Source organism: Dendropsophus ebraccatus, chromosome 9, assembly GCF_027789765.1.
Source record: "Dendropsophus ebraccatus isolate aDenEbr1 chromosome 9, aDenEbr1.pat, whole genome shotgun sequence".
NCBI classification, from domain to species: Eukaryota; Metazoa; Chordata; class Amphibia; order Anura; family Hylidae; genus Dendropsophus; species Dendropsophus ebraccatus.
In genome coordinates this window covers 111,703,279-111,775,097 of record NC_091462.1, presented here as the reverse complement: position 1 = coordinate 111,775,097, position 71,819 = coordinate 111,703,279, and the positions used below count along the sequence as shown (strand labels likewise).

Here is a 71,819-nt window from a genome sequence, read left to right as displayed (position 1 = left end):
TGTAGGCATGCCAAAAAATTGCCATTTAGACATGCCAACTGAACACAAGCATTATTTTTAGATTTATTTTTATAGTTCAATTGTTAATTTGCCCTCATGATATTCATCTTTAGAGCGTAGTTCAGACCGTGCGGCTCGGTCGTTTCATAGGCGATAGAGTTACACACTTTTGTATTAGTTTTATTTTTTAAAATACACGACCTGGTCGCCAAGCACGCTCCGATGTGGACAGTGTGTCACCACACTCCACCTTTTTATGTTTGCATCACATGGTCGCAGCTTACCTATAAATTACAGCATCATGTCTAGTAAATTCACACACTCATTATACTTTGTAATACTAACTGACCACTGAACTAACTTAACAGTGTCCAAGCGAGTACACCACTGATTGCACCTATTCACCCCATCTGCACACATGTGCATGGGGAAACATCCCATTGGCCATTACTTGTTTTTAAATCTCTAGTCACACACTGACCATTAGACTATGACTAAGCGCGCATGCGCGAAACGCGTCAGTCTTTCAGGCCACACAGCATGAGCTGCTCAGCTGTTTTTTAGATATGTTCTAATAAAAGTTTTTGAATTTTAAACCTCTTGGAGTGCCGGATCCTTATCACCTTCTTGCAACTATTGGCTAGCAAGGGAGGTCAAGGAATAAGGCAAAAATCAGGGATAGCAAATACACAGAAGATACAAGCAGGCAGAGACTAAGTCAATAACCAGCAATGATATCCCAGCCTGAGGTTTGTTATATAGGAGGTCAGGGTTCTGATCCAGAACATCATTGGACCATCCCCCTGATCTCCAAGCACAGACAGCTGAGAACAAAACAGATCCACAGGCAGGAAGACCTGTCAGTCACAGCAGAACCAGAACACAGATTAACCCTGACATGGCCAGACAGAACTCAGCAGGTGAAGTCGGGCGTGTCTCCCAAAGAGAGCAAATAAACCAGTGTTCAGACACAGCAAAACAAAACACAGAACAGAATAAGAGAATATCAGCGCCTTCTCGGCCGCACAGCACGAGCAGAGGGACGCATAACGCTCCGCAAAGATACCATCCTGACAGTACCCCCCCTTTTATGAGGGGCCTCAGGACCCTCACAGGACTCAACCTCACTTAGAAGATTGCCATCTGACTCCCATTCATCAGAAGAAGAGTCCATGGCATGGAGAACAGGCTTACTGACAGGACGAGCAGAAGAACATGTTAAATTCGCATCAGATACAGGTAAATCAGGTACAACAGAACTCGAAATATTAATTTCGCCGGAGGGTACCTGTGCGCCCAAGTGACCTTCCTGGGAGTCACCTGGACGCCGATGATCTGGGTGCAGGTTTTCTTGCCGCTTGGGACGCATGTGGCAGAAACTGATGTAATGGCCGCTGTCACCACAGTAGTAACATAGACCATTGTGTCTCCGGTATTCTCGCCTGGTCCTGGCGTCCAATAGTCCCAGCTGCATGGGCTCGTCCTCAGGAATAGTAGGGGTAACAAGAGGGGTTTTGACAGAATAGGAGACAGATTGTTTAGAAGAGTCAGAGTCTACTCTCTCCCTATGTCTGTCACGGAGCCTACGGTCTATGCGAATAGCCAAATTCATGGCCTGCTTTAGGGTGGAAGGATCTAGGTGTCCTGTCCAGGCATCTTTAATGTCATCAGACAATCCCTGCTTAAACTTGCATCTAAGTGCAGGATCATTCCATCCGGATGGAACGCACCACTGGCGGAACTCAGCACAATACTCCTCCACCGGTCGCTTGCCCTGTCTCAAAGTAGTCAACTGCCTCTCAGCTGCTGCTGCCCTGTCAGGGTCATCATACAGTAATTCCAATGCAGAGAAAAACTGATCCACAGAAGACAATTCAGTGGCATCTGGAGGCAAAGAAAAGGCCCACTCCTGCGGAGGTCCTTGTAAGAGTGACATAATAATGCCCACTCCTGCGGAGGTCCTTGTAAGAGTGACATAATGATGCCCACTCCTGCGGAGGTCCTTGTAAGAGTGACATAATAATGCCCACTCTCTGGCTCTCATCCCCAGAGGACCGGGGACAAAGTCTGAAAAACAACTTACATCCCTCTCTGAAGATTCGAAAGGCCCTTCTCTCACCTTTGAACCTATCAGGAAGCTGCACTGGAGGTTCTGGGGGAACAGCAGCAGATAGCATGGCATTTTGGCCCAGGAAAGACTCTACCTGCTGCACCCGTTGCGTAAGGTCCAGAACAAGCTGGTTGAGACTTTGCATTTGCTCAACCAGAGCTTTCATGGGGTCCATAGCAAGGTGGAGAGAGAAAAAAAAAAAAAAAAAAGTATGGCTGGTTATTCTGTTAGGATCCGGACAGCAGGACAAGACAAGACAGTGAGCCCTAAGCTCAGCCCCGCCCACTGTCCTCTACCTACTTGCCACAATCCGCCCTAAGATGGCGGCGAGCAACTTGGCGGCGGTCCCTGCACTGGCTAGGTGGGACACAAAGACAAGACAAACAGACAGACAGACAAACACAATGAAGAATAGTCAACAGTCCGGGTCACAACAATCGGGCAGCAAAAGTACAAAATCAATATCCAATAAACGTAGTCAAAGTCCAGGCAATATGGTCAAGGGCAGGCGGCAAGCAAGGGAAGTCAAGGAATAAGGCAAAGATCAGGGATAGCAAATACACAGACGATACAAGCAGGCAGAGACTAAGTCAATAACCAGCAATGATATCCCAGACTGAGGAGGTTATATAGGAGGTCAGGGTTCTGATCCAGAACATCATTGGACCATCCCCCTGATCTCCAAGCACAGACACCTGAGAACAAAACAGATCCGCTGGCAGGAAGACCTTTCAGTCACAGCAGAACCAGAACACAGATTAACCCTGACATGGCCAGACAGAACTCAGCAGGTGAAGTTGGGTGTGTCTCCCAAAGAGAGCAAATAAACCAGTGTTCAGACACAGCAAAACAAAACACAGAACAGAATAAGAGAATATCAGCGCCTTCTCGGCCGCACAGCACGAGCAGAGGGACGCATAACGCTCCGCAAAGATACCATCCTGACAGCAACATTATAGCTTCTTTGTAATGCTGGGAGGAGTAATCATAGTGAGTCCATTAGCAACTTGACCTCAGAATAACCCTCCCAGCATTACTAAGAAGCTACAATGTTTTTGTGTCTTCAGCAGAAAGCAGCAGCTGAAAACTTGGGGAAGGAGACTGAATAGATAATAAGTATGGAAGGAATTGTTAGTCTCCCCATGGGCAGCAACATATCACAAGTTATGTTCAAGTGAAATACCCCTTTAAGAGTAAATTGAGCACTGTCTTATGGTGCGTTTACACAGGAAGATTTATCTGACAGATTTTGGAAGCCAAAACCAGGAATGGATTAGAAAAGAAGAAATCTCAGTTTTTCCTTTATGACCCGTTCCCTATTTATAGTCTGCCTGGCTTTGGCTTCAAAACTCTAGTCAAATAAATCTGCCTGTGTAAATGCACCATTAGGCTATGTTCACACTACGTATATTTCAGTCAGTATTGCAACCAAAACCAGGAGTGGATTAAAAACACAGAAAGGATCTGTTCACACAATGTTGAAATTGAGTGGATGGCCGCTATATAATGGCAAATATTTGCTGTTATTTTAGAACAACGGCTGTTATATTGAAATAATGGAAGTTATTTACCGTTATATGGCGGCCATCCACTCAATTTCACCATTGTGTGAACAGAGCCTTTCTGTGTTTTTAATCCACTCCTATTTTTGGTTGCAATACTGACAAAAATATACGTAGTGTGAACGCAGCCTAAGAATGTGTGCTGCAACTCCATTCCATTCATTTTGATACTGGTCATAACTTCCCCTCGCCCCAATATCCTCGTGTGACAGGACACGGAGAGATGAGGCGCCGCCTGGTATGGAATCAAGAATCATTTATACCTACAGAAGGACCCGTATAACATTTAGAGATATAATCAATCTAAACCATACATCATCTATAAAAGAAACCCATCCTAAATAAATATATATTACATTCTATCATACACATAAATAGGGAACAGCACACAGGGGCAATAACAGGCAGGCAGTGAGATATTAGAATGAAAACCTTCATAGGACAGTGTGATTTGGGGTATACATGGTATCACACATGGGGTTATAGCGGCAATAATACAGCTGTCATATACTCTGAATAATATATGGGGGGGGGGGGCTGATATTTCGCTCCAATGTCCACAAATAAAGAAGAGGGAATGTACAGTAAAAAGTAAGCAAAGCCCTCCGTTAGCTCAGTAACTGCTTATACACAGACTGCCAGGAAGTCTGTGCCGCTCCACCCCGGGTGCCTGGAAAAGCTGGATCCACTCCTGGGAAACTTCTCCTAGGATCCAGCTTTTCCAGCACCCGGGGTGGAGCAGCACGGACTTCCTGGCAGTCGGCGTATAGGCAGTTACTGAGCTAACGGAGGGCTTTGCTTTGTCTTTACTGTACATTCACTCTTCTCTATTAACAAGTCTAATGTATTTCTAATAAAATCCCAGATATTTAGCAGTAAGAGCAGCGTATAAAGATATACAGTCTGTACACAGAGCCCAATAACTCAGGTCTGTATGGGCTCTATGTACTACCGTTACATCCTGGGCTATGTACTATTGTTACATCTTACCTTATATATACAGTATGTATAGTGACTATGTATACGGTAAGATACAGGATGTAACAGTAGTACATAGAGCCCATACAGACCTGTGCTATAGGGCTCTGTGTACAGGCTATATATCTTTATACTCTATTACTGATAGATATCTAGGATTTATTAGACACTTTAGGCCCTGTGGACAGAAGAGGAAATATCAGCGCCCCCCCCCCCCCATATATTATCTAGAGCACTGTATATGACAGCTGTATTATTGCTGCTATAACCCCACGTGGGATACCATGTATACCCCAAATCATACTGTCCTATGAAGGTTTTCATTAGATTATTATCTCACTGACCGCCTGTTATTGCCTCTGTGTGATATCTATTACCTAGTTTAAGGTGTTTGATCATACTGGATTATAAATACATTTTATGATGAATTTTATGTTTCTGTGATAGATGATCCATAGGTGATGATGTCACAAATCAGTAGAACACAAGCACAGGAAAGCCGATAGAGAGGAAGGGTCACCGCACTAGAAGGACCCGTACACCCCAAATAACCGCCAGCTAAACCATCATTCAGCAGACAGTCATCTCTCCGTACATGTGAGCACTCAGCGCCGCTGAATGTTCAAGTGTCTTCTATGGGGAGCGGAGGGGAAAGCCACAGCCAGACTGCTCTAGTGGGGACTTGCCTCTCTGAGAACAAAGGGGTCGAATAGTGAAATTCTCTCTTATCCAACACCTAACTTCACTATAATTGATCGGGAGCCCCCATAACCTTCATACTGATGGCCGAACCCACTACTAGTCGCAGGTTTTGGCAACATAAAGTTAAAAGTGCTACTGCTGACAATCAGTAGGGGAGGGGAGTCTCAACATCCAGACATCTGACCTGTCAGTGATGTCACATGATCACTACCCTCTATCTATAACAGCTATTTTGTAACCATTCCAGTGAGCTACAGGGTTAATAATGCTGAAAATCTGCATACTAAGAGGGAGCATCTAAGTTTTAGGTGGCTAAATTAAGTGCATGTCATATAGGGCTCAGTCTGACCTCACACATACCTTGCTTTTAACAGATTGAGTCCTCCAATGCAGAGATAGCTCTATCATTATGAAAATGAGCTCCAAAAGCCCAGGCATGTTTCCTCTGAATGCAAAAGCCCTTCAGCTATATACATCCCACAGCTTGCAGCAACACCTCTGTGCTCACTTTTATTCACCTCCAGCTGCTTGGCTGACAAACACTAGGCTTTGCCTTTATATTCACCTACAGAGAGCTGAGATTCTCCCTGCAAACTCAAAGACTGGTCTCTTCTTCTGCTTTTGACATCTTAGATCAGTCCTAGAGGCAACTGGGAGAAGCTCAGATCTGTGCATGTTGAAAGTAAGGCCTAGTAGATTGCAATCAGGCAGCCAAAGGCAGAAAGAAGTGAGCAAAGATGCTGCAGGCAAGCAAAGGGATGTACATACTTTGTCTTTTGCATCCAGCGAGACCACCTCCTGGGCTTTTGGAGCTTTAACCATTATTTTAAAACCGCTCTCAGCACTGGAAAGATAAATCTGTAAAAGTGAGACAAAGCATGAAATAAGACAACTGAGAAGCCCTGTACAACCATGCACTTAGTTTAACCCCCTTAAATCCCATGACAGGTCTGCTTTAAAGTGGTTTCCTGGGACATTATCCTTAGGATAGTCCATCAACATCAGGTCAGTGAGGGACTGAAATTAAACAAACTTACTGATCAGCCATTTGTTACAGCCATCTAGCCGGCCTATATTATAAAGAGATGGAAGCAGATGGCGCCGTACATTGTGTAGTGGCCGTGTTGAGCTATTGCAGCTCAGCTTTAACTAAAGTGAATGGATTCAAGCATAGTCTCAATGTACAGAGCCATCTGCCAGCCGCAGTGCCTGCATATACAGAGAGCGATAACCACACTGCTGACGGCTAGGAGTACTGTTTTGCATTCAACAGCAGGTGGATAAGAGGAGGACACTCACAGCCCCGCACCAACATTGACCAGCTCCAGACCTGGCTCTTTATTACTTACAAAACAATTTACATATATTAGGAAGAACTTTAAATGGCTGCTATCACTTAGCAAAAATAGTTGAGGTCTCCGCGTGTGACTGAACCCCCCATGGGCAGCATGAACCCCAAAACCTCTATAGAGCCGAGGAAGGTTCTAAAAACAAAGTAAAAAATTGCAGCTGAGAATCCAGGGCGGGGGAGGGGCAGGGTCACAAATTCATCCATATTACCAGAAGAATTGATATAAAAGAGGTCCGTTGGTAAGACGCTGCTGGCTGGCCTCCAGTGCAGCCATCTTGGATCTGGCGTTCCTACGTCACCACAACTCCAATATACAGTCTTTTGTTCTAGTCTCATTAGTATTGCCGCTCTCCCCTGGTGTTATCACGCCCAGGCTTCTATGATGTCATCGCTTTCCAGGCCAAGGTCCTCCGGGGTATTCCTGCCCTTCAGCTTCTGCCCTTCAAACATGAAGCAGACGTTACGGGAGAGGCCCATGGCGGCTTTATACTGATCCATCAGAGACTGGAGCGGCTCGTTCTGTCAGAAAGGTGGAAGAGACCAACAATTATTACAGGTCAGACAACTAATATAACGCTCCAGCACTGATAACCTCCTATTACATCATATGTGACTGATATCAGCCGCTCCTCTTATAACGCTCCAGTACTGACATAACCAGAGACATTACATCATATGTGACTGATATCAGCCGCTCCTCTTATAATGCTCCAGTACTGATATAACCTCCTATTACATCACGTGACTGATATCAGCCCCTCCTCTTATAACGCTCTAGTACTGATATAACCTCCTATTACATCACGTGACTGATATCAGCCCCTCCTCTTATAACGCTCTAGTACTGATATAACCTCCTATTACATCACGTGACTGATATCAGCCCCTCCTCTTATAACGCTCTAGTACTGATATAACCTCCTATTACATCACGTGACTGATATCAGCCCCTCCTCTTATAACGCTCTAGTACTGATATAACCTCCTATTACATCACGTGACTGATATCAGCAGCTCCTCTTATAACGCTCTAGTACTGATATAACCTACTATTACATCACGTGACTGATATCAGCCGCTCCTCATTACGCTCCAGCACAGGTTCTCACCATCCCAATAGTGACGCTGAGGTGCGACTCCTTGTCCTTCCCCTGGACCTTCAGGCAGATCTTCCTCTCGGACTGATCATCAGATCCTGACTCCCTGGAGGCAGAATGAACCACACAATCTGGAAGGGAACATCAGAAAGTGAGACCATGTGGGAGGTACCATGTACCATAGCCATCTCTCCATGTAGATGGATCTTCTCACCTACGATGTCGGCCACAGTCAGGTTCAGGGACTGGGCGGTCTCCTTAGTGTCCAGTTCCTCGTCCCCGCGGAGCAGTAAGATGTGTGAGGAGGCGACCTCCAGCCGCGAGGCCACAGACTCCACCAGTCTCTGCAGCGTGTCTGTCTGAAACCAAATAATGTGTTAAAGAGGACCTCCCCTATCCAATGTCCTGGCGTAGACCATCACCGCCCCCCCATGCTGTAACATGTGCAGCAGGGAGCATGCTCACACACCACCGTATACCCCCCTGTACCCTACAATGGTAGCGGTATACCCCTCCCAGCATAGACCGTACTGAACACTAAGAGGGTGGTCACTCACAGGACGGATGTTTATCTTGAAGATCCTCCCCCTCCGCCGCACTTTGATGGTGATTTCTGGCGGTGGACTGCTCCCCAGCAGGATCACATCGTTGTCCTCACCGGCGGCGTTACGTACCGGAGACAGGAAGGAGCCCAGATCCTGGATGTGCGCCTCCATCTCCCTGGTCAGAGAAGCCCAATACGTTACCATAGAGTCCTGCAGACAGTCCACTGGCCCCCGCCATCCCTCGGAGGACTACCTTATTTTCCGGTTCACTCCCATTCTCCTTGTCTTCCTCACTGGAGTGTGGGGGTCCGGGGGTGGAGACGGAGAGGAGTCTCGTACTCTGTAAGAATAGTCAGGGTCAGGACTGGAGGGAGGTTCGGAGTCCGGTCTAGAGGGAGGTTCGGGGTCAGGTCTGGAGGGAGGTTCGGTGTCAGGGAGGGCGGGGGGCTAGGCTTTACCTTTCACACAGGACCATCTCCTCGTTCTCTACGTCTTCATAGTCAGACAGGTTGTAGATGGGGGTCTCCTTCTGTACAGGCGGTTGTGGGGGCGGCTCTATGGGAGCTTCACTCTCCAGGTCTGAGGAGACAGACATTATGTGAGATATACAAAGGACTGCACGAGGAACGTAACAGGACTAGAGACCGCCGAGGGCAAATAACAGGACGGAAGAGAAGACGCCCGAGGGCAAATAACAGGACGGAAGAGACTAAACCTCGGCTTTCCTATTAGTGGTGGATAGCTAAGAGGGAAAAAGATGCATCTAGAGAAGAGACCAGACCCTCAAAGTGCCCACCCCTCTAATCTATAGACTGAGCTCCTCCATAGACCATCGAGCCTTCTTGCCCCATCCACTCTATAGTGTATTCCTTATTGGCCTTATTGGCCTTATTGGCCCCCCCCCCCCCCCCCCCCCCGGTGGTCACTTATTACCCCCGCTCTGTAGTAGATTCCCTATTACCCTTCCAGTTTGGGAGCAATAAGGAATCTACTATAAGGGTATAAACCCACACACCGTATATGCAGCAGATATGCAACAAATACGCAGCAGATTTGTTGGTACAGATTTGATGCTGTGTTCAGTTATTTAGATCTAATCTGCTGCGATTTTGCTGCGAGTTTGCTGCGTATCGCAGCAGTAAATACGCTGCATATACGGTGTGTGTGTTTATACCCTAAAGGGGAGAGGGAAAGAGGCAGTTATTATAGAGGAACAGGGCAATAATGAATGTATTGTAGAACACAGTGGGGCAATAAGCTCAGTAGACTAGTAGATCCAGCACCCATTGTATAGTAAGTTCCATATTACCCCAGCTGTATAGATTTTTTTGCCCCTCTGATCTGTCCAGGTTGGTTATTGCCCTGCAGACACTTCCCCTCAGCTGGGGGGGGGGTTGGCTGTTTCCACTCAGACCCTGTGGCACTGACCCAGGTGGGGTCTTGTTATCAGCCCCCCAGCTCTGACAGTAACCAGTCACTGTTGCCCCCCACACCCACTACAGGGGGTCCTCTCACCTCCACAGCCCTGCTTCTTCTGCAGCTCCTTCTCCATCTCAGCCAGAGAGCTGAGGTTATCCGGGATCAGCTTCAAGGAACTGTTCACCTGAGGAAACAAAGTGACATCCATCACATCTCACCTGGACAGAACAATGGCCGACAAAACTGCAGCTTTGTGGGCGGAGCAAAAGTTGACTACAGATAACTCCTCCCCTCTATTTTAAGCAAAAAAAATTTAGTCTCCCCCCCCCCCCCCTCCCCACACACACACACATGCAGTTAGTAGGCGGTAGTGCCCCCTCCCATGTAGTTCGTAATCAGGTCTGCCCCCCCCCACTTGCAGGTGGTTAGCAGCTAGAAGCCCTTCCTGTATGGTCTGTGATTCCCTGGGGGAGGGGGGATGGGGGGACTGGGCCTCCTCCATGGTCGGTGATTCCCGGGGGGCCTCCTCCATGGTCGGTGATTCCCGGGGGGCCTCCTCCATGGTCGGTGATTCCCGGGGGGCCTCCTCCATGGTCGGTGATTCCCGGGGGGCCTCCTCCATGGTCGGTGATTCCCGGGGGGCCTCCTCCATGGTCGGTGATTCCCGGGGGGCCTCCTCCATGGTCTGCGATTCCCGGGGGGCCTCCTCCATGGTCGGTGATTCCCGGGGGGCCTCCTCCATGGTCGGTGATTCCCGGGGGGCCTCCTCCATGGTCGGTGATTCCCGGGGGGAGGAGGGATGGGGGGACTGGGCCTCCTCCATGGTCTGTGATTCCCGGGGGGCCTCCTCCATGGTCGGTGATTCCCGGGGGGCCTCCTCCATGGTCTGTGATTCCCTGGGGGAGGAGGGATGGGGGGACTGGGCCTCCTCCATGGTCGGTGATTCCCGGGGGGCCTCCTCCATGGTCTGCGTCAGAGGCTGGGCAGTGGTCCTCTTTCTCAGAGGGGAAGTCAAGTGGGGAAGGCAGAGGAGCCGCACACGTTCTACTCGCTTCCCTGTTCACGGTAACAGGACATTTCCTCACAACTTTCTCAGGGTGACATGCTCCACTATTGGGGCTCCCTCCATGTTTTTCTTACCTTGTTGGAGTAGACTGAAGCGGTGATTGGGACCGTCCCCTGCAGGAGCCGCCGGCGTTTCGCCCTTTGCGGCATCACCACGGCTACGTCACTGTCGCTGCTGTCATCGCTCTGCTGAATAAAGTGAGGCCGGTTACTCCGCAGCATCCGCCATAGAAACTTCAGCACTGCACCATGAAGGGGAGCGTCATAATAAAAAATAAATACAAAACCCCCCAAAAGGACTACAGTGCAATGAAGCAGAAACCTCCTGTGTTCCGCTGCTTAACCCTTTCTGTGCTGCAGCATGTAAGTGAACTTCGTGCCTCCCCTAGACCCCTAGGTAATCACTTGTCTCCTAATAAGATATACAGTGCACACTGGCAGAGTGAGGAGCCATTGCCCCCCGCCCTGACAGTCACTCTTGTGGCCGCTGTCTCCTCCAGCTCCCTGGTAGAGAAGGAGTGTGGTGTAAATGTGTGTTATTTTTTTACAGCAGCGACGCCTACATGGGGGTAGGATGGTCTAGAGGTGGGAGTTGCCGACAAAGCATTACTTACAGATGAGGAGGATTACCAGGGTGTGGGGTTTGTGGGGGGTTCTTACCCTCCTCCTATACTATACGGGGGTCACAGAGGAGACCTCCTATACTATACGGGGGTCACAAAGGAGACCTCCTATACCAAAGGGGGGGCACAGAGGAGACCTCCTATACTATACGGGGGGGACACAAAGGAGACCTCCTATACCATACGGGGGGGGGGGGGGACACAGGAGACCTCCTATACCATACGGGGGGACACAGAGGAGACCTATACCATACGGAGGGCACAGAGGAGACCTCCTATACCATACGGGGGGCACAGGGGAAACCTATACTATACGGAGGGCACAGAGGAGACCTCCTATACCATATGGGGGGCACAGTGGAAATCTCTACTATACGGGGGGCACAGAGGAGACCTCCTATACCATACAGGGTGCACAGAGGAGACCTCCTATACCATACGGGGGGACACAGAGGAGACCTCCTATACCATACGGGGGGACACAGAGGAGACCTCCTATACCATACGGGGGGCACAGGGGAAACCTATACTATACGGGGGGCACAGAGGAGACCTCCTATACCATACGGGGGGCACAGAGGAGACCTCCTATACCATACGGGGGGGGGGGGGCACAGAGGAGACCTCCTATACCATACAGGGGGCACAGAGGAGACCTCCTATACTATACAGGGGGGACACAAAGGAGACCTCCTATACTATACAGGGGGGACACAGAGGAGACCTCCTATACCATACGGGGGGACACAGAGGAGACCTCCTATACCAAACGGGGGGACACAGAGGAGACCTCCTATACCATACGGGGGGACACAGAGGAGACCTCTTATACCATACGGGGGGACACAGGGGAGACCTCCTATACTATATGGGGGGACACAGAGGAGACCTCCTATACTATATGGGGGGACACAGAGGAGACCTCCTATACTATATGGGGGGACACAGAGGAGACCTCCTATACTATATGGGGGGACACAGAGGAGACCTCCTATACCATACGGGGAGACACAGAGGAGACCTCCTATACCATACGGGGGGCACAGGGGAAACCTATACTATACGGAGGGCACAGAGGAGACCTCCTATACCATATGGGGGGCACAGTGGAAACCTATACTATACGGGGGGCACAGAGGAGACCTCCTATATCATACAGGGGGCACAGAGGAGACCTCCTATACCATACAGGGGGCACAGAGGAGACCTCCTATACCATACAGGGGGCACAGAGGAGACCTCCTATACCATACGGGGGGCACAGGGGAAACCTATACTATACGGGGGGCACAGAGGAGACCTCCTATACTATATGGGGGGACACAGAGGAGACCTCCTATACCATACGGGGGGGGGGGGCACAGAGGAGACCTCCTATACCATACAGGGGGCACAGAGGAGACCTCCTATACTATACAGGGGGGACACAAAGGAGACCTCCTATACTATACAGGGGGGACACAAAGGAGACCTCCTATACTATACAGGGGGGACACAAAGGAGACCTCCTATACTATACGGGGGGACACAGAGGAGACCTATACTATACGGGGGGCACAGAGGAGACCTCCTATAACATACGGGGGGCACAGAGGAGACCTCCTATACTATATGGGGGGCACAGAGGAGACCTCCTATACTATACGGGGGGCACAGAGGAGACCTCCTATACTATACGGGGGGCACAGAGGAGACCTCCTATACTATATGGGGCACGTCTATACTAATCACATATTCCTGCACTAAGGGCCGGCGTCTGCACAGGGCTTACCCAGGCAAGTACCAGGGCCCACAGCGCCTCTAGCGGTCCAAAGAGGGAGGGGGGCCCGGTGTTGTGAGGTTTATCCCGCTCACTATAGTGCAGGGTGAGGGGCTGAACAATACACAGGAGATGGAGCAGGACCTGCACAGAGAGAGAAGGGTGAAGCACCTGGTCACATGACCTGCAGGTCCTCAACCTCAGTGTGGAGAGCCGCCTGACAGAGAAAGAGGGAGAAGACCGAGCTGTAAGTAGTGTGTGTCAGTCAGTCAGAGTCAGTCAGTCGTGTGTCAAAAACCTGGAGCCGGCGCTGCCTGCACTGACCCACTGTAACAGATCTGCAGCTGTGTAACACAATCCCATTATTCGTTGTATGGGTTAAAGAACTATAAGTCCCAGCATGCCTGTCCTGCAGAGCAGAAAGTTCCCCAGAGTCTCCGCAGTGTCCCCTGAAGCTTAGGGCCCCATAGTGGTCCCCAGTACAGAGCACAGCCGGGGCCCCGCTCAGGGTCAGGGCTGTTCCCATGAACACCTCTCTATAACGAGTCACTCACCCTGTCCACACTAATAGCCGCCATTTCTCTGCCTCTTAAGTATCCCTCGCTGATTGGCTGAGCCCGCTGTCACTCACAGGAAAACGGGTCACAAGATGAGCGCATTGGCTGCGCGTCTCCACGTCTCTGTATGCGCCGCAAAGCATGCTGGGAGTTGTAGTTCCGGAGCCCAGGAAGCAGCATGGAGATAAGCCAGACAGCGAGCGAGGAGCGGTGCATTGTGGGAGGAGAGAGGGGGAGTGATGAGAAGCCGGGGGCACCAAGAGGAGACGGGGCTGAAGTGTCTGCTGTACCGACTGCGAAACAGAGCATCTAACGTAACCTAGTACTATGGCGCCCCCTACCGACAGAGAAGGAAAACAGCTCTGATATTACACCCTGTATTATACCCCAGAGCTGCACTCACTATTCTGCTGGTGGGGTCACTGTGTACATACATTACATTACTGATCCTGTATTATACTCCAGAGCTGCACTCACTATTCTGCTGGTGAGGTCACTGTGTACATACATTACATTACTGATCCTGAGTTACATCCTGTATTATACTCCAGAGCTGCACTCACTATTCTGCTGGTGGGGTCCCTGTATACATTACTGATCCTGTATTATACCCCAGAGCTGCACTCACTATTCTGCTGGTGGGGTCACTGTGTACATACATTACATTACTGATCCTGTATTGATCCTGTAGTATACTCCAGAGCTGCACTCACTATTCTGCTGGTGGGGTCACTGTATACATTACTCAGCCAGTATTATACTGTTCTTCTGGGGAGGTCCCTGTATACATTACTCAGCCAGTATTATACTCCAGAGCTGCGCTCATTATATACATCCTCGGTATCTGTATTACCTCGTACCTGTGAGGGGGTGACGTCCGGGGGTCCTTATCGGCTTCGGCTTTCTCAGTCTTTGGATCTCTTCCGCCATCTTGCTCCTCAGACGGGTCGGTCAGCGGTTTCTCCGATATTAGTTCCTCATTGCCGACCATCACCACCTCATCCATGATGGCCGCCTCCGGGGGTCTCTCTTGTTTCTGCATCAGACAATATAGTCAGCACTGCCGGGGAACACTAGGCCGAAACTTAAAGGGCAACTTAAAGGTGAGTAGGTGTAATAGCGGCAGCAGTGAGCGGGGAAGGAGGAGGAAGCGAGCACTCATCTGACAGGTTGGTGCTCGCTTCCTCCTCACATTGTGCCGTGTAATATGGCCCTAAGGTTCCTTTTCCACAACCCGACATGAGGAGGCAAATACTGATCAGCGCTTGTTCACACTGACTACACTGTATCCTTTGTGCAGCTGTTTAAATATATCGTTAATCAGCCGCACAGGATAGGGGACAAGTTTTATTTGGAAAACCCCTTTAGGGCTTTTTACACAGGTAGATTACTGATAACAAATGCTCCTAGACACGCCCACCTCCTGAGTGTCCCTTGAAGAGTCAGAGGGGCGGGTCTACATGGCTAAATACTCCACACACTGATTACAGCTAAGACCCGCCCCCCTCTGTCTCAGAAGGGCGGGGCCAAGGTCAGCCCTGGCTGTCTTTGATCGGGACAGTCCCTTTAATTAAAAAAAATTGATAAAATCTGGCAGATTCCATTGCCAGTACGCGCTCGCACGCCTTTCTGCCGGCTCCATAGACACCATTCTATGGGCCGTCTGATTCCGCCGAAAGAATTGACGTGTCAATTCTTTCGCCAGAATGTGGAATCCACCCATGCATAGAATGGTACCTATGGCACGGGCGAAGAAGCGCGCGGCCGTGAACGGGTACGAGCAACGGAATCCGCCGGATATAATCCGCACAAATTCCATAGTCTGAACCCACCCTAAGGCACCATGTGACCTCTTCTACACAATAGTAAGGGCCGTTCACACTACAGAATCGGAGCCAAAATACCATGGAGAACCCCCGCGTGCGGACTCAGCGCCAAATCCTGCCTGCTATCTGTGTGAATGGGAGGGCTCACACACCTCCGCTCTCTGCGCCTCTCCACTCAAAGAATTGACATGTAAATTCTCTGAGTGGAGGCACACAAGCCCTCCCATTCAAACAGATAGCTGGCGGGGGTTCCACATGGAATTTCTGCACCAATTCCATAGTGTGAACAGGCCCTGAAAAGGGAAATGCTGCGATAAGGAGGGTGCGGCTGAGAGGAGGAGAATGTGCAGGTTATCAGGACGCACGGACATCCTAAGGAGCCCCTCACTATGGTGGAAGCACAGAGACCACCGGCCCCAATCACTCACCATCTTCTGTCTTCTCCTTTTCACCATCTTTACCTCCCAGCTACTAAACCTCCCCCTCCCCCAGCCCTGACTCTTATATAAATTACTGATCCCCCTGATCATTGAAGATCGCTGTCTGTGATTGGCTGATCCCAAGTGCAGCAGCCCTGCAGGTGATGTGAGAAGCAGGAGCAGCTGGCGCTGAGCTTCACGTGGGAGACAAAGCAGGAAGTGGAATCTGTGGTCACAAACACGACATCCTGCCGGGAGACTTCCTATTATTCGCTGCACAGATCAACCAGGGGCCCAACCTGTGACCGGGGGCAAAAAAGCAGATGTGGTTCACACTGATTCACCACTGCCGTCTGTAGCCATGGTGTGCGCGGAATGTTTTCTCTGCTCTTTTTACTAGGCCAACCTGTTCAAGTATGTGACTGTGAAGATAATGGGGTGATCTGCCCCCTGTATTATTATAAGGTGTGATGATCTGCCCCCTGTATTATTATAAGGTCTGTGGATCTGCCCACTGTATTATTATAAGGTCTGGGGATCTGCCCCTGTAGTATTATAAGGGCTCAGGGTCTGCCCCCTGTATTATTACAAGGTCTCGGGATCTGCCCCTTGTATTATTACAAGGTCTCGGGATCTGCCCCTGTATTAGTATGAGGTCTCAGGATCTGCCCCTGTATTATTACAAGGTCTCGGGATCTGCCCCTGTATTATTACAAGGTCTCAGGATCTGCCCCTGTATTATTACAAGGTCTCGGGATCTGCCCCTGTATTATTATAAGGTCTGGGGATCTGCCCCTGTAGTATTACAAGGTCTCGGGATCTGCCCCTGTAGTATTATAAGGGCTCAGGGTCTGCCCCCTGTATTATTACAAGGTCTCGGGATCTGCCCCTGTATTATTACAAGGTCTCGGGATCTGCCCCTGTATTAGTATTAGGTCTCAGGATCTGCCCCTGTATTATTATAAGGTCTCGGGATCTGTCCTTGTATTATTATAAGGTCTGGTGATCTGCTCCTGTATTATTATAAAGTCTGGGGATCTGTCCACTGTACTATTACAAGGTCTCAGGATCTGCCCCTGTATTATTACAAGGTCTCTGGATCTGTCCCCTGTACTATTACAAGGTCTCAGGATCTGCCCCTGTATTATTACAAGGTCTCGGGATCTGCCCTCTATATTATTATAAGGTCTCGTAATCTGCCCCCTGTATTATTATAAGGTCTCGGGATCTGCCCTCTGTATTATTTTAAGGTCTCATGATCTGCCCCTGTAGTATTATAAGGTCTCGGGATCTGCCCCTGTATTATTATAAGGTCTCGGGTCTGCCCTCTATATAATTATAAGGTCTGTGGATCTACCCCCTGTATTATTATAAGGTCTCGGGATCTGCCTCTGTAGTATTATAAGGTCTCGGGATCTGCCTCTGTAGTATTATATATTATAAGATCTCGGGATCTGCCACTGTAGTATTATAAGGTATGGGGATCTGCCCCTGTAGTATTATAAGATCTCGGAATCTGCCCCTATAGTATTGTAAGGTCTTGGGATCCGCCTCTGTATTATTATAAGGTCTCGGGGTCTGGCCCTGTAGTACTATAAGGTCTCGGGATCTGCCCCTGTATTATTATAAGGTCTCGGGATCTGCCCCTGTATTATTATAAGGTCTCAGGATCTGCCCCTGTAGTATTATAAGGTCTCGGGATCTGCCCCTGTAGTATTATAAGGTTTGGTGATCTGCCCCTGTAGTATTATAAGGTCTCGGGATCTGCCCCTGTAGTATTATAAGGTCTCGGGATCCGCCCCTGTAGTATTATAAGGTCTCGGGATCTGCCCCTGTAGTATTATAAGGTTTGGTGATCTGCCCCTGTAGTATTATAAGGTCTCGGGATCCGCCCCTGTAGTATTATAAGGTCTCGGGATCCGCCCCTGTAGTATTATAAGGTCTCGGGATCTGCCCCTGTAGTATTATAAGGTCTCGGGATCTGCCCCTGTAGTATTATAAGGTCTCGGGATCTGCCCCTGTAGTATTATAAGGTCTCGGGATCTGCCCCTGTAGTATTATAAGGTCTCGGGATCTGCCCCTGTAGTATTATAAGGTCTCGGGATCTGCCCCTGTAGTATTATAAGGTTTGGTGGAGACGTTTTCTTGTAGTTATTTATAGGGTCAGGAGGAAGCTGCCGCCTGGTTCCCGGTGAGGAGACGGTTTCGGCAGAACTGAGATGAAGGTGTTGTCCTCTGTCTTGTCCTCTGTCTTGTCCTCTGTCTTGTCCTCTGTCTTGTCCTCTGTCTTGTCCTCTGTCTTGTCCTCTGTCTTGTCCTCTGTCTTGTCCTCTGTCTTGTCCTCGCTGGGGAACAGGCTGTGAATCCTCCATGATGAGGTGGGCGATCCTGCAGCTGCTGGCGGTGCTCATCCCCGGGTCCGGAGGTAACAGGGTGTGCTGGGGTGTCAGCTGCTGGTCTCTGTTATCAGCCATGTCAGCAGACGAGGGACTCTATCAGTGTCATCCCTTCAGGCTGGAATAGCTTTACCGTATAGACTGGGAGCAACCCCCCCCCCCCCATCTGTGCATTACACATAGAGCTCAGAGGTAGTGGGTGCTGTACCCCAGATACTGCTCGCTGTTATCAGCCAGAGAGGGCTGACTGTAGGTGCATGCAATCTTACTAGCTGTTATCAGAGATATGGGAGTGTTCACACCTTGCAGTAATGTTTCCTAAAATTGTGCAAAAAGGCTCAGGAGAGGTGACTGTAGGATAGGTAAGTACTATCTATTACTCCCTGTTATCAGGAGAGGTGACTGTAGGATAGGTGAGTACTATCTATTACTCCCTGTTATCAGGCTGGGGGGAGGTGACTGTAGGATAGGTGAGTACTATCTATTACTCCCTGTTATCAGCCATGTCAGGCTGGGGAGAAGTGACTGTAGGATAGGTAAGTACTATCTATTACTCCCTGTTATCAGGAGAGGTGACTGTAGGATAGGTGAGTACTATCTATTACTCCCTGTTATCAGGAGAGGTGACTGTAGGATAGGTGAGTACTATCTATTACTCTCTGTTATCAGGAGAGGTGACTGTAGGATAGGTGAGTACTATCTATTACTCCCTGTTATCAGGAGAGGTGACTGTAGGATAGGTGAGTACTATCTATTACTCCCTGTTATCAGGAGAGGTGACTGTAGGATAGGTGAGTACTATCTATTACTCTCTGTTATCAGGAGAGGTGACTGTAGGATAGGTGACTACTATCTATTACTCCCTGTTATCAGGAGAGGTGACTGTAGGATAGGTGACTACTATCTATTACTCCCTGTTATCAGGCTGGGGATAGGTGACTGTAGGATAGGTGAGTACTATCTATTACTCTCTGTTATCAGCCATGTCAGGCTGGGGAGAAGTGACTGTAGGATAGGTAAGTACTATCTATTACTCCCTGTTATCAGGAGAGGTGACTGTAGGATAGGTGAGTACTATCTATTACTCTCTGTTATCAGGAGAGGTGACTGTAGGATAGGTGACTACTATCTATTACTCCCTGTTATCAGGCTGGGGATAGGTGACTGTAGGATAGTTGAGTACTGTAACCTTTCCTGATAACAGAGAGTAATAGATAGTACTCACTTATCCTACAGTCACCTCCCCCCAGCCTGATAACACAGAGTAATAGATAGTACTCACCTATCGTACAGTCACCTCTCCTGATAACAGGGAGTAATAGATAGTACTCACTTATTCTACAATCTATTACTCCCTGTTATCAGGAGAGGTGACTGTGGGATAGGTGAGTACTATCTATTACTCTCTGTTATCAGGCTGGGGGGAGGTGACTGTAGGATAGGTGAGTACTATCTATTACTCTCTGTTATCAGGAGAGGTGACTGTGGGATAGGTGAGTACTATCTATTACTCTCTGTTATCAGACTGGGGAGAAGTGACTGTAGGATAGGTAAGTACTATCTATTACTCCCTGTTATCAGGAGAGGTGACTGTAGGATAGGTGAGTACTATCTGTTACTCCCTGTTATCAGGAGAGGTGACTGTAGGATAGGTGAGTACTATCTGTTACTCTCTGTTATCAGCCATGTCAGGCTGGGGAGATGTGACTGTAGGATAAGGGCATTATACTTCATTCTGATGCGGGGAGCTCTGAATGGGTAGCAGTACTGACACAGCTGTGCGGAATCGCAGAACGTGTGAACACTGCCTTACAAAGCCCGGCCGAGTCACCGGGTCATTCGTGTGGCCCAGGATATAATCCTACTGGTCTGCAGGTTCCTGATTACACGGGAGGATGTGCGGCCGACTAGCGGGGATTAGCAGCACAGAGATCAGCGGAGAGCCGATCATTTACTCCTGTAAGCAATGAGTGCTCCTGCCGGTCGATTATTAGTCCAAGTAATGCTGCGTTTACACGAGGTGATAATTGGCTCGATCGTACGATTAACCATGTCGTAGTAACGTTTTTTTTTCATAACGATCAGCGTTTAGACGGAACGATATATCGTACGGAAAATTCGTTTTGCGATCGCTTAAGCCTATCTTAGGAGAACGACTGTTTACACGGAACGATCTGCAAATTTTTTGCGAACGGCGATTTGAGAACATGTTGTAAGATCAAAATTAACGATTTCTCGTTCATCATTTGATCGTTCACTGCGTTTAAACGTACGATTATCGTTCGAATTCGATCGTTATCACACAAATTCACACGATAATTGTTACGTGTTAAACCATAATGCTACGTTTACACGGAGCGATAATTTGCCCAATCGATCGTTTAACGATTTTGAAGCAACGATTTTAGTTTTTACAATGATCAGCGTTTAGACGAATAAATTGTTAGAAAAATCGTAAGAAAATTTGTAAGAAAAATCGTTATTGCGATCGTTTTTAAGATCGCTTAAGCCCATCTATTACATAGGGTGAATCTTTGAAAGCGATCTGCAAATTTTTAGCGAATGATGAACGTAGATTTGAGAACATGTTGAAAGATCAAAATGAACGATTTTTCACTCATCGCTTAATCGTTTGCTATGTTTACATGGAACGATTATCGCTCAAATGCGATCGTTATTGCGAAAATTTCGAACGATAATCGTTCCGTGTAAACGCAGCATTAGGCTGTGGTCACACCTAGTATTTCTGTCAGTATTTTACTCGTATTACTAGTATTTTGTTCAGTATTTTTTCAACCAAATCCAAGAGTGGGTTGAAAACACGGGAACTTTTTATTTTTAACTTTTTTATTATTACGGTATGTTGACACTGAGTAAAACAGGCAGAATTCCATGGTGGAGCTCCCCGCCGCAGAATCTCGCCTGCCTTAGTGTCACACAGTTTCTCTAGGAGAGGGCTCGCACGCCGCCGCTCTCTGCTCAAAGAATTGACTTGTCAATTCTTTTTAGCGGAGAGTGGCGCAAGCGGAAGTGCACGAGCCCTCTCCTAGAGAAACTGTGTGTCACTGAGGTGGATTTTACCCCAGTATGACCGTCCTGATCATCGCCGATCCCCCGAGTGTATTGATATATACTGCTGCATTGTATTCTGGGTGTTGTAGCTTTCCATTGTGTGGTGTTTAGGTTGTTCCATGCAGCTGGTGGAGCAGTCGGGTCCTCAGATTGTAGAGCGCGGCTCCTCGGTGAAGCTGAACTGCTCCTTGTCCCAGAATATCTACCTGATGAAGCCGTCTCTGACCTGGATAAAGATAGACGAGACCGGGGTGGAGCACAGAATCTATCCGAGTGACGGATCACTAGACACGGCTCGATTCCATGTGGACCCCGAGGCCTTCAAGATGGCAAAGGATGCTGGGATACTGCTGAGAGACCTGAGAGGACAGGACTCGGGGCGATACGTGTGCATAGTCACCATCCTGCAAAACGGAATGGCAGACGAATGTAGAGGAGCCGGCACAGACCTCATTGTACAAGGTAACATAGGGAGTATTATATAGTTATATTCTTATACATAGGGGGCAGTATTATAGTAGTTATATTCCTGTATATAGGAGGCAGTATTATAGTAGTTATATTCCTGTATATAGGAGCAGTATTATAGTAGTTATATTCTTGTGTATAGGAGCAGTATTATAGTAGTTATATTCCTGTATATAGGGGGCAGTATTATAGTAGTTATATTCTTGTATATAGGAGCAGTATTATAGTAGTTATATCCCTGTATATAGGAGCAGTATTATAGTAGTTATATTCTTGTGTATAGGAGCAGTATTATAGTAGTTATATTCTTGTATATAGGAGCAGTATTATAGTAGTTATATTCTTGTATATAGGGGGCAGTATTGTAGTAGTTATATTCCTGTATATAGGAGCAGTATAATAGTAGTTATATTCTTGTATATAGGAGCAGTATTATAGTAGTTATATTCTTGTATATAGGAGGCAGTATTATAGTAGTTATATTCTTGTATATAGGGGGCAGTATTATAGTAGTTATATTCTTGTGTATAGGAGCAGTATAATAGTAGTTATATTCTTGTATATAGGAGCAGTATTATAGTAGTTATAGCAAATGGAAAAAACAGATCCGGGCACTCACCGGCAACGTAGGATTCCTTTATTCAGGCACTATGTTCAGCGGGGAAGGGAGGACAGGTGGAGGTGCGGGCGCACGCTACCCCAGGACAGCTGTTTCCCGGCTGATTGCCGCTTCCTCAAGCTAGGGTATACCCTAGCTTGAGGAAGCGGCAATCAGCCGGGAAACAGCTGTCCTGGGGTAGCGTACGCCCGCACTTTCACCTGTCCTCCCTTCCCTTATGTATACTGTGCCTGAATAAAGATTCCTGAAGATCGGTGAGTGCCCGGACCTCTGTCTTCACTGTTTACATTGCACATTCTTCTGTTGTACGGAGCACCCCGTTGGAATTTATGTGTCACTGCATATCCTCCTGCTATCACAGCGTCAGTGGTGCCGACCGCATTCTGCTTTAGAGATTATAGTAGTTATATTCTTGTATATAGGAGCAGTATTATAGTAGTTATATTCCTGTACATAGGAGCAGTATTATAGTAGTTATATCCCTGTATATAGGGGCAGTATTATAGTAGTTATATTCTTGTATATAGGAGCAGTATTATAGTAGTTATATTCTTGTATATAGGAGCAGTATTATAGAAGTTATATTCCTGTATATAGGAGCAGTATTATAGTAGTTATATTCCTGTATATAGGGGCAGTATTATAGAAGTTATATTCCTGTATATAGGGGCAGTATTATAGTAGTTATATTCCTGTATATAGGGGGCAGTATTATAGTAGTTATATTCCTGTATATAGGAGCAGTATTATAGTAATTATATTCCTGTATATAGAAGCAGTATTATAGTAGTTATGGTGTATAAAATACAAAATAAGTCCAAGCACTCACCGGATGAAGTGATCTCTTTGTGTGTTTATTCAGACATCACAGGGAGGGAGCGTGTAGCAGACAACTGTTTCGCGCCTCAGCGCTTTGTCAAGTCTACTGCCCTTGTCTCTGTTCGAGCACCACGGCTACTCACCAGTGCAGTTTATTAGCCCTTTATCCGACTCCAGCGCACAGCTACTGATTGAGCAGTGTTCAGACAGTGCCGACACCTGTATCTTCCTGAAGCATTATAGTAGTTATATTCCTGTATATAGGAGCAGTATTATAGTACCTATGGCTGATACTAATGCCTCTCGGCTAAATTTAAAAACCAACGCCAGGATATTGGTATATAATTTGATCAAACCATATTGCCTCATGTACCACATGCAGGTCCCCTGGTTCACATGAGTCCCTGTGCTAAACCAACACCATTCTCCATTTTCCATCAGAGTGTTATCTCCTATATTGTGTATGAGGAATAACTATTGCAGATGGGAAGAATCTTATAAGCAGCATTTCCCTTGGCATCTTCTATTATTATGCAACAACCCACAGAAGATACATGCATTACATTAGAATAACTAACAGCATGTACACGTCAGGGATATTTCTGAAGGTCACACAAAGTATTACAGGGTCGGAGTTATGGGTTCTTTCCTGGGCAGCTGGTTATAACCAGGGCGTCCGCAGAACATGGCCTAGTGAGGTGGAAGAACAAAACTACTGGTATCCCATGTGTCAGAACAGTACAGCACATGAGGCACAAGGAAAAGTTAAAGTGTAGCTGTCATTTAATTAGTTTTTTTTTCCAGAAATCAATAGTAAAAGCAAATTTAAAGTGTCACTGTTGTGAAATTTTCTTTTGCAGAAATCAATAGTCCAGGCGATTTTAAGAAACTTTGTAATTGGGTTTATTAGCCGAATGCATTTTTATCATGAAAAAGCAGTTTGAATCCCCCCCCCGTCTTCATTGTTCTCCTATAGAGAGAGCTAAATAAAAGACCAAAACAGGACAGCAAAGAGTTAATCTACAAATCCATCACCCTCTATCTCCTGTGACAGTCACCACTGACCTCTCTGAGCTCTGATTACAGCTGTCACCCAGCTCCGTGCCTGTAATCCTCTGTTATCTGCTTTCTGCTGTGGCTATCTCCCTCCTTCCTCCTCCCCTCTCCCTAGACCAGACAGGGTTGTGTCTGATGCAACAAGTCACAATTTCCTGTTTTTTTTTTTATAGTGGATGGAAAAGAGGAAGGATGGGGGGGATGGGCTGGAAAAAGGCTTTTTAAATGCAGATAATGGCAGATTTGGCTAATAAACCCAATTACAAAGCTTCTTAAAATAGTCTGGACTATTGATTTTTGAAAAAAATAAATAAATAAATGCGACAGTGACTCTTTAAGTTAAGAGACTGTAATAGCTTTTATTAGGCTGAAAAGCCTCTTTCTGTACTCAAAAAGCTGTTTTCCTACCCCCCCCCCCCCCCCAACTCACTTTATTTTTGTTCATTATCAGCCAAAGTCGTCTTTGTTACATAGGAGCAAAGTAAAAACCGAGTCCATTATAACCTATGGAGGAAGGAGGGGCCGAGGGGGATGTGTGAGCAGGAAGAGCATGGAGGCAGCCATGGTGTTTGGAGGCTGTCTGCACAGATAAAACGGTGCATTCATAGGACAGAAAACTCAGTGTTGGTCTGGGATTTTGGTGAGAGACAATTGCAAGATGCTGTGCAGGGCTGTCTTTTCTCCTCTCTGTGCTCATTCATCCCCCTCGACCCCTCCCCTCTCCATAGAGCATAATTGACATAGAAATCTTGCTTCTTTTGAAGTTGGGGGGGGGGGGGGGGGGGTAAAGCCTTATGAGTATAGAAGGAAACTTTTTTGCTTAATAAAACCTATTACAGAGTTTCTTAAAATCGCTCAGACTATTCACGCTTATTGATTTCTGAAAAGCGACATTTAAATGACAGATACACTTTGAGTTTCAGTTTTATATAAAAGTTGCGGTCCCTAAAGAAGACAAAACACAACGGTGCAGGTAACAACATAGCAGCAGCTTTCTGTTGGTTTGCTGGGTATTTCCTCTATTTTCCTGTGTGCCGGGATTTAATGAAGAGGATAATCATTTTAGTTTTTGTTGTGTTTTCAGCCACGATGTGCGACACAGTGATCGCCTGCTTTCCTTTGGGGGTCTTCATCGTCGTCCTGCTGGTTTTGCACGGAATGGTTTACAAGCAGTGGACGGAGTACATGATCCCGGAGCCCCAGGATGGGGCTGAGGATGAGCAGAATCCCAATCCCACAGGTTTCTTACGACTTCATAGACTGTATAGCCGTGCTGTAACTATGCTGCGAGAAAACCAGTATGAATGACGTATCACCAGATACAGAATACTACTGTGACTTTCATATGTTCTGACTTGTAAATAAATATGTATGTGTAGATATAAGTGTGACTACTTCACTTCATTTAAAGTAGTGCTCGGTTATCTCCCTAGTGAAGGAATAGAGCTGCGGAAACCTGCGGCTCCATTTGAAACTAAGGAGTCGGGGCACCGGTTTAAAGGGAACCTGTCACCCCCCGTGCCAGGGTGACAGGCTCCCGACCTCCGTTAGAGTCCCCTATACTTACCTAATCCCGCCGGGTCCCGCTTCTGGAGGTGGTTGGGTGATGAAGATCTCAGCCACTGCAGCCCGGCGCGCGCTGAGAGATGAGTCCAACACCCATAGAGAATGACGGAGCGCTGGACTCTCCTGTCATTCTCTATGAGCGTTGGACTCATCTCTCAGCGCGCGCGCCGGGCTGCAGCGGCTGAGATCTTCATCACCCGACCACCTCCAGAAGCGGGACCCGGCGGGATTAGGTAAGTATAGGGGGCTCTAACGGGGGGTCGGGAGCCTGTCACCCCGGCACAGGGGGTGACAGGTTCCCTTTAAGAGATCTGTGGGAGGCCCAGAGGTCGGACCCCCATTATCTCCTGCGGATAGAGGAGAAGTAAAAGGAACTTGGTAAAGCTAAGCTACTATGAGAGGCAGAGAATACAATAACTAATATTATACTTTCCACTATGTATGAAGATATAACTACTATAATACTGCCTCTATATGCAAGAATACAACTACTATAATACTGTCCCCTATGTAAAAGAATATAACTACTATTACCATTGTCCTGTAACTACTAGGACCAGTTTCCTGCCTCCCTCCAGGTATGCTTAGGGGGCATCTCCCTCTGCTGGCCTGGAGGTAATCTTACAGCATTACACTCAGACTCCCCATCTTAAAGGGAATCTATCAGGCCCATACCAGATACAGAGTTGCAGAAACAGGCAGATACACTTTGTCAGCAGAATCCATGACTTGCCAAGTGGGTTAGATATCCGTAGGGAATTGGACCTTTTAATAAAAGTCTTCTTTTATCGCAGTCACAGCCTCGTACCCTCTGAGCTCAGGGCCTCCCTCCTCTCCTTCGTGGGTTGTTGATTTGCCAGTAGCCATTCCCGCACTCTGACAATCTGTTGGTCACAGGGTTGGCAGTCATGCCGCTGTTTGGTGGACCCTACTGTGACAGACATCTACAAAACTGCTCCCAGGATCGTAATGGCATCCGGTACTCCACACTATGTAAACCTCTTCTGTAGAGCTGCCTGGGCAGGTTTCTGATTCACATTCTCTTTCCAGTACTTGGGTCTTAGTTCCTGCAGTACGGTTATGGCCAAGATTACCGTACATCAGGGGTCACACCGTCCTCCACCACAACCCCCCTTTCTCTTTAAAGGAGAAGTCCGGGCCCTACTAAGTCCATTGACGCTATTTCGCCCTTTAGTCATAGGCGTGGACAGTCTCCGGCTTGTTGACCTTCCTGGTGGCACATCCAGCATCTCCGCTCTGCAGATCTTGATCACCAGCAGACTGTTGGTAGTTCATCTTTGGGGGCCCGTGTAACCCGGGGGCCTCTTTGTCCAGCTCTAGTAGCACATTCGTTCACTTCCTCTATCCTTGTCGTTGGGTCGCTCTCTTTATCAAACCTAGTCTGTACCTGTGGGACCACTGTTACTGTTTCCTCTTCCTTCTCGGGGAAAATGGTCACTCGATGTATTTGATGTAAAGTCAAGGTTAATGCTCAACGTCTATCTTGTATTGATGGCGAATCCCCAGTTTAACATTGGTTAAGGATACAGCCTGCTGGTGGTCTTCCATTTGTAGTGCAGCCATCAGTTCCTGCAGCCCATTTGCCTCCTGTGTCTTGTCTCCTTTATGGATCCAGGAGAAGAACTTTTTTTTTTTTTTTAAGACTTTCAAAAATCACCTCGCCATACACATTCTACAGCCTAAAATGTGTGAAAAAAGTCTTTCCCATCCAACTGGTTTCAGTTCTTTGTTATTTTTCCTTCTGGTAATTTGGCTCTGAGAGAGAATAAAGGGCGCAGCAATGGCACTGTGGTGAGTTGGTGTGGGAGTGCTGCCGCGTGACCACATGACAGTGGATAAAAAGGATGACGCTACTCTTGAGAGTGAAGACCGGAGAAGAAAGACTTGGAGGCACGGAGCGGCCTGAACTAGGAGGGCGGTGTTTGTCGAACTGTGTGCTGCTCTATAGCACTAAAGGTACCGAACAGGACGTCTGTGATTTGTAGAGATCTGCTTAGACCATCATCTACAAGAGGAGTCTATGATCTGTATGATTGTACTGTGCGGATTCCCAGTAGTGCACACGTAGTGCATCCTCCTTTCCTTGACATCTCTAGCACATACCTCCCAACCATCCCGGATTCAGACCCGGAACATCACCCTGTATCCTGCAATACCCCCCTCCGCTGCTGCTGCCCTGTGTTAGTCAACGTCGCTGCAGTCCATGCCCGATGCTGCAGCAACATTAATTATTGTTCTCTGGAAGCCACAAGCACAGAGAAGCTGTGCCTGTGTCGTTGTGGTTGGTCACAGCTGTTAGTGATAATTTGGGCCTGCTCTGGTGCTGACAGTTAACTCTATAAATGTTGCGGTCAGCACAAACACAGCATCTATAGGGCAACTGAGAGAGAATTCTCCCCGATTGTAACCATGGACACCGGAGGCCAGAAGAGGGGCAACCAAAGGAGAGCACTGCCCTATGATTGTGAGAGAAGTGTTTGGGTGTGGTTAGGGGGCATCTTTGGGAGTGGTTTGTGGCGTGTCTGTCCTTCTTTGCCCTCCGCTAAAGTTGGTATGTATGCTCTAGCCACACATTATATACTCCTCTCTGCTATGCCATGACATAGTGCTGGTTAAAGTGCACTGAACTGCTCTGATGATATATACAATACACTACTATAGATGCATTGTGGGGCTTACTGATGCTCTGGTGCTATATGAGCTGAAATGAAATAATAGGTCTTCTTCCACATTGGCTCTTCTTACATATTCATGAAAAAAACATATGAATGCTGGGAGTTCCTTGATACTCCTATCTGTGTCCATTCATTTCCTATAGGAGAATTACTGTAAGGTACTTTTCATGGGTGTTTCTAGAACAGTCCAGCACATTCCGTCTATCATTATGTCATTTGCATAAGAAAGTCCCATGAGACTGGTTTATTAACCAGTTGCCAATACATTGCCATTTTTTAAGGATACTGGACAAGGATCGATCTAGAGAATGTTGGGATAAGGATGTGGGATACATTTACGCTTCCTAACATGAAATTCAACAGTTGTATTTGCCTGGCGCTGCTTATATGGTTCATCGACCGGACCACAGGTGAGTGGACACTGTGCACAGGGAGAGATCCTGAACCACGACTGCAGAAGGTCAGTTCTAGCTTTTTTTCTACTATAACAGCATTGTTGTTTAACCCATTGCAGTCCCCTTTGGATCCTCTGTACTCAAGGCATTCTGGGAACTGTTTTTAACAGCACTTTAGATACACAGGATACAGGTCATCAATCCACAATGCTCGTATGCATGGCCCATGGCTATTATAATTCTCTTCTATGTTATCAGCCCCATTGTTTACCCCATTGCGGTACCCTAAATCTAGGAATATCGGGAGCCTGAAAGATGGGTGGATGGGAGGTTATAAGTATATTAGCCGCAAAATATCTGCATATTCATGCCATGACACAGGTTTTGATCTCCAATTGTAGGAACATTTGACTTATCCGGTCCCAGTACTCACCTGGCTCTAATAGGATCTGATGTCGTCCTCGGATGCACCTTTACGGTGAGCCGGGTACCTCTGGACGCAAAATTTCTGGCCATAAAATGGTTGTTCATGGACAAGCAAGTTCTAATTTATGACAATACACTGAATGTGTCCCGTCCGGGGCTGTCCATAGACCTTCAGGCCGCTCTTATGGGGGATGCATCTCTGATTATACCGAAAGTGAAGGTTTCAGACCAGGGAGTATATAAGTGTGTGGTCATATACAGCCCTGACTCCAAGACAAAGGAGATTGCGCTAGAAATTCAAGGTAAGAAGCTGTCTTTTACATTTCCTTAAACAGTAATTGAGTACGAGCCGGATTTGACAGAAAACTGGGTGACAACCCTTGTGAGAATTAAATTGCTGGAGAATTGGTTGTCACTAAGCTTTCTCAAAACATTGTAAAATAAATGAATGAATGGGTTTTGACAACTTACAAGAGAGAATAAGTTCAGGACTTTTTTTTGTGGTGGACTGTTCTTAAAGGGTTATCCAGGGACAGAAAAAGGGACATCAAAAGAGTAATAAATCTGCCTGACTTGTTCTAAAGCCAAGATGCTCACCACTTCCTGGTGACATCTCGAGATTGGCTCTCATTGGCTGCGGTCAGTGACTGTGTGGGTGTCACAGGAAGTGGTGGGCACCATCAGAATTGGACAGGTGAGTATTCTTTTTCTGCATCTTAAGGCATCCCGACCCCTTTATGGTTTTCATTCCCTGGACAACCCCTTTAAGGCTTCAGAATCTCGAGGGATAAGTTTATGAATCTGAAACTTCTGATTTTCTTCTCTCATTTTAGCTCCTCCTATAGTGAAAGTCATAACCAAACCTGTGATAAAGGATGAAGAGAATATGTTGCATTGCTCCATCACCAGATTCTACCCCTCCGACATCACCATCACATGGCTCCGAGGGTCTGAGGTCATAGACACGTATGTAACATACACGCCTCAGAGACAGGAGGATGGCACCTACAGTGTGAACAGCACAGCGGTCATCATTCCCACTGATGACAACTGGAAGGAGACGTATACCTGTAGGGTCACTCACCACTCCCTGCCGTATCCTCTCCAGGAAACCTTCAATCTGAAACTTCAAGGTGACTAAAAAGGAAATCTGATAGGGTTGTATTCGGGAAGCCAGTCTAGTAATAAGCTAGGAGTTAGTCAGGCCTGGACTTAGGTGGGATGGCTGCTTGTAAGAGGATGGGCTCATGTTAAACCTAAACATACACAAAGCAATACGTGACTTATGACGGTATGAGTCCTATGTTCTGATGAGTGATGAGTGTTCTACATAGGGAGAGAGGACCCTGCCCGCGGGGCTTACATAGGGAGAGAGGACCCTGCCCGCCAGGGCTTACATAGGGAGAGAGGACCCTTCCCGCCAGGGCTTACATAGGGAGAGAGGATCCTGCCCACGAGGGCTTACATAGGGAGAGAGGACCCTGCCCCCGAGGGCTTACATAGGGCGAGAGGAGCCTGCCCACGAGGGCTTACATAGGGAGAGAGGACCCTGCCCCCCAGGGCTTACATAGGGAGACAGGACCCTGCCCGCCAGGGCTTACATAGGGAGAGAGGATCCTGCCCACGAGGGCTTACATAGGGAGACAGGACCCTGCCCCCCAGGGCTTACATAGGGAGACAGGACCCTGCCCGCGAGGGCTTACATAGGGAGAGAGGACCCTGCCCCCGAGGGCTTACATAGGGAGAGAGGAGCCTGCCCCCGAGGGCTTATATAGGGAGAGAGGACCCTGCCCGCGGGGCTTACATAGGGAGAGAGGATCCTGCCCACGAGGGCTTACATAGGGAGAGAGGACCCTGCCCCCGAGGGCTTACATAGGGAGAGAGGACCCTGCCCCCCAGGGCTTACATAAGGAGAGAGGACCCTGCCCCCGAGGGGTTACATAGGGATAGAGGACCCTGCCTGCGAGGGGTTACATAGAGAGAGAGGACCATGGCTGCGAGGGCTTCCATAGGGAGAGAGGACCCTGCCCATGAGGGCTTCCATAGGGAGAGAGGACCCTGACCCCGAGAGCTTACATAGGGAGAGAGGACCCTGCCCGCGAGGGCTTACATAGGGAGAGAGGACCCTGCCCGCGAGGGCTTACATAGGGAGAGAGGACCCTGCCCCCGAGGGGTTACATAGGGAGAGAGGACCCTGCCCCCGAGGGATTACATAGGGAGAGAGGACCCTGCCCCCGAGGGCTTACATAGGGAGAGAGGACCCTGTTATAGCACAATCCATAGTGATGTGAAGAGGTTTAGGGTTTATTGGTTTTATACCTGCGTTCCTTACATATATTCACAATAAAGACTAGAGATGAGCGAATCTACAGTAGGAATGAAGCAAATCGCATTCTCATCATCAGTCTATGGGCTTTGAAGTCTGCTCCACTTTGTGCCGCTCCTCCCCGGGTGCTGGGAAAAGATGGATCCAGTCCTGGGAAACTTGTCCCAGTTGCCTCTGGAGAATAGTGGATGTAACCCAAAAAGTATGCAGTACCACATTTGGCCGTTAGATGGCGATAACACAATGCGCGTGCCGTACGTGTTTGCAGGTTCTTGCACTGGAGATGTAAGACATAATGTAGGCATCAGGGGGAGCACAGAGAGGTCTGCACTTTCTGTAACTGGTCCCATTGAACACTAATGCTGACACAGCTGCACTATGGGAGAGAGCTGATACACTGCGACGACTTCTGCATTTGTGGCAATGGACAGGATCAGGCTTGTTTTCTGTATATGACACAATGTTACCATTTTACCTCAAGAGCTGACACTCATTCTGTTCTCAGATTCTCTACAATGGTCGTATGCCTCCTTCATAAGTCTGTCCACTACTATCCCAATCATCCTCATGCTGCTACTGCTGTCCGTGCTGGTTCTGTCCTGGATCTGCAGTAACACAGGTGAGAAAATCCTGTGCGATACCATCTGCTGACCTGATATATCTAATCCCATCATGTGTGATACCATCTGATGACCTTATGTATCTAATCCCATCATGTGTGATACCATCTGCTGACCTTATTTATCTAATCCTGTGGTATCCCACCACAGGTGTTCCTTGTATTACACCTGTCGCAAAAGCCCTCCACTCAAAAGTAAGGTGGTGATGAAGGTATTTTTTTGTTTTACCACCAGATGTCAGTATTTCATATGAGAACCTGTATATATGCACAGCTGTAGTGAACACAGGGTTACTGTTTTTGTATTATGTGATCTTGTGGTCCAATGGAGATACTCCTTCCTCTTCTACCTATCTCTATGCTTCTTTCTCTGCACACTTTCTTCACCACTCACAGGGGCTCTTACATACCCTTGTAGGAAGTAGTCATTTGGTGGGAAGAAAAGTAGCGTCAGTTTCCTTCTGCTTCTCTGGGGAGGAGGACACACACCGAGGAGGCATCCCTGCTGAAGTTAGCCAGGGCTTGGCTCTGCCAGGACCCCTGTCCGGGACAGTCCAGCCAGTGTGGTCTAGAGTGTAAGTGGAGTAAGGACACACATGTATGGAGCAACCAGAGACTCTTAGTTCTTAAAGTCGAACTATCTACCCCATGCAGTGTTAGACTCCAAAAGGAGGATAAGTCTGGGATTATCCCAGCCCACAACGTGAACCTCTCTCGGTGCAGGGCGGTATCCCAGCTACAGAGGAACTGACCAGATAGAGCAAAGGTACCGTAACGAAGGTCTACAAACTCTATCTCGCGCGGATAACTTCGTACACTTAGCTACTCCAAGGTAACCAGGACTGGGGCTTTTGTCACCCTGGTAGGACGGGTATCCTGACACTGCAGGGCAGTCTGTATCCTAAAAGACTGTTCAGTAAAGTCATTATATTTATTCTACTGGGATTCAGTCATTATTGCACCAGCACCTATACACATCAGCTATAGACCTTTGGTCACTCTTCCCTTTCTGTGGGTGGCGGTACTGACAGTCCGGGTGGGTTATCTCCCCACTCTGGACCATTGTGACAGGAGCCCAAGGGACCATCACATCCGGCAGGTCACCGACCATTGGGGAACCGCTTAAACCGGCCATTTTCAAAGCAGGTACCAAGACCACACCTGTGTGCTGAACTAGCACTGGTGTCACGACAACCACCACCACTGGCCGAGTACAATAGTAGCGGTCTGCCTAGAGGGCAACACCACAATCCCATCATGTGTGCTACAGTCGGCTTAGTTGTTGATGTGTTTTTGTCTTGTCTTTCTTTGTCATTGTTTGCACAGGACTGCGGCACACAGAGGATGATGGGTCCAGTCCTCCACAGGACAGGCGGTCACCATGTGCTCGGATGTTTAGAAGATCTACAAGACGGAAAACATCACAGTCTGAAGAGCCAGGACCAGTGCCATCATCCTCAACATCATTTCTATCTATACCATCACCCTCAGGACCAGTGCCACCCATACCATCACCCTCAGGACCAGTGCCACCCATACCATCACCCTCAGGACCAGTGCCATCACCATTGATACCATTAATTATACTTTCAAGACCTTTAATAGATTCTTTATTGCAAGAAGAAGTCCCATTGGTGAGAGATATGAAGGAACAAGTTGTTGTGCAGACTGGCTGTCATCCACTGAAAACCAACACCAACCCCCCTGTGTCATTGTTCCTGCCCCCCGTAAGTGTCATTGTTCCTGCCCCCTGTGTAGGTGTCATTGTTTCTGCCCCCCCATAAGTGTCATTGTTCCTGCCCCCCCATAAGTGTCATTGTTCCCGCCCCCCCGTGTGATTGTTCCTGCCCCCTCACCAGTGTCATTTTTCCCACCCCCCTATGTATCTTTTAACTTGATAAAGAGGTACTACACCTCGAAACGCGTTGTTTCTGAGACAATAAATAATCTCTTCAATATACCTGTTTGAACTAAGTACCGTTCAGCGCCGAACAAGGTTCTTCTACTCTAGCCCGGCATAACTCTGAGGCTGTGACACATCTCCACCCCCCCTGTGTCATTGTTCCCGCCCCCCCATGTCATTGTTCCCGCCCCCTGTAAGTAGCTCTCTTCCTGCCCCCATGTCATTGTCCCCGCCCCCTGTGTCATTGTTCCTGCCCCCCGTGTCATTGTTCCTGCCCCCCTGTAAGTGTCCCCCCTGTCCCGAAAATGTCATTGATTCCACCCCCCCGTAACTGTCATTGTTGCCCCCCCACCCCCCTTGTAGGTGTCATTGTTCCCGCCCCCGTAAGTGTCATTGTTCCCGCCCCCCTGTAAGTGTCATTGTACCTACCCCATAAATGTAATTGATTCCGCCCCCCCGTAAGTGTCATTGTCCCCCCGTAAGTGTCATTGTTCCCGCCCCCCGTAAGTGTCATTGTTCCCACCCTGTAAGTGTCATTGTTCCCGCCCCCCCATAAGTGTCATTGTTTCCGCCCCCCCATAAGTGTCATTGTTCCCGCCCCCCATGTGATTGTTCTTGCCCCCTCACCAGTGTCATTTTTCCCACCCCCCTATGTATCTTTTAACTTGATAAAGAGGTACTACACCTCGAAACGCGTTGTTTCTGAGACAATAAATAATCTCTTCAATATACCTGTTTGAACTAAGTACCGTTCAGCGCCGAACAAGGTTCTTCTACTCTAGCCCGGCATAACTCTGAGGCTGTGACACATCTCCACCCCACTGTGTCATTGTTCCCGCCCCCCCATGTCATTGTTCCCGCCCCCTGTAAGTAGCTCTCTTCCTGCCCCCCATGTCATTGTTCCCCCCCCTGTAAATGTCATTGTTCCCGCCCCCCATGTCATTGTCCCTGCCCCCTGTAAATGTCATTGTGCCTGCCCCCCATGTCATTGTCCCCGCCCCCTGTCATTGTTCCTGCCCCCCGTGTCATTGTTCCTGCCCCCCTGTAAGTGTCCCCCCTGCCCCCCTGTCCCGAAAATGTCATTGATTCCACCCCCCCGTAACTGTCATTGTTGCCCCCCCACCCCCCTTGTAGGTGTCATTGTTCCCGCCCCCCTGTAAGTGTCATTGTTCCCGCCCCCCTGTAAGTGTCATTGTTCCTACCCCATAAATGTAATTGATTCCGCCCGCCCCGTAAGTGTCATTGTCCCCCCGTAAGTGTCATTGTCCCCCCGTAAGTGTCATTGTTCCCGCCCCCCGTAAGTGTCATTGTCCCCCTGTAAGTGTCATTGTTCCCGCCCCCCGTAAGTGTCATTGTTCCCGCCCTGTAAGTGTCATTGTTTCCGCCCCCCCATAAGTATCATTGTTCCCGCCCCCCCATAAGTGTCATTGTTCCTGTCTCCCCTGTAAGTGTCATTGTTCCCGCCCCCCCATAAGTGTCATTGTTCCTGTCTCCCCTGTAAGTGTCATTGTTCCTACCCCATAAACGTAATTGATCCCGCCCCCCCCTAACTGTCATTGTTTCTGCCCCCACCCCCCTCGTAAGTGTCATTGTTCCTGCCACCCCTACTTGTAGACTATTCCGGGGCAGGATATCCTAATGATGCCTTGTACCATTTTCTAGGACGCTACTGGTCTGATGGGGATTATGAGAAGACTGGCTACTAGTGTTAGGAGCCTGTTTAATCCAGACCTCCAGGCCCGCGAAGAGATACAACCCAGGTAGACAAGACTACAGATGCCATTTTTGATCCATGCATTTATTTATTTATTTTTTGCTCGGTCCATCAGTTATACACACACTGATAATAGGGAACCTATTAAAGGGGTTGTCCAGCGGAAAAAAAAATTCCTTTCAAATCAAGTGGTGTCAGAAAGTTATATAGATTTGTAATTTACTTTTATTTAAAAATCTCAGGTCTTCCCATACTTATAGCTACTGTATGTCCTGCAGGAGAGGTTTTCCATGGGGATTTGCTGCTGCTCTGGACAGTTCCTGTCTCGGCCAGAGATGTCAGCAGAGAGCGGTGTGTCTGAATGTAAATAAACAACATTTCCTGCAGGATATACAACAGTTTACAAGTATGGGAAGACTGGAGATTATTAAATAGAAGCAAATTACAAATCTATATAACTTTCTGAAACCAGTTGATTTGAAAGAAATTTTTTTTCGCTGGATAACCCCTCTAAGCTGTGCAATAGTAATACATATACATACATAAGAAATACTGACACCTAGTGGGGAAACTGCATACTTCATCCACCACTTGTTTAAAGGAGTCCGGCCAAAACTATTTTTAATATGTTATTACTTATGGAAAGTTAGACAAATTTCTAATGTACATTAATTATGGAAATGCACATATACTGCTATTTCCCTTAATTTAGTAGATCATGGAGACTTCAGATTCTCTAAAAAACCGTGACGTCACGAACCGGGGGTGTAATTACAATGGAGTGTCCAGCAGGGGCGCACTATATATAGAAGTAAATGAGTACCATTGACTTCTATATGTAGTGCGCCCCTGCTGGACACTCCATTGGAATTACAATGGATGTGTATGTAAGTGTAATATACAGTATGTTTTTGATTTAATACATTTATGGAATACTTTGGGGAGCAAGTGTCCTTGCTCCCCAAAGTAATCCATAAATGTATTTAACCAGTACGTTTGGAGGGCACCGAGCAGGGAGGGAGAGAGGTGCATCTACTTCCCCCCTCCCTCCCTGCTCGGTGCTGCTGCCGCCACATATACACAGTACTACTCCTCCCATCATCTGCTCATGCACCTCAACTGTGTTCTCTATGGGGAGGGGTAAGCTGCAGCCAGACGGCTCTGGCAGCGGCTTCTCTCTCAGAAATAAAAGGGTTCTGGTTCACGCCCGATCCTGATCCCCACAGATGATGTTGGTGGAGTATGGAGACAGCCCTATACTACAATACTGTACTGGTCAAACAAGCATAAGTGTAAGGTGTATAGGGACACAGAGGATAGTGGGGGTGGGCTACTGCTGCAGTCAGTTGCCTCACAGACAAAACAAGCTTGGGGTTGTGGGTGGATAATAGGGATTGTCTCGTAGTGTACAGGCCTTGTGGATTGATAAGCAGCTATGTCTTCTGTGATTATAACCCTTCTTCTCTTTTATTACAGGCCACCCCTTGCACGTTCTGACAGTGAGCTTTACTCAGGAGGTCAGTGTGAACAAGGCTCTATACAAGCAATACTGTGAATTACATAGGAAGTAGAGACTGGAACAGCAAAGATAACTGTGATTGTACGACCGCACAGAAGATCAAATCATCTCGCCGGGTGAACTCTGACCCTTATACAGGAGCCGATTATCCCAGGAACAATCCTTGTCCATAAGCGGCCTGTGTATAAGGGCTCTTAGAGGGGCTCAGGAGACTGTTAGGGGTGGGGGGGTACAGAAGGTGGGACTCCAGGATGAGTGACAGCTCCTCAGAGATACAAGGAGGTGCGGGCAATTCCTCCTCTATATAGTAATGTATAGACCTGTATTATATGGATTTTCTCCTTTGAACTTTTCTATTTCCCATCTGTCCCATTATCTCATTCTGCTTATAATAGGGGACCTAGGAAATGACAGATTAGGACTGTATGACATGATGTCTCGCTCACTAACCCTAAAATGTGCTGCTGAACTTGAAACTGATGGTTTCTCATCTCTCTGCAGGTACAGGAGCCAGGTCACCAGCTAATGAAGAAAACGTTTTTCTACAATATATGCGCTGATCTGCAAATGATCGTTTTCTGAGTGTTACATCCTGTATTATACCCCAGAGCTGCACTCACTGTTCTGCTGGTGGGGTCACTGTGTACATACATTACATTACTGATCCTGAGTTACATCCTGTATTATACCCCAGAGCTGCACTCACTATTCTGCTGGTGGGGTCACTGTGTACATTTCTGACTTTTTTTCTGGGGGTTTGTTTTCTGGAATCTTTGTGTTAATACAATTAAAGTAATAATAGTAATAAAATTAAAGTTTTTGTTATGTTTTCCAACTAAATAAAAACAAAAAACAAAACTTTGCATTTGCATTTTCTGACCCCGATAACTTTCCTATTTCGGTCTGTGGAGCTGTGTGAGGGCTTGTTAGAGGCTGCCAGTCAGTAATATTCATGGTCCGTTTGCCCCCCCCCCCCAATGATGGAGTCCCGGATACCAATTAGTTGTCTTAGCAGCCATGGTGTAACATGATAACCTACAATCACAGACTTATAGTGTGTTTACACAGGCAGATTTATCTGACAGATTTTTGAAGCCAAAGCCAGGCACAGACCATAAACAGGGAACGGGTCATAAAGGGAAGACTGAGATTTCTCCTCTTTTCAAATCCATTCCTGGTTTTGGCTTCCAAAATCTGTCAGATAAATCTGCCTGTGTAAACGCACCATTATACAGCAGAGGACACAGGACTAAAGTGGGAAATTAGATAATTGATGGGAAGCAGAATGTAAACCCGCCAGGTCTAAGTCCTACCACCGGTTCAGTCCTGGCTCTTCTCTGGGCAGTGTCCTGTTCCTCCTCCCTGGTGGGTCGGCATCCTGCTTCTGTCTGGCTTCCTTTTCTCCTGCACAGTCCATGATGGTGGGCATCCATCGGCATCCTTTTTTCTCCCGGCTTTTGCTTAGAGCTTCCAGCCATTGCTGTAATTCCACCCCTTTCCACTAGGGTGCATGCTTGCCCGCTTTCCTGGATTTAAACAGACAATATGTCTCCTCCTATTCTTGGCCACCTATTCTGTTCTTCCTGATCCTTTCTAAAGTTGCTCCACCTTTTTCTCTTGCCTGAGTGTTGTTGGTTCCTTGCGTTCCTGAAGCTGATTCCATCTATACTAACCCATGCCTGTTTCTTAGATTATGCTTGTCTGCCCGATCTCTTCTGTACCAATAGCCCCTTTTGGTTCTTAGGACCAGCTGCTACCCACACCAGGACCACACTTGAGAAAGGGACCTGCTGTTCTCTAGCCTCAGATGTTCAGTTTCCACAACATGGAGTGGGATAAGGGGGCAATAGAAGGTACCTTCCTAGTATAGCCAAAAAGGTTCAGGAGCACACCGGGTCCACATCGCCTCTTACAAACATCAACATTTTGGGGAGCAACTGAAATGTTCATGAATTTTGTTTAGTTGTTTTTCTTCTGCCCAGGTAGTTAGAATCTCATCTATATAATGATAGTTGGCCCAGTGCCTAAAGGGGAACAAGGATAGGAAGTCATTTCAAACTCGCTTATGAAAAGATTTGCATATTGTGGTGCCATTTTGCTTCCCATGGTGGTACCAGCCCATTGTAAGTATATGTTGTCACTAGACATGAGCGAACCGGGTTCGAGTCTATCCGAACCCGAACGATTAGCATTTGATTAGCGGGGGCTGCTGAACTTGGATAAAGCTCTAAGGTTGTCTGGAAAACATGGATACAGCCAATGACTATATCCATGATTTCCACATAGCCTTAGGGCTTTATCCAAGTTCAGCAGCCACCGCTAATCAAATGCCGAAGGTTCGGGTTCGGATGGACTCCAGCATGCTCCAGGTTCTCTCATCTCTAGTTGTCACCAAATGAAAAGTAATTGTGGGTGAGGATGCATTCAGTGAGCTCAATAACAGACTAAGGGTCCTATTCCACGGGCCGATCAATGATGTAAACGAGCGGCGATCTGCTAGATCGGCGCTCGTTTACTGGGCCTATTCCACGGCCCGATGATCGTTACCGATGTCCTTACAGCCCTTGCAGCATCATACATTACCTGTCCGGGCTTCTTCTCTGCGCTGTCTTCATCCCCGGGTCCCGCGCGCTCTATCTTCAGAATGGCCGGTCAGCTGACAGACCACACTCAGCCAATCACAGGCCGCTGCGGTCCCGGCCTGTGATTGGCTGAGCGCTCCGTCAGCTGACCGGCCATTCTGAAGATAGAGCGCGCGGGACCCAGGGATGAAGACAGCGCGGAGAAGAAGCCTGGACAGGTAATGTATGATGCTGCTGCTTGTGAAATCGTCGATCGCCCGCCCGCCGTGCACCGCTATTCAACCGTAGCGATGCGCGGTGGGGGAACGATGATTTTAGGCCCTCTGGTTCGTTCTCTCTATTTCACGAATGATAATCGGCCGAATCGGGCCAAATGGGGCCGATTATCGTTACTGTGGAATAGGGTCCGCAGCTGCAGACGCGTAGCTATGGACAGTACCACTGAAGTGTATCTGCAAGTTGCCTACAATGCACGGACCCAACCTGTTTATTAGAGAATAGTGAACTGTTCTGCAATTGCTCCGTACTAGGACCTGACCACAGATTTTGGCCCCATAACACATACAAATGTGTGAACATTGCCACTCAGATGAAAGGGTCCATAGTGTTTCCATAGTTGCAGGTCTGCAATTGTGAACTGGTCTCAGTAGTAGCCCCATCGATAAAGCTGAGAGAGTGATCGTACAATTGAGACGTTGGTTTTCCATTCACCTAATGTCCTCAAGCTTCCGTAACCACATGGAGATTGGAAGGAGATCCGGGCTCCTCTATAGGGCCAGGATGCAGCCCTAGCGGGTAGAGAGAAGAAAATGGTGGAGCTGTAACTCTCCCCAGCAATGTGAGTGGGTGCCAGGCGGAAGAATGGAGGAAGGACTTTGCTCTGAAGATGCCCACCTTGGACCATCTGTGAAGCACAGGGTCCTCCACTCCCAGGGGAAAGGCCAGATTGCCCAAAACAGGGTGCAGGGGAGAGGAGCTGTGAATCCTGATGAAAGATGATTATAGCAGACAATGGTTGGATGAGTACCGGCAAGACAAGCTGAGGAGAGGAGCCAGGGAGCTGCCAATAGGGAGATTGTGAAAGGGCAACTTCTACGTTAACCTAGAGTTTAGTGGGAGCCTGTCTATTCCAGTCCAGCACTGGCATAGACAGATGGGTAGTGGTATAATAGTGATAGAGCTTAGGGAGACCAACTCCACCACAAGTCTTGCGACAATACAATATAGCCTTACCATACTATACATTTTTTTTTATAATCATACAGAAACTTGACTAAGACTGACTAATTGTGTGACTACACTTCCTCTCTCCATGTGACAACTTCCTACAGGTGTGCAACAGCCCCTGTGAGTGGCGGAGAAGAGAGTGCAAGGAGAAAGAAGGATAGAGATAGGTGGAAGAGAAGAGCACCTCTCATTGGTGGTGCAGATCCTAAACAAAACATTAACCCTTAATTCCCTACAGCTGTGCAATATACATACATGAATACACATAATACTGACATCTAGTGGTAAAACTTATACATGACTTCATTACCACTATACTTTGAGTTATAGGCTTTTGCGAGGGGTGTTCAGACTAGCAACACCCATGGTGGGATACCACACATACACTTCCAAATATTGAAAGTGGAACACCAAGGACAAGCTGTAAAGTTATGCAAATTGTGTTGGGTGTAGCCGATGCTGCTGAGATCTGCAAATGACTGAATTTTCAAGCACCTAGCTCCGATCTGTGACATGGTGGTGGTGGTGGGGCAATGGTATGAAAACCGGACTAAAAGCTATTTTTTAAGCCACAAAAAGGTGCATAACCAGTGATTCTTAGCTAATGTGTTGCCACTTTTAAACTGAGGTGGACAGAATCCACGAACTGGTTTATCGCTCCGGCACATTGCTACATGCAGCTGTGTCAGTACACTAGTGCAAACCCTAAAGTGTTTAGGAGCTCCCAACATTATAATTAATCAGGATGCTGGGAGCCCCCAGGTCCAGTGCACAGAACATCGCCAGTGTAGGGATGGAATTCTACACATGTGTGAATGACCCCTAAGGTCTAGTAACTGTCTCCAGATACTTGTAGGATTTGGTTTCTAGGCCTTAGGGTTTTATCAGCTCCCCGTGATGTGACTGCAGGGTATCAGTATAGTAACCAGAGCCAGGCTGAAAGCCTCCTCTCCAAACATGTAACCTCTGCCGCAGGCTGGCTTTACTAGTGGGGTCAGCGTGGTCATCTTATTATCATTAGAGGGTGGAGACAGAGTCCCCTCATCATTAGGGGGTGGGGTCAGTCATCTCATTATCATTAGAGGGTGGAGTTAGTCATCTCATTTTCATTAGAGGGTGGAACCAGTCATCTCATTATCATCAGAGGGTGGAGTCAGTCATTTCATTATCATTAATGGAGTCATCAGGGTGGAGGGTCTATAACAGCTCCATTGTACTGCTGAGGCCTAGATGAGGCAGCCCCCGTCACTCCCCGGTATCCATCACTTCATGGTGACTGTAAAGGTTTTTGTGTGAGTTTCAGATCATTACAGTGGTTTAATAAGATTAGAAAAACATGGCCACTTTCTTGCCTAACCAGCGCCACCCTTGTATTGCAGTTCAGCTCCAAGAAAGTAAATGGAGCTGAGTTATAATATTACACACAACCTGAGGACAGGGGTGGCGCTGTGTTTGGAAGAAAGCAGCCATGTGTTTCTAATGCTGGAAAACCCTTTAATTTGTATTCATTACAGCTGCCGTAAAGCGCACACCACATTACTCCTCTTCTAGATACTGAATATAATAATCACATTGATTAATAATTAGTTTTGGCTGGAGAAGTCACATTACTGGTTGTACTGAGGTGCGGCCGGCGGGGAAAATCACAATCGTTTCCAAGAAAAGACTTTGGAATCTTTGGAGCTTGTTTATATTCCTGGGATGCAGCTGCTTCCTTTCACTTTCACTTTTCCAGCCTCCATCTTCACAGAACATTATTATTATAGAGGTGAGAAGGTTCCGGATAAATGCCATGGGCCGGATGGTATCCCTGCTGCTTCTCCTCGGTCACACATGTGAGTGATAGTGATGTCTCACCCTGTTTTATATACTCAGTATATGGTCGCCCTCCCTCCCTCCGTCTCTCTCCCTCCGTCTCTCTCTCTCTATTGTCTGTATTATTAACCCTCGGATTCTTAATACATTACATATTGTGGCTGCTACAATAAAGCTCATACATAGATATAGGAGATGTGACACTGTGTACAATGTGTGGACTCTGGGTTGATCTTGTATTTCAGCCATGATATTTGTTATGTTGCAGATATATCCAGCTATGTCAGCTTTGCTACATCCGTAGATTACATGTGTATATTATCTACAGTTGTGCTCAAAAGTTTATATACCCCGGCAGAATAACATCAATGGCAGCTTGAAGTCTTTTGTGGTAGTTGTGGATGAGGCTCTTTATTTTCTCAGATGGTAAAGCTTTCCATTATTCTTTGCAAAAAGCCTTCGGTTCCTGTAAATTCCCGGGCGGTCTTGCATGAACTGTGCGCTGGAGATCTCCCCGGAGTGGCTCAATTATATTGAGGTCAGGAGACTGAGATGGCCACTCCAGAACCTTCACTTTGTTCTGCTGTAGCCAATGACAGGTCGACTTGGCCTTGTGTCTTGGATCGTTTTCATGTTGGAACATTCTGACAAAAAGAGAAAGGAGCTGCTGCACCTCTCACCTATGGCTGACACTAATGCCTCTCGGCTACATTTAAAAACCAACGCCAGGATGTTGGTATATAATTTGATCAAACCATATTGCCCCATGTACCAAGTGCAGGTCCCCTGGCCCACATGAGTCCCTACACTAACTTCACACTATGTCGGTCAGCGACTGCCAACCCCGCAAAGCGAGCGCAAGCAGCGAAGGGAGGCCACGGAATGGCCCTGCAACCCCACTGTCACAGGACCAGCCCCCAAGGGCGGAGAGAGCGGACACCAAGCAACACAAGTGTGAACAAGGTCTTAATACTCACCATTGCTCCTGCAGGTAGAATGGGAAGAATAGGAGGTACTTTCCATGTGTGCACAGGTGCTTCCTGCTAATTGGGGGTTACATGGGTCTTACCAGGAGGAGTGCTAACCACTCAGAAAAGAGAGAAATAAAATACGGACAAAAATAGAAAGGAGCACTGCACCTCACACCCCAATCAGCAGGAGGCACCTGTACACACATGGCAAGTACCTCCTATTCTTCCCATTCTACCTGCAGGAGCAATGGTGAGTAGTTAGACCTTGTTAACACTTGTGTTGCTTGGTGGCCACTTTCTCCGCTAGCGGTGCCTGCTGGGTTTGGTCCTGTGACATTGGGCTTGCAGGGCCATTCTATTGCCTCCCTTCTCTGCTTGTGCTCGAGTTGCGGGGTTAGCGGTTGCTGACCGACACAGTGTGGAGTTAGTGTAGGGACTCTGCACTTGGTACATGGAGCAATATGGTTTGATCAAATTATATACCAACATCCTAGCGTTGGTTTTTAATGTAGCAGAAAGGCATTAGTGTCAGCCATAGGTGTGAGGTGCAGTAGCTCCTTCTCTCCATGTCCGTATGTTGGAACATTCATGTACGTCCCATGCGCAGCTTCCGAGCTGATGAGTGCAAATTTGCCTCCAGTATTTGCTGATAACCTGCTGCAGTCATCTTTCCTTCAACTTTGACCAAGTTTCCTGCACCTTTGTAGCTCACACATCCCCAAAACATCAGCGTTCCACCCCCTTGCTGTAAGTATGAATGGTGATCCTTCCATCATAGGCCTTGCTGACACCTCTCCAAATATAACGTTTATGGTTGTGGCCAAAGAGTTCGATTTTGCTCTCATTGCTGCAAATGACCTTTTTCCAGGTGTGTTGAGGCTTGTCTCTGTGCTGTTTGGGTATTGTAGGCTAGACACTTAATGGCTTTTGCACAGTAATGGCTTCTTCTGGCGACTCGACCATGCAGCTGTGGCCGAAATTTGTGTTGGTCTAACTGACTGTGGTTTGGTTTGTACAGAGCCCCTGATTTCCCATTTGTTAATCACAGTTTGGACACTGATAACCGGCCGACTGGTCGTCCTGTGGTTTATTGTTCAGGAACTGAGGTGATTTATGTATCAGTCCTTGGCGGGAAAAGCTTCATTCTAGACTCCACAGCCTGTTACAGGGGGCGATTATTGGCCAGGGAAGTTGCAAGAAACGCTCAACTCCAGTCCTCAAGACCCACCAATAGGTCATGTTTTGAGGATTTCACAGTTGATATAATTATAGTCAATGCACAGCTGTGCGTTGTATGGGATATCCACAAAACATGACCTGTTGGCGGGTCTTGAGGACTGGAGTTGAGAAACACTGCTCTAGCGGGCGATAATCGGCCCCTGTAAAAGTGACAACAATCAGCTGAGGATGGGGAAAACGTCTGATCCTTGGGCGATCGTATCTTTAAAAACGGCCGCACAACTTCCTGTGAAAACAGGGTGATATGTGGCTGATAACAAAGGCAAACTGACAGCACGGATATGTATATAGGATATACTGTACATAGAGGATATACATATATAGGATATACTGTTTATAGAGGGTATGTAAATAGGATATACTGTACATAGAGGATATGCATATAGGATATACTGTACATAGAGGGTACGTGTGGTATCCCACCACAGGTGTTGCTAGTTTCACCAATGAGAGATCTTTTCTCTTCCCCACCTATCTCTGTTCTCTTTCTTCTTTTGCACTCTCTTCTCACCCACTCACAGCAGGTATTTCATACCCTGTAGGAAGTTGTCACATGGGGAGAGGGAGTGTAGTCACACACTTAGTCAGTCTTAGTCTGGTTCCTGTACAGAGAGGACACAAGCCAGAACGGTCCCTACAGCAGTCAAGTTGGGCCCTGGCTTATGCCAGGTCCCCTGTTAGAAGACAAGTCCAGTGTAGTCTAGTCTGGAGTGAGGTAGTGGACAGACACACATGGGAAGCACGGACACTTTTCTTGAAAGCAGCACTTCTACTCACTATGCAGTGCTAAACTCTCACAGAGCGGACAATTCAGAGATCATCCCAGCCCACGCCGTGCAGGACAGTATCCGGAAGCAAGATGAACTTATCCAGATAGAGTACGTAGGCTTGTAGCAACTTTGCTCTATCTCACAGTGCAGATGTAACCAGAAAATTCTGACCACTCTGCTTATCTCAGGTTACAAGGTCTGGGGCTTGTGTCACCCTAATAGGATGGGTCACTTGACACTGTAGGGCAATAGGTGGTATTACGACAAGAGGTCAAAACACGGGCACAAGTATTCTTCACTTCACAAGTATTCTTCACAAGTATTCTTCTACTAAAGTTCCGGCTGAGCACATCACTACTCCACTTCTCTGAACTTACTCTACTTCTCAGCACGCAACTAAGCCAGCGCTGCTATACTACCTCTTAAGATCTCAGCACAAGTCTTGTCAGGCTGTGAGGGGGGTCCCTTGGGTACTTGTCCTAAAAAACAACTTTTAAACTTGCAGCCCTGTGCCCTACGGGAATATCTGTGCCCTAACTTTGCACTGACAGGGACAAGGAGAGGTAGTCGTTGGAGGTCCGTGAGGACAGATCTGTGAGAGACCAGCTCAGTTAGAGATTTCGTCTATGCAAGCAACCACCTATACTATGCAGTGCCAACCCAGCAGTAGGGGAGAGCAGCCACCAAGGAATACCCTGACGCACGCCAGGAACTTGTCTAAAAAGTGCAGGACAGACTCCTGAAACAATGGGAGCTGATCCTAGTAGGACAAAGCTACCAGTATATAAAGGTTTATGTATCCTACTGCACAGTGCAGGTAACTGGGAAACTTCAGGCACCTTGCTACACCAAGATAACTGATGACTGGGGCTCGTGCTACCCACCTAGAACGGATTCTACAAAGCTAGGGGGCAGAAAGCGGTCAGACTTAGTCTAAACGTGAGTACGAGTATCACTTCACACTACAGTTCCGGCAGAGTACAAGGTCTATATTGGGCAAGGGCTCCTCTGGCAAACTCCTCTTCTCTCTACCTTCACAAAGCACTACTACTTCTACTCTTTCCAAGCACCTACTTCAAGCACTAAGTCAGCACTCAAGTCTGTGTCAAGATATATTACTGTCTGCAGAGAATGTACAGCTAGCCTGCCAAAGTTATACAGTAAAGAGTTATATTTTTCTATCAAACGCATGGGACTCTGTCTACCTCTGTCTGCACCAGTACCTATAAACACAACACCGCACACCTTGGGTTATTTTACCCTCCTCTGTGGGTATCGGTGGCGACATCCCAGGTGGAATATTTATCACTCCAGGTTGCCGTGACAAGAGCCCAAGGGACCCGCAGCAGACCCAGAAGGTTACCTACCATTTGGGGGACACTACTGGCCATACACAAAAAGGTACCAACATCACACCTGTGTGCTGGACTAGCACTGGCATCACGACAAGTAAGATCTACACTACTGGATGAGTCATCGACCTACTACTACTACCACACAAAGATAGAAACATTGCTGTTAATTCCATCCTCAATATTATGAATAAACAAGGTAAATAGAAGGGGGCACAGTACTGACCCTTGGGGTACACCACTTATGACCGGGGACCATTCAGAGAAGGAATCTTTGACCACCACTCTCTGGGTGTGATTATTAAGCCAGTTTTGAATCTAGTTAGAGACTAAACATTCTAAACCAGACTTCTCCTTTAAGAATAAATAATTCCTCTCCAGTTCAAAAATTGATTTTATGCCACCTCACAGAAGGTAAACTGACATGGTGTAGCTGCTTTCCCAGGATAATGCTCAAACACAAGCCCCTGTACACTCTGTGGTCTGCCCAATCATAAAAATCAGGAGTTCTTCTGTTTTCTCTTTGGTCTAGAAGATTTTTACCCCCCTGGTGGAGAATCCCTTTAATACTCTTTTCCCTCTTGCAGGTTGTGCACTTGAGGTCACTGTTTCTCCTTCACAAATTGCGACTGTTCAGACTGATACTGTTTTGACTTGTACCTTCAAAGTAGACAAACCTCCAGTAAACCTACAGTTTTTGGCCATTTTTTGGCAATTTGAAGAAAATGAAATTGTAAGATACGACAGTAAGAAAAATGGGTCTACTTCAAGATACACCATTGATGTGCAGAGGATCAAGCAGGGCATCGCTTCTCTGACCATCCACAATGTGATCGTCTCCGATCAGGGCACATACAAGTGCTCCGTGGTTTACAGTCCAAACGCTCAAAAAAAGCAAGTCCAGTTAGATATTTTAGGTAAGTATAATATAACATGGGTCTGTATTCTAATAGGGGGCACTTCTCAGTTTTTTACAGTAAGGAATCCACTACAGGTCTGTATTATGGGTCCATAGCTCCTCTGTGTTCATTTTGTGCCACCATGAGGAACTGTATTCTTCATATGTTACCGTAACTTCATTTCGGAAATTGGTGAGGTTGGCCAACTGTTCACTAATGGGTATGGAGTTAGCCTTAAAGGGATTGTCTGGTGTTCGGCATTTTTTTTATATATTGCTGCTGGTGCATATAAAAAAATAAACATGTTATCTTTACGCTTCCTTGGTGTCCTCCTCTGGTGTTGCCGATGTCCCCAGCTAACTTTAAAGCCTCAACTTCTGAGAAAATTCTGTCTCGGGAGCGTGAAGAGTTAAGCATAGGATGTTTATTGTTTTATATGCACCAACAGCAATATATTAAATGCAGAACCCAAACAGTAAAGACTAATTTAAATATTGTTTTTCTCCACATGATTATTTTTACTGTTTCTATATCAGCTGTTCCAGTGGTGAAGATAAAAACAAAGGCCATCAAAAGTGGTGTGGTCAATCTTCTCCAATGTTCTATCGCCAACTTCTTCCCAAGAGATATGAAGGTGACTTGGTTCAAGAATGGTCAGATCTTACGTGGATCGGTAATACAGGACGAACGGATGAATATGGACAAGACCTTTACAGCGATCAGCTCAGTAAATGTGACATTTCTTGAGGAACAGGGAAATCCAGAAATGACTTGTCTGGTTGAACATCCGTATCTTAAAGTTCCCATCAAGGATTTATACACAGTGAAATATGAAGGTAAGTTCAACCTGCCAGGTACAGATCTATACTTTTATAAACATAATACACAATGTAACAAGGCATTACTAGAGATGAGTGAATTGCTGTCTGTTCTGTTCTCTTCTGCCCCTGCCTGGGTGCCAGGAACATCTGGATCCAGTCCTAAGAAACTTCTCCCAGTCTCCCAGGATTGGATGCAGCTTTTCCCGACACCTGGGGTGGTGTGGCAGAGAGAGGAACAATTCTCTTTGTTTAAACAGGCAATTTGCTCATCTCTACTAATAAAAACCATTCCCTTACGTCCTAAGCAGCAGCACAAATAGTGAAGAGTATCTTCCTGCAATTATAAGACAAATGGGGAAATAATTAAAGACTTAATTGGCCCACCTATAAGAACTTGCCCTCATCTAGGCTCCTTGAGGGGGTTTTTACCAATTTTGCACCCCAGGTGTATGCTAAGGAGGAGGCGCAGATCAGTTTTCTTTTTCTTCTTTTCTTGAAGGGGGAGGGTGGGGATTTTTAATGCAATTTTAATGTTTTTTTTTCCAAAATGCAGCATACACCCCCATACACAAAATAAAAAACACCTACTGTATATGATACCCACAACATTCAAATTTTGATCCAGAGGACAGCAAAAACACTGTATCTTGTAGATGCCAGTTGCCTCACACTACTAGTTCAGCTATCTGTTTATATACGGGCGTCCCATATTCTTGACAATATGCCATGTGTGGTCTTGATCCCTCTTCTTGTAGGTCATCCTCTTTTCTTTTTCCTACAAATCTTTAACACTTAGTGGTATTTGATGGTGAGTTGCGCCTCTTAGTGAATGCTGCAGGGGTAAAGGGGCGGGGCCTAATTTAAGAGTGGTGTACAAGTACGCCAGTCTTCATAAATCCCCCCCTATGCGTCCAGGATGTAATAAAGTTTGCTTTGATCTTTTTGTGCTACGATAGAAGACTTGGCTTCTTTTTATGAATTTTCTCCAAAGCATAATGTCAGGAAATAACTTTTTGTTTATCAACCAGTAACACGTCTCTCCCCAGTTGCCCCCACAGTCAATATTAAGGCTTCCTGGACTCCAGATGGTAAAGATCAGATCTACATGTGTGAAGCAACAAATTATTTCCCGGAGGAGGTGACAATGGGCTGGTTGTTGGATGGGAAGAGAATCGATTCTCCCCGAAAAAGTAGCCATGGACTTTTCAATAAAGAGATTTATTACCGGGTTCAGCCAATGGGGGAGAACCCACCATCTGAGATCTCCTGTGAGGTCCAACACGAGGCGTTAAAAAGTCCTATAAAGATGACAGAGGACGTTAAAGTAGAGCGTAAGTCAATCATCGCAATTACTATCCTGCCTGGTGTTATACTGTACTGCCTATAATATATCACAACTATACACATACACATTTACACATCCGTAATCCTGCACTGGGGATTTTTTAAGATCGGCCTGTGAGATACCGGTCTTGATAAAGAGTATTGTGAAATATAGGAATGTGTAGTGAGATGCACAGAACTAAAAGACCAAGGTGGGAGATAGAGGATCACAATACTCACAGCCATTCCAGTCCCCGAGACAGTTGTGTACACACTCTAAGGCTATGTTCACACTACGTAAGCTACATAATAATCACGGCCGTTGTTGTCAATTTGCAACAGCGGCCATGATTACTATGCAGCTTTGCGTAGTGCTGCCTTCAATGGAATCCTGGCCGGAGTGTAAACACATAGTATACTGAATAGCGGCCGCAGAAAACCCTGTCAGTTCACACAATGGAGCGAGCGGTTCCGGACGCATGCCTCATAGTGTGCAGTGGGGAGTTCTGATGCGGGCATGTACGGATGCGCCCGCATCAGAACTCAGCGGCGCTAAAGATCATCCAGCCGGTACTGCAGTACCGGCCGGGATGATCTTTAATGAGACCGGCCGTTCCGTGACCCGGCCGGGTCATGGAACAGCCAGTCTTTTACAAGGTCTGAACATGGCCTAAGGGTGTATTCACATGGCATAAGTAGTAGAAAAGTGGAGGAGACTTAAATGGGGTACTCCTGCAAAATTTTTTATTTCAAATCAATTTGTGTCAGAAAGTTATATAGATTTGTAATTTTAGTTATGTTTATAAATCTCAAGTCTTCCAGTACTTATCAGCTGCTATATGTCCTGCAGGAAGTTGTGTATTCTCTCCAGTCTGACACAGTGCTCTCTGCTGCCACCTCTGTCCATGTCAGGAACTGTCCAGAGCAGGAGAGGTTTTCTATGAGGATTTGCTCCTGCTTTGGACAGTTCCTGACATGGACAGAGGTGGCAGCAGAGAACACAGTGTCAGACTGGAAAGAGTACACCACTTCCTGCAGGACATACAGCAGCTGATAAGTACTGGAAAACTGGAGATTTTTAAACATAAGTAAAATTACAAATCTATAAAACTTTCTGGTACTAGTTCACCTGAAAGAATATTTTTTTTCACTGGATTTCCCCTTTGAATAAATCTTATCCATGCTATATAAAACTTCTTACGGAATCTAAGCAGAAAGTAACTTGGCGGGGGGTTGTGGTTTGTAAAATACAGTCACACTGATGTAACGCTACCGCTTGTTCTTTATACTTGCAGGTGATTGTAAGAGATCGTGTCACTCTGGTATCATCGGTGTCATAGTGTTATTACTGATAGCTGCACTACCGGCGGTCTGGTATTTCACAAGGAGAGGTAGGAGATTGTATCAATGACTATGGAAGGAATATATTTCCCATTTGAGAGTTTTTGCAAACCTTTAGGTAATATTAGCATACTTCTATACTATATATATATATATATATATATATATATATATCATAAAAATCAAAGTCTGTCTGTCTGTCTGTCCTTCTGTCTGTCCTTCTGTCTGTCTGTCCTCTATAGACTTCCAAACGCCTGAACCGTTTGACCCCAAATTTGGCACACAGATACATTGGGTGCCCGGGAAGGTTATAGCGAAGGTCCCGTCCCCGCCAGATGTACAGGAGGGGAGGGGGAGGGGAAAGAGAGGCGCCCCATAGAGATGAATGGGAAAATCTCCTCACTGCACACACAGGTGATATAAGTAGCTGCAGCAGACACGGCAGTTGGAGCCTTAGCAACCAATAGGATTACTGCTTTCATTGTCACAGGGAGCAATGGTTGCTAGGGAAGCTGCCTCACAACATCCACAGTAATAACTGGTAGACCCCCTACTCCATCTATACAGTACAGGTATACAGGACCCCCTACTCCATCTATACAGTACAGGTATACAGGACCCCCTACTCCATCTATACAGTACATGTATATACAGTACCCCCTACTCCAACTATACAGTACATGTATATACAGGACCCCCTACTCCATCTATACAGTACATGTATATACAGGGCCCCCTACTCCATCTATACAGTACATGTATATACAGGACCCCCTACTCCATCTATACAGTACATGTATATACAGGACCCCCTACTCCATCTATACAGTACATGTATATACAGAACCCCCTACTCCATCTATACAGTACATGTATATACAGGACCCCCTACTCCATCTATACAGTACATGTATATACAGGGCCCCCTACTCCATCTATACAGTACATGTATATACAGGGCCCCCTACTCCATCTATACAGTACATGTATCCAGGACCCCCTACTCCATCTATACAGTACATGTATATACAGGGCCCCCTACTCCATCTATACAGTACATGTATATACAGGACCCCCTACTCCATCTATACAGTACATGTATCCAGGACCCCCTACTCCATCTATACAGTACATGTATATACAGGGCCCCCTACTCCATCTATACAGTACATGTATATACAGGGCCCCCTACTCCATCCATACAGTACATGTATACACAGGGCACAATAGGTATACCAAACTGTGACTGGGTAACACTGCCACACCAGACCTGACCAATACCGCCATACTGTGCTGGATAACACTGTCATATAAGACCTGACCAATACCGCCATTCTGTGAATGGATAACACCGCCACACCAGACCTGACCAATACCGCTATACTGTGCTGGATAACACTGCCATACCAGACCTGACCAATACCGCCATACTGTGACTGGATAACACTGCCATACCAGACCTGACCAATACCGCCATACTGTGCTGGATAACATTGTCATACCAGACCTGACCAATACCGCCATACTGTGACTGGATAACACTGTCATATAAGACCTGACCAATACTGCCATACTGTGAATGGATAACACCGCCACACCAGACCTGACCAATACCGCTATACTGTGCTGGATAACACTGTCATACCAGACCTGACCAATACCGCCATACTGTGACTGGATAACACTGCCATACCAGACCTGACCAATACCACCATACTGTGCTGGATAACACTGTCATACCAGACCTGACCAATACTGCCATACTGTGACTGGATAACACCGCTATACCAGACCTGACCAATACCACCATACCGTGACTGGATAACACCGCCACACCAGACCTGACCAATACCACCATACTGTGACTGGATAACACCGCCATACCAGACATGACCAATACCGACACACTGTGACTGAATAACACTGCCCTACGGGTAAATACAACCCTGCAGGTATACAGGACACTACAGGTATACAGGACCCCAAAACTATACACTACAGGTGCACAGGACCTCCTCAAAACTATATACTACAGGTATACAGGACCCCAAACTTTACACTACAGGTATACAGGACCCCAAAACTATATACTACAGGTATACAGGACCTCCACCAACTATATACTTCAGGTATACAGGACCTCCACCAACTATATACTACAGGTATACAGGACCCCAAACTATACACTACAGGTATACAGGACCCCAAAACTATACACTACAGGTATACAGGAACTCCACCAACTATATACTACAGGTATATAGGACCCCAAAGTATACACTACAGGTATACAGGACCTCAAAACTATACACTACAGGTATACAGGACCTACACCAACTCTATAATACAGGTATACAGCACCTTCACCAACTCTATACTACAAGTATACAGGACCCCAAATATACTACAGGCATACAGGAACTCCACCAGCTATATACTACAGGTATATAGGACCCCAAACTATACACTACAGGTATACAGGACCTCCACCAACTCTATACTATAGTTATACAGGACCCTCAAACTATTTACTACAGGTATACAGGACCCCTGAACTATATACTACAGGTATACAAGACCTCCACCAATTATACACTACAGGTATCCAGGACCCTCAAACTATAAACTACAGGTATACAAGACCTCCACCAACTATACATTACAGGTATACAGCACCAACTATATACTACAGGTATACAGGACCCCCGCACTATACAGTACAGGTATACAGGACCTTCACCAACTGTACACTGCAGGTATACAGGACCTCTCTCAACTATACACTACAGGTATACAGCCCCCCCCAAATACACACTACAGGTATACAGGAACCCCCCCCAACTATACACTATAGGTATACAGCCCCCCCAACTATGCACTACAGAAATGCGAGACCCCTAAAAACTATACATTGTGGGTATACAGAACCCCTCCAACTATGCACTACAGGTATACACTAATTCCACTGATTAACTCAGATGAAACAATACCTTTAGCTTGGCCTCCTGGGCACCTTAGTCTAATTAACACACTGACACTTTATACCAGGGCAGCGCCGGGTACATTTTCTAGTATATATATATATATATATATATATATATATATATATATATATATAGTGTGGTAATAACCACCCCCGGACAACGGACCTTTGGTAAAACTAGTTTGAAGTGTAGGTGCAGGTGCGGCAACAGAGATGACCACTTAAACAGTGTTTTAACGTTACTTGAAAATATCCTCAGTGCAATACAAAAGGGTGTAACAGTGCTTTGGTACTTTGGTGCAATAAATGATAGCAACAGCAACAATAGCTTGAGATGAAATAAAAAAAACTCTGCAGCAGTAGATAGGGGCCGGATAGGAGGCTCTTGTCTAATTAGTCTTGTACTCACGTTTAGATAAATCTTGTTATCTGACCTCTCTGGTGACCGCCCTGATAGGTAGCACAAGTCCCGGGTCTCTGTCTCTGAGTGAAACTAACTAGTAGAAACCTTTCTATGTAGTCGAGCATAGTCAGTAGAGAGCGGCTAACTTGCACTGTGCTCTACTGCAGATCAGTCCCTTTTCTCTCTTTCTTAGGGGGTTGACTGTCCTAAAGTAAGGAATCCACAGCGTAGGCCGATTACCCCAGGGTTGGTTTCAGCAGTGCATGACTGCTGGGAAAATACATAATTTGGAAAATAGGTCTTGTCTCTTCTCTAGCCAAACCAATACTGAACTTACTACAGGAAGTAAAGCCTACAAGAAAATGCAGCTGTGCACAGGGGGAATGAGACACCCAGTGGCTGGAGTAGGGAACAGCAGCTACATAACCTAGCTGTGACACCAGATAGAAGAAAGCCACCCGTAGTCGGACACACACACACACATACAGTACAGACCAAAAGTTTGGACACACCTTCTCATTCAAAGAGTTTTCTGTATTTTTATGACTATGAAAATTGTAGATTCACACTGAAGGCATCAAAACTATGAATTGACACATGTGGAATTATATACTTATCAAAAAAGTGTGACACAACTGAAAATCTGTCTTATATTCTCGGTTCTTCAAAGTAGCCGACTTTTGCTTTGATTACTGCTTTGCACACTCTTGGCATTCTCATGATGAGCTTCAAGCTCATGGATGGACCCTACATGCCTGGCTGCCACTGTGAAGCCTGGAGGAGGAGGAGGAGGTGTGATGGTGTGGGGGGGCTTTGCTGGTGACACTGTTATGGATTTATTAAAAATTGAAGGCATACTGAACCAGCATGGCTACCACAGCATCTTGCAGCCGCATGCTATTCCATCTGGTTTGCGTTTAGTTGGACCATCATTTCTTTTTCTCAGGACAATGAAACCAAGCACACCTCCAGGCTATGCCAGGGCCTATGTGACCAAGGAGGAGAGTGATGGACAGAACTCGGCATAGTCCTCAGTATCTGCTCTTCTTCTGTATATATGGATGATGCACAGTATTACTATGACTGCTACAGGGCAAAACTGAGCAATGTTTTAATGTAAAGCAGTTTTACAAAAAGTATTAAGCAAAAAATGTGCAGTTTTTCCCTTCTGCACTAAAGTAGGTAATCACAGAGGGAGGAGGATTGCTGCAGCACTCACCCCCTCAATAATGGTAATTTTAGTCTCCCATTAGAATGTAGTGGCAGATATATGCTGCAGCTCCAATAGTACTGGAGACTGGAGATCACAGGGACAATGTGCAGTCATCTGTCACTTTCCTAATGTGTCTTCTCTGCTTCTGGTAAATTCATTACTGATATGAATTATATTCCTCAGAGACTTCTAAAGAATCCCAGTGGTTCCAGGTTGGTCACATTCACATTGTGCACAGCGGGGAGAAGGTCACCATGTACTGTACGGCTTCTAACTGTCCAGAAGAGGTGACGGTGACCTGGAGGATCACAGAGTTTGATGGAAAGAAGATCGAAATCTCCGATGATAAGCAGGAAAGAGATGAAGAAGCCGCCCTCCTAGTCAGCGAAGATTATACAGTGGATACAGAGCGATCCCGCTACGATAAACTCCACCACGCCATCTCTGGTCTCAGCTTTACACCAGTTGTATCAAAGCACAAAGACATGGAGGTGTCCTGTATGTTCCACTATAATAAGAATAGCCAGGAGAAGAACAGGAAAAGCCAGGAGAAGAACAGGAAAAGCCAGGAGAAGAGTCTGAAGTGCGGCTTCTCATTCCGTAAGAGAATATGATGTCTGCCAAAGTATTTCTTGTAAATGAAATGAATTTTTGTGCTGCAGTAATAATCTCCATGTAAGGGTGCGGATTCTGCATTCCGCCGAAAAAATTGACATGTCAATTATTTAGGAGGAATGCGGAATCCACCCGTGCATAAAATAGTGTCTATGGCACAAGCGGAGATGCGCGCCGCCGCGTGCGGGTACGAGCGACGGAATCCGTCGCGGGTCATGCGCCGGAATTCCGTAGTGTGCACGCACCCTCAAATAGGAAAATAATCCCAGATCATAAAGTGCCAAGATGTGACTACATCTCCCACTTGTTAACCTGAGCGAAAACTTTGCACAGGTGCCAAGGAACAATACCAGTAGTGTGACACCCCACCAACACATGAATCACTGTGTGGTGTGAGGTAGATGTGTGGTATGATGTAGCTGTGTTATGTGAGGTAGCTATGTTGTGTGATGTAGCTGTGTGGTATGAGGTAGCTGTGTGGTGTGAGGTAGCTGTGTGGTGTGAGGTAGCTGTGTGGTGTGAGATAGCTGGGTGGTGTGAGTTAGCTGGGTGGTACGATTTAGCTGTGTGGTGTGAGGTAGCTGTGTGGTGTGAGGTAGCTGCGTGGTGTGAGGTAGCTGTGTGGTGTGAGGCAGCTGTGTGGTATGATGTAGCTGTGAGGTATGATGCAGCTGGGTAGTGTTAGGTAGCTGTGTGGTGTGAGGTAGCTGTGTGGTGTAAGGTAGCTGTGTGGTGTGAGGTAGCTGTGTGGTGTGAGGTAGCTGTGTGGTGTGAGGCAGCTGTGTGGTATGATGTAGCTGTGAGGTATGATGTAGCTGGGTAGTGTTAGGTAGCTGTGTGGTATGATGTAGCTGTGAGGTATGATGTAGCTGGGTAGTGTTAGGTAGCTGTGTGGTGTAAGGTAGCTGTGTGGTATGATGTAGCTGTGTGGTGTAAGGTAGCTGTGTGGTATGAGGTAGCTGTGTGGTATGATGTAGCTGTGTGGTGTGAGGTAGCTGTGTGTTATGAGGTAGCTGTGTGGTATGATGTAGCTGTGTGGCATGATGTAGCTGTGTGGTGTGAGGTAGCTGTGTGGTATGATGTAGCTGTGTGGTATGAGGTAGCTGTGTGGTATGATGTAGCTGTGTGGTGTGAGGTAGCTGTGTGTTATGAGGTAGCTGTGTGGAATGATGTAGCTGTGTGGCATGATGTAGCTGTGTGGTGTGAGGTAGCTGTGTGGTATGATGTAGCTGTGTGGTATGAGGTAGCTGTGTGGTATGATGTAGCTGTGTGGTGTGAGGTAGCTGTGTGGTATGATGTAGCTGTGAGGTATGATGTAGCTGGGTAGTGTTAGGTAGCTGTGTGGTGTGAGGTAGCTGTGTGGTGTAAGGTAGCTGTGTGGTATGATGTAGCTGTGTCATGTGAGGTAGCTGTGTGGTGTGATGTAGCTGTGTGGTATGATGTAGCTGTGTGGTATGATGTAGCTGTGTGGTATGAGGTAGCTGTGTGGTATAATGTAGCTATGTGGTATGATGTAGCTGTGTGGTGTGAGGTAGCTGTGAGGTATGAGGTAGCTGTGTGGTGTGAGGTAGCTGCGTGGTGTGAGGTAGCTGCGTGGTGTGAGGTAGCTGTGTGGTATGATGTAGCTGTGAGCTATGATGTAGCTGTGTGGTGTGAGGTAGCTGTGTGGTGTGAGGTAGCTGTGTGGTGTTAGGTAGCTGTGTGGTGTAAGGTAGCTGTGTGGTGTAAGGTAGCTGTGTGGTGTGATGTAGCTGTGTGGTGTGAGGTAGCTGTGTGGTGTAAGGTAGCTGTGTCGTATGAGGTAGCTGTGTGGTATGATGTAGCTGTGTGGTGTGAGGTAGCTGTGTGGTATGAGGTAGCTGTGTGGTATGATGTAGCTGTGTGGCATGATGTAGCTGTGTGGTATGACGTAGCTGTGTTATGTGAGGTAGCTGTGTGGTATGATGTAGCTGTATGGCATGATGTAGCTGTGTGGCATGATGTAGCTGTGTGGTGTGAGGTAGCTGTGTGGTATGATGTAGCTGTGTGGTATGAGGTAGCTGTGTGGTATGATGTAGCTGTGTGGTGTGAGGTAGCTGTGTGGTATGATGTAGCTGTGAGGTATGATGTAGCTGGGTAGTGTTAGGTAGCTGTGTGGTGTGAGGTAGCTGTGTGGTGTAAGGTAGCTGTGTCGTATGAGGTAGCTGTGTGGTATAATGTAGCTGTATGGTGTGAGGTAGCTGTGTGATGTAGCTGTGTGGTGTGATGTAGCTGTGTGGTATGAGGTAGCTGTGTGGTGTGAGGTAGCTGTGTGGTGTGAGGTAGCTGTGTGGTGTGAGGTAGCTGTGTGGTGTGATGTAGCTGTGTGGTATGATGTAGCTGTGTGGTATGAGGTAGCTGTGTGGTATAATGTAGCTGTGTGGTATGAGGTAGCTGTGTGGTGTGAGGTAGCTGTGTGGTGAGAGGTAGCTGTGTGGTATGAGGCAGCTGTGTGGTATGAGGTAGCTGTGTGGTGTGAGGTAGCTGTGTGGTATGAGGTAGCTGTGTGGTGTGAGGTAGCTGTGTGGTGTGAGGTAGCTGTGTGGTGTGAGGTAGCTGTGTGGTATGATGTAGCTGTGTGGTATGAGGTAGCTGTGTGGTATAAGGTAGCTGTGTGGTGTGAGGTAGCTGTGTGGTATGACGTAGCTGTGTGGTATGAGGTAGCTGTGTGGTGTGAGGTAGCTGTGTGGTATGATGTAGCTGTGAGGTATGATGTAGCTGGGTAGTGTTAGGTAGCTGTGTGGTATGAGGTAGCTGTGTGGTATGATGTAGCTGGGTAGTGTTAGGTAGCTGTGTGGTATGAGGTAGCTGTGTGGTATGATGTAGCTGTGTGGTGTGAGGTAGCTGTGTGGTATGAGGTAGCTGTGTGGTATAAGGTAGCTGTGTGGTGTGAGGTAGCTGTGTGGTATGATGCAGCTGTGTGGAATGAGGTAGCTGTGTGGTGTGAGGTAGCTGTGAGGTATGATGTAGCTGGGTAGTGTTAGGTAGCTGTGTGGTATGAGGTAGCTGTGTGGTATGAGGTAGCTGTGTGGTATGAGGTAGCTGTGTGGTGTGAGGTAGCTGTGTGGTGTGAGGTAGCTGTGTGGTATAAGGTAGCTGTGTGGTGTGAGGTAGCTGTGTGGTATGATGTAGCTGTGTGGTATGAGGTAGCTGTGTGGTATGATGTAGCTGTGAGGTATGATGTAGCTGGGTAGTGTTAGGTAGCTGTGTGGTATGATGTAGCTGTGTGGTGTGAGGTAGCTGTGTGGTGTGAGGTAGCTGTGTGATGTAGCTGTGTGGTGTGAGGTAGCTGTGTGGTATGATGTAGCTGTGTGGTATGAGGTAGCTGTGTGGTGTGAGGTAGCTGTGTGGTATGATGTAGCTGTGAGGTATGATGTAGCTGGGTAGTGTTAGGTAGCTGTGTGGTGTGAGGTAGCTGTGTAGTGTAAGGTAGCTGTGTGGTATGATGTAGCTGTGTGGTGTGAGGTAGCTGTGTGGAGTGAGGTAGCTGTGTGGTGTGATGTAGCTGTGTGGTGTGAGGTAGCTGTGTGGTATGAGGTAGCTGTGTGGTGTGAGGTAGCTGTGTGGTATGAGGTAGCTGTGTGGTATGAGGTAGCTGTGTGGTATGAGGTATCTGTGTGGTGTGAGGTAGCTGTGTGGTGTGAGGTAGCTGTGTGGTATAATGTAGCTGTGTGGTATGAGGTAGCTGTGTGGTGTGAGGTAGCTGTGTGGTGTGATGTAGCTGTGTGGTGTGAGGTAGCTGTGTGGTATGAGGTAGCTGTGTGGTATAATGTAGCTGTGTGGTATGAGGTAGCTGTGTGGTGTGAGGTAGCTGTGTGGTGTGAGGTAGCTGTGTGGTGTGAGGTAGCTGTGTCGTATGAGGTAGCTGTGTGGTATGATGTAGCTGTGTGGTATGATGTAGCTGTGTGGTGTGAGGTAGCTGTGTGGTGTGAGGTAGCTGTGTGGTATGATGTAGCTGTGTGGTGTGAGGTAGCTGTGTGGTGTGATGTAGCTGTGAGGTATGATATAGCTGGGTAGTGTTAGGTAGCTGTGTGGTGTGAGGTAGCTGTGTGGTGTAAGGTAGCTGTGTGGTATGATGTAGCTGTGTGGTGTGAGGTAGCTGTGTGGAGTGAGGTAGCTGTGTGATGTAGCTGTGTGGTATAATGTAGCTATGTGGTGTGATGTAGCTGTGTTGTGTGAGGTAGCTGTGTGGTGTGAGGTAGCTGTGTGGTATAATGTAGCTGTGTGGTATGAGGTAGCTGTGTGGAGTGAGGTAGCTGTGTGGTGTGATGTAGCTGTGTGGTGTGAGGTAGCTGTGTGGTATGAGGTAGCTGTGTGGTATGAGGTAGCTGTGTGGTGTGAGGTAGCTGTGTGGTGTGAGGTAGCTGTGTGGTGTGAGGTAGCTGTGTGGTATGATGTAGCTGTGTGGTGTGAGGTAGCTGTGTGGTATGATGTAGCTGTGTGGTGTGAGGTAGCTGTGTGGTGTAAGGTAGCTGTGTCGTATAAGGTAGCTGTGTGGTATGATGTAGCTGTGTGGTGTGAGGTAGCTGTGTGGTATGAAGTAGCTGTGTGGTGTGAGGTAGATGTGTGGTATGATGTAGCTGTGTGGTGTGAGGTAGCTGTGTGGTGTGAGGTAGCTGTGTGGTGTGAGGTAGCTGTAGGGTTAAACACAGGTGGTGGGTGGTAGGATATAGCTATATAGTAGTCAGGCCCGCTTCTGCCATGAGGCGGAATGAGTATTCCGCCTCAGGCGGCAGATTTTGCGGTCCTGCAGGGGGCGGCATGCCCGGCTGATAATCTGGCGGACCGGGCAAATGCCCACTGGGCCGCCCAGATTATCAGTTGTAGGGCTGCCTGCCGGGCCCCTCCAGAACATACACTACCGCCCCCACCTCCCTGGAACACCCAGGGGACGCGGCCGCCGGACCTCTTCAAGGCGGATCTGCCGCTTTAAAAGCAGGGGGCTCCGCTACCGCTAGCTGTTCTATCCAGTCCATTGAGCTTCCGGGACAGGTCACCTGATGCACGCCGGCCCCGTAAGCTCACAGCTCCAGCCCCGTGCGCCGCACCTCTCCCGCGGTCCTGTGCGGTCAGCTGTTGCATGTATGCCACTGAGCAGGAGACTAGAGAGGTGCGGCGCGCGGGGCTGGAGCTGTGAGCTTACGGGGCCGGCCTGCATCAGGTGACCTGTCCCGGAAGCTCAATGGACTGGATAGAACAGCTAGCGGTAGCGGAGCCCCTTGCTTTTAAAGCGGCAGATCCGCCTTGAAGAGGTCCGGCGGCCGCGGCCCCTGGCTGTTCCAGTGAGGTGGGGGTGGTAGTGTATGTTGGTGGTGGGCTTGCGGGCGGGGGGGGGGGGTTGGGGGCGGATGGGGTTCGAGTGCCAGTGAGGGGGGCGGCAGCCTGAGGTTTGCCTCAGGCGGCACAGACCCTAGAATCGGCCCTGATAGTAGTATACATCTGGGAGGTAGGATATAGCTATATAGTAGTATACATCTGGGAGGTAGGATATAGCTATATAGTAGTATACATCTGGGTGGTAGGATATAGCTATATAGTAGTATACATCTGGGAGGTAGGATATAGCTATATAGTAGTATACATCTGGGAGGTAGGATATAGCTATATAGTAGTATACATCTGGGAGGTAGGATATAGCTATATAGTAGTATACATCTGGGAGGTAGGATATAGCTGAGTGATAGGATATAGCTATATAGTAGTATACATCTGGGAGGTAGGATATAGCTATATAGTAGTATACATCTGGGAGGTAGGATATAGCTGAGTGATAGGATATAGCTATATAGTAGTATACATCTGGGAGGTAGGATATAGCTATATAGTAGTATACATCTGGGAGATAGGATATAGCTATATAGTAGTATACATCTGGGAGGTAGGATATAGCTATATAGTAGTATACATCTGGGAGGTAGGATATAGCTATATAGTAGTATACATCTGGGAGGTAGGATATAGCTATATAGTAGTATACATCTGGGAGGTAGGATATAGCTATATAGTAGTATACATCTGGGAGGTAGGATATAGCTATATAGTAGTATACATCTGGGAGGTAGGATATAGCTATATAGTAGTATACATCTGGGAGGTAGGATATAGCTATATAGTAGTATACATCTGGGTGGTAGGATATAGCTGAGTGATAGGATATAACTGGGAGGTAGGACATAGCTATATAGTAGTATACATCTGGGAGGTAGGATATAGCTATATAGTAGTATACATCTGGGAGGTAGGATATAGCTATATAGTAGTATACATCTGGGTGGTAGGATATAGCTGAGTGATAGGATATAGCTATATAGTAGTATACATCTGGGAGGTAGGATATAGCTATATAGTAGTATACATCTGGGAGGTAGGATATAGCTATATAGTAGTATACATCTGGGAGGTAGGATATAGCTATATAGTAGTATACATCTGGGAGGTAGGATATAGCTGAGTGATAGGATATAGCTATATAGTAGTATACATCTGGGTGGTAGGATATAGCTATATAGTAGTATACATCTGGGTGGTAGGATATAGCTATATAGTAGTATACATCTGGGAGGTAGGATATAGCTATATAGTAGTATACATCTGGGTGGTAGGATATAGCTATATAGTAGTATACATCTGGGAGGTAGGATATAGCTATATAGTAGTATACATCTGGGAGGTAGGATATAGCTATATAGTAGTATACATCTGGGAGGTAGGATATAGCTGAGTGATAGGATATAGCTATATAGTAGTATACATCTGGGAGGTAGGATATAGCTATATAGTAGTATACATCTGGGAGGTAGGATATAGCTATATAGTAGTATACATCTGGGAGGTAGGATATAGCTATATAGTAGTATACATCTGGGTGGTAGGATATAGCTATATAGTAGTATACATCTGGGAGGTAGGATATAGCTATATAGTAGTATACATCTGGGAGGTAGGATATAGCTATATAGTAGTATACATCTGGGAGGTAGGATATAGCTATATAGTAGTATACATCTGGGTGGTAGGATATAGCTATATAGTAGTATACATCTGGGAGGTAGGATATAGCTATATAGTAGTATACATCTGGGAGGTAGGATATAGCTATATAGTAGTATACATCTGGGAGGTAGGATATAGCTATATAGTAGTATACATCTGGGTGGTAGGATATAGCTATATAGTAGTATACATCTGGGAGGTAGGATATAGCTATATAGTAGTATACATCTGGGAGGTAGGATATAGCTATATAGTAGTATACATCTGGGAGGTAGGACATAGCTATATAGTAGTATACATCTGGGTGGTAGGATATAGCTATATAGTAGTATACATCTGGGAGGTAGGATATAGCTATATAGTAGTATACATCTGGGAGGTAGGATATAGCTATATAGTAGTATACATCTGGGAGGTAGGATATAGCTATATAGTAGTATACATCTGGGTGGTAGGATATAGCTGAGTGATAGGATATAGCTATATAGTAGTATACATCTGGGTGGTAGGATATAGCTATATAGTAGTATACATCTGGGTGGTAGGATATAGCTCAGTGGTAGGATATAGCTATATAGTAGTATACATCTGGGTGGTAGGATATAGCTGAGTGATAGGATATAGCTGGGAGTCTTTCTCTTCACCATCACTAGAATCCATAAAGTGATCAGTAACAGCGATGCCTTTTTATTTGCAGGAAAGCCAGAAGTGTCAGGCCCGGTGCAGATGTCTCTGGGTGACAATGGAGACGTCATCTGCTCTTTCTCCCTGGAAAACTTTTTTCCTAAAGATATCTGGATACAATGGAGCGGCGGCCTTGGCCATTTCCAGGATGTACAGACACTTCATGAGACATTTACAAAGAATGATGACTTCTCATTTAATGTCAGAAGTGAGTGTAGGCTTCCAGGTCATCTCTTCAAGGATCAAGGATACAGAGTACGAGCCACATGGAGCCATGAAACCGAGTCTGGGCAGCAGGAAGCGTCACTGACAGGTAACAAGTCTCTTCATTACAGCTACCTGGAATATTATATACAGAAAGATCCTGCAGGCTGACAAAGATCATGACCAGTCTCTTTATCAAGTGTCAGACACATGATATGAGACCAGACCGGTCTCCAAACGCGGTGTGTCGCTGGCAAAATTCTTTAAAGGGGTAGTGCACCCGAAATTTTTTTCTTTCAGATCAACTGCTGCCATGAAGTGCCAGAGATTTGTTATTTATTTCTATTAAAAAATCTCAAGCCTTCCAGTACCTATCAGCTGCTGTATGCCCAGCAGGAAGTGGTGTTTTCTTTCCTGTCTGACACAGCGCTCTCTGTTGCCTCCTCTGTCCATGTCAGGAACTGTCAGGAACTAAGATTTTTTAATAGAAGTAAATTACAAATCTCTGGCACTTCATGGCAGCAGTTGATTTGAAAGAAATTTTTTTTTGGTGCGCTACCCCTTTAAATAAATTTTATGATACTTTATATGACTACTACCTCTTGGACCTGTTTTACGCACCTTGGAGTGGAGGAGGATACTGTCCTGTCTCAGTCACTGATTGGTCACTCACAAAACACAGAAATCACTGAACTCAAGGAAATCAGTGAAGAAATTCCAATGAAGTAGTCAATCAATATTCAGGAGCTCAGTGATTACTGTGTTTTGTTGGTTGATTTGTCATTGCTCCCACTAGCCACAATCCTGCTCCACACTGACGAGGGGCAAATACCCCGAAACAGCTGTCTGTGGATGGAGGCCTGCCTTGGCAAGCCCTTGTCATGTTGTAATACTCGCACCTTGACTTAGACATTGACATAAAGGGGCCACCCTGGTGTTTCCCTATTTATGTTCCAATATTCGCAAACGAGTGGGATTTAAGGAGCCACCTATCAGGGTGGTGTGGTGCTCTCCCCATCATGGAGGCACCCCGTGGCAACAGGCTAGAGATATCTGGCTATCCCGTGTTTTGAGACTCGTAACTGAGGCTCCACAGACATTTGCACGAACATTCAGCCTAAGGGTATGTTCACACTGAGGCAGGCAGGATTCCGCGGCGGAGAGTTCCGACACAGAATTCTGCCTGATTTACTCAGCGTGAACATACACTAACAATAACACAATACTATAATACAGTGTATCTAACAATTACAGTGGGGCCGTGGATTAGGAGCATAATTCGTTCCAGGACGGCGCTTGTAATCCAAATCCACTCTTACACCAAAGCAAAACTTCCCATAAGAAATCACTGATATGCAGACAATTGGTTCCACACCCCAAATCTAATGATTTATTATTCTGAATAACATGTAAATCAGATGAAACAGCAGAATCTGTGATATTATAAGTTACTGTACAGTAATAGAGAGGATGGGAAACACAAGGGCGGACAGAGACTGCAGGGAGCAGGAGGGAATGAGCAGGACAGATGTGGGCACATACATGCAGCACTCTCTGTCCGGGGAGAGAGGGGTTACAGCTATGGAGAGATTACCCCCCACAGTCCTGTCCCCTGATGTAAGCCCCAGCCTGAAGTGGATCTGCTATGATTTGGACCATGCCCCTCCCCCTCCCACCTAGTACAGGGAGCTCTTACACCAAAGCAATGCTCTTACACCAAGTTACAATTTTGAAAAACTGCGAGATCTTAAACCAAAACGCTCTTAAACCAAGTTACTCTTAAACCAAGGTACCACTGTATATCATTCTACAAATACCGCCAAGTGCTCCGCTGCTTCTATACATAGATATTATAGCCCTGACTGGGCCCATCTCTTGTATTTATTTCCTTACATTGTGTTACAGACTCTGAATGGCGCCCAGTGATGGGAGAGATCGAGAAACCTATATTCATAGACGGTAAGGAGGCTAAACTGCTGTGTCCAGTCTCTGGCTATTTCCCTGACGCTCTGGATGTGAAGTGGTTAAGAAGAGAAGCAGAAAGTCAGGAATTCTATATTGTGTCTGATGGTGACAAATACAGGATCCCAATAGTGGAGGCCACACAGCAAGAGGATAAGACGTTCGCCTATACAGCCTGCCTGATCCTGTCTGTGTGTGCCGAAACAGATTCCGGGGCGGAATTCATGTGTCGGGTGAGACACCCCAGTCTGGTGACATCTCTGGAGAAGAGGACGGGAGAGAACAGGGTGATCGGTGAGTCTGGGGAAGGGTCAGATATCATAACGTGCATGGTTAGGATCCAACGAGTGATCGTACACTGTATCTACAAATACACAAATAAGATGTTACCAACTGGACCACCAAAAATATTATAACTACTGATTCAGCAGAAATTATACCCACTAGGACACCAGGATTATTATACCTACTGAGCCAGCAGAGATTATATACACTAGGATTATTATACCTACTGAGCCAGCAGAGGTTATATACACTAGGATTATTATACCTACTGAGCCAGCAGAGATTATACCCACTAGGACACCAGGATTATTATACCAACTGAGCCAGCAGAGATTATACCCACTAGGACACCAGGATTATTATACCTACTGAGCCAGCAGAGATTATACCCACTAGGACACCAGGATTATTATACCTACTGAGCCAGCAGAGATTATACCCACTAGGACACCAGGATTATTATACCTACTGAGCCAGCAGAGATAATACCCACTAGGACACCAGGATTATTATACCTACTGAGCCAGCAGAGATTATACCCACTAGGACACCAGGATTATTATACCTACTGAGCCAGCAGAGATTATACCCACTAGGATTATTATACCTACTGAGCCAGCAGAGATTATACCCACTAGGATACCTGAATTATTATACCTACTGAGCCAGCAGAGATTATACCCACTAGGACACCAGGATTATTATACCTACTGAGCCAGCAGAGATTATACACACTAGGATACCTGGATTATTATACCTACTGAGCCAGCAGAGATAATACCCACTAGGACACCAGGATTATTATACCTACTGAGCCAGCAGAGATAATACCCACTAGGATACCTGGATTATTATACCTACTGAGTCAGCAGAAATTATACCCACTAGGATCATTATACCTACTGAGCCAGCAGAGATTATACCCACTAGGATACCTGGATTATTATACCTACTGAGCCAGCAGAGATTATACCCACTAGGATACTAGGATTATTATACCTACTGAGCCAGCAGAGATAATACCCACTAGGACACTAGGATTATTATACCTACTGAGCCAGCAGAGATTATACCCACTAGGATTATTATACCTACTGAGCCAGCAGAGATTATACCCACCAGGATTATTATACCTACTGAGCCAGCAGAGATTATACCCACTAGGACACTAGGATTATTATACCTACTGAGCCAGCAGAGATTATACCCACTAGGATTATTATACCTACTGAGCCAGCAGAGATTATACCCACCAGGATTATTATACCTACTGAGCCAGCAGAGGTTATACCCACTAGGATACCTGGATTATTATACCTACTGAGCCAGCAGAGATAATACCCACTAGGACACCAGGATTATTATACCTACTGAGCCAGCAGAGATTATACCCACTAGGACACCAGGATTATTATACCTACTGAGCCAGCAGAGATTATACCCACTAGGATTATTATACCTACTGAGCCAGCAGAGATTATACCCACTAGGATACCTGAATTATTATACCTACTGAGCCAGCAGAGATTATACCCACTAGGACACCAGGATTATTATACCTACTGAGCCAGCAGAGATTATACCCACTAGGATACCTGGATTATTATACCTACTGAGCCAGCAGAGATAATACCCACTAGGACACCAGGATTATTATACCTACTGAGCCAGCAGAGATAATACCCACTAGGATACCTGGATTATTATACCTACTGAGTCAGCAGAAATTATACCCACTAGGATCATTATACCTACTGAGCCAGCAGAGATTATACCCACTAGGATACCTGGATTATTATACCTACTGAGCCAGCAGAGATTATACCCACTAGGATACTAGGATTATTATACCTACTGAGCCAGCAGAGATAATACCCACTAGGACACTAGGATTATTATACCTACTGAGCCAGCAGAGATTATACCCACTAGGATTATTATACCTACTGAGCCAGCAGAGATTATACCCACCAGGATTATTATACCTACTGAGCCAGCAGAGATTATACCCACTAGGACACTAGGATTATTATACCTACTGAGCCAGCAGAGATTATACCCACTAGGATTATTATACCTACTGAGCCAGCAGAGATTATACCCACCAGGATTATTATACCTACTGAGCCAGCAGAGGTTATACCCACTAGGACACTAGGATTATTATACCTACTGAGCCAGCAGAGATAATACCCACTAGGACACCAGGATAATTATACCTTCTGAGCCAGCAGAGATAATACCCACTAGGACACCAGGATTATTATACCTACTGAGGCAGCAGAGATTAAACCCATTAGGCCAAAAGGTGAATGAACACATTGTAGGACGTGCTCCCAATCTTCCCCCGGGGAGTTTTACATTTGCTCCATAAAGAATAACAATAACACCAGTAAATCACAGGGGATATGAAGCCATCAGGGTCACCTGAGGCCTCTGAGACATTACCATTGTTTTGGACAATAGGACACACGAATATCAAAGGGACATGGGCCAACATCGCTGGAATTATTAATAATTACTTAATAAGCAGCAAAACAATAAAAACGCTGAGTTAAGTTGCTTTATCTCTCTATTCTATAAGCTACACAGCCCCCCATACTGCCAGCCCCGTACCTCCTCATACTGCCAGCCCCGTACCTCCTCATACTGCCAGCTACACCCCAACTCATACCACCAGCCACAATGCCACCTCATACCACTATACTGCCAGCAACCATGCCCCCCCAATAGTGCAAGCTACAATACCTCAGTATACCGCCAGCCACAATACCTCATTATACAGCCGGCTACAATACCTCATTATACCGCCAGCCACAATACCTCATTATACCGCCAACCACAATACCTCATTATACAGCCGGCTACAATACCTCATTATACCGCCAGCCACAATACCTCATTATACCGCCAGCCATGATACCCCATCATACTGCCAGCCACAATACCTCATTATACCGCCAGCCACAATACCTCATTATACTGCCAGCCACAATACCTCATTATACCGCCAGCCACAATACCTCATTATACCGCCAGCCACAATACCTCATTATACCGCCAGCCACAGTATTTCATCATGCCACCACAGTACTACTGCCAGACACAGTGACCATTACACACACAGGCATATTGCTACACTTCAACTTTAAGAACCTTTATTATTTTAAGCATCACAGTAATCATTACCACTGTATATTCACCTAACAAGAGAAATCCGGTGTGCCCCAGACCAAAGAGAGACGACCGCTCTGATCTAGAGAACACTGCACCTAACACTGATGTTTCATGTCACACTGGTTACACAATCATTCCTTATTGTACAGGGATCGGAGCTGTGACTGTGACGCTTCTGGATAAAGATAAACTGAGAGCAAAAATTTCACATTTCACCCCAAAAGATATCAGAATCACATGGAGCCGATACAAGGACAAGAAGAGAACACCTGTGGAGAATAAACATGTTACACTAATAATAGAGTCCAACAGTGATGGCACGTACACAGCTTATAGTGAGGCCATACTAAAGGATAAAAGTGAGCACTATTACCTGGTTGTGGAACACGACGCATCAAAGTCTGTAGTAGAGAAGACCGTCCTACGAGAGAAAGGTAAGGGACCCAAATACCAGTAGTGTTATATGCTTCAGTGTCTGGACACACGGCGCAGGCAATGTAACTATAGAATGATCTGGGATCCAGTGTTTCTTTTCTCCTCATCCTCGCAGGACAAGCAATAGGGGGTAGAGGAGAGAAGAAGAACGTCTTGAGGGCCCTGTCCATGTAGCAATGTACTCTGCCGGGATAGCGTCAAGGAGAACCAGAAGTAGAAGAAGAATACTTGTACTTATGTATAGATACACAGATCTGACCGCCTTCTTCCCCATCCTTATGGGGTAGTACAAGGTCCCAGGCCTTTGAGACTGGGTTGAGCAGACTTTCCGAGCCTTCCCAGAATAGCTGTGCATTACAGTGGGATACTTCAGCTTTACACGCGCTATCTGTCCTACTCGGGTCAGTACCTAGCTGTGGCTACTGCCCTGTGTCTCTCAGAAAGTATCCCAGTCGTGAACGGGGGTTTCCTCAGAGGGTTCCAGCACTGTATGCTAGCTGTAGTCACTGACATAAAAGAAAACTCTGTTTAGCCCCTGACAAGGGTCCTAGCCTAAGCCAGGCCTTGGCTTCACTGCAGCAGGAACTGTGCTTTGTGTTTGTCTCTCTCTACCTCTACTGACAAAAGACCCTCCCCCAGGAACAAGCTCCTTTTTATAGCTAGCTTGTGATTGGGTTGCATATTGGTGAGAAAGAAGAGGCAGGATAGGAGGAAAAGTGAAGGAAAAGAGCCTGTAACAGGACAAAAATACAACATGTGACATAAAAGAGTTTTAACCCATTACTCCTTCAGCTGTGCTTGGTATAGTGCACAATAAATAATACAGCGACACCTAGTGGGGAAAACACTTAATACACTCTCCTTCATCCCCTTCTGTGCAAAACCTGAGAGAGTTACTTT

General features: G+C 46.6%; 3 protein-coding genes across 7 annotated transcripts; 2 read left to right on the top strand and 1 right to left on the bottom strand.

Annotated features, from left to right (window-relative positions):
* Positions 1 to 6,576: 6,576 nt before the first annotated feature.
* On the bottom strand, positions 6,577 to 13,916 carry LOC138800498 (NFATC2-interacting protein-like). Of its 2 annotated transcripts, none has more exons than XM_069982214.1 (9): positions 13,766 to 13,916; positions 10,905 to 11,018; positions 9,861 to 9,948; positions 8,804 to 8,924; positions 8,599 to 8,685; positions 8,358 to 8,520; positions 8,015 to 8,159; positions 7,813 to 7,931; positions 6,577 to 7,222 (listed from the first exon to the last, which is right to left on the bottom strand). In XM_069982214.1, exons 1-9 carry the CDS (start codon positions 13,787 to 13,789, stop codon positions 7,067 to 7,069), a joined length of 1,017 nt encoding a protein of 338 aa, XP_069838315.1. In that variant the 5' UTR covers positions 13,790 to 13,916; the 3' UTR covers positions 6,577 to 7,066. The 2 variants fall into 2 exon arrangements, with proteins under 2 accessions (XP_069838315.1, XP_069838316.1); XM_069982215.1 differs by having other exon boundaries at positions 6,578 to 7,222; positions 10,905 to 11,015; positions 13,766 to 13,915.
* A 749-nt stretch (positions 13,917 to 14,665) lies between these two features.
* On the top strand, positions 14,666 to 25,816 carry LOC138800499 (uncharacterized). Of its 3 annotated transcripts, none has more exons than XM_069982217.1 (3): positions 14,666 to 14,871; positions 21,593 to 21,943; positions 25,528 to 25,816. In XM_069982217.1, exons 2-3 carry the CDS (start codon positions 21,601 to 21,603, stop codon positions 25,749 to 25,751), a joined length of 567 nt encoding a protein of 188 aa, XP_069838318.1. In that variant the 5' UTR covers positions 14,666 to 14,871; positions 21,593 to 21,600; the 3' UTR covers positions 25,752 to 25,816. The 3 variants fall into 3 exon arrangements, with proteins under 3 accessions (XP_069838318.1, XP_069838319.1, XP_069838317.1); XM_069982218.1 differs by lacking the exon at positions 14,666 to 14,871 and adding an exon at positions 18,188 to 18,238; XM_069982216.1 differs by lacking the exon at positions 14,666 to 14,871 and adding an exon at positions 18,284 to 18,438.
* Positions 25,817 to 28,989: 3,173 nt separating this feature from the next.
* On the top strand, positions 28,990 to 38,398 carry LOC138800497 (natural cytotoxicity triggering receptor 3 ligand 1-like). 2 transcript variants are annotated; one of them, XM_069982211.1, is made up of 8 exons: positions 28,990 to 29,115; positions 29,502 to 29,828; positions 30,360 to 30,659; positions 32,358 to 32,471; positions 33,798 to 34,198; positions 36,037 to 36,134; positions 37,565 to 37,605; positions 38,109 to 38,398. In XM_069982211.1, the coding sequence occupies exons 1-8, from the start codon at positions 29,028 to 29,030 to the stop codon at positions 38,165 to 38,167; spliced, it is 1,428 nt and encodes a 475-aa protein (XP_069838312.1). In that variant the 5' UTR covers positions 28,990 to 29,027; the 3' UTR covers positions 38,168 to 38,398. The 2 variants fall into 2 exon arrangements, with proteins under 2 accessions (XP_069838312.1, XP_069838313.1); XM_069982212.1 differs by having other exon boundaries at positions 28,990 to 29,165.
* The last annotated feature ends 33,421 nt before the right edge of the window (positions 38,399 to 71,819 follow it).

Excerpts from the sequence above, each read along its gene's own strand:
- LOC138800498 (XM_069982214.1), bottom strand. The coding sequence starts at position 13,789 with ATGGCGGCTATTAGTGTGGACAGG. Across the intron at positions 8,160-8,357 it reads TCAAGATAAACATCCGTCCT|ACAGACACGCTGCAGAGACT; the intron begins GTGAGTGACCAC and ends ATTTGGTTTCAG. Across the intron at positions 7,932-8,014 it reads GACTGTGGCCGACATCGTAG|ATTGTGTGGTTCATTCTGCC; the intron begins GTGAGAAGATCC and ends GTTCCCTTCCAG.
- LOC138800499 (XM_069982216.1), top strand. The coding sequence starts at position 18,384 with ATGATGAGGTGGGCGATCCTGCAGCTGCTGGCGGTGCTCATCCCCGGG. Across the intron at positions 18,439-21,592 it reads GCTCATCCCCGGGTCCGGAG|GTTGTTCCATGCAGCTGGTG; the intron begins GTAACAGGGTGT and ends TGTGGTGTTTAG. Across the intron at positions 21,944-25,527 it reads CACAGACCTCATTGTACAAG|CCACGATGTGCGACACAGTG; the intron begins GTAACATAGGGA and ends TTGTGTTTTCAG.
- LOC138800497 (XM_069982211.1), top strand. The coding sequence starts at position 29,028 with ATGTGGGATACATTTACGCTTCCTAACATGAAATTCAACAGTTGTATT. Across the intron at positions 29,116-29,501 it reads GTTCATCGACCGGACCACAG|GAACATTTGACTTATCCGGT; the intron begins GTGAGTGGACAC and ends CTCCAATTGTAG. Across the intron at positions 30,660-32,357 it reads CTTCAATCTGAAACTTCAAG|ATTCTCTACAATGGTCGTAT; the intron begins GTGACTAAAAAG and ends TTCTGTTCTCAG.